The 72,089-nt window shown below is 43.8% G+C and overlaps 1 protein-coding gene across 1 annotated transcript; it reads left to right on the forward strand.

The window, feature by feature from the left end:
* The first annotated feature begins 28,902 nt into the window (after positions 1-28,902).
* MSX2 (msh homeobox 2) lies at positions 28,903-33,506 on the forward strand. The gene is made up of 2 exons (XM_065644321.1): positions 28,903-29,257; positions 32,942-33,506. Exons 1-2 carry the CDS (start codon positions 28,903-28,905, stop codon positions 33,364-33,366), a joined length of 780 nt encoding a protein of 259 aa, XP_065500393.1. The 3' UTR covers positions 33,367-33,506.
* The last annotated feature ends 38,583 nt before the right edge of the window (positions 33,507-72,089 follow it).

Genomic DNA, 72,089 nt, shown 5'->3' on the forward strand with positions numbered 1-72,089 from the left:
AAAGGAGATGAAGCAGCTAATTGCTGCGGGAGCTTACATCACCGAGCTCTTGGGCTCAGCACCCAAAGCTGGTTTCGTTTCACTGAAACCATGACACTGAAACTACTGTTCTGTCATTCTGCAAAGCAACAGCTGGATGTCTATTACTGAGATTGGAAACAAGCAAATAGCAATAGCAATTGAAAGATAAAGTGAACAGAAAGGCTCTTTGTCTTATACAGGCAGCCTTTTTAAATTTACAAAGTGTCCAAGAGCTTTTTTAAAAAATGTCCAGTTATTCTTCGCTGGCCTTTTATTGTCTTGGTTTTGGTCATTTCAACCAAATTTTATAGCTGTCAACAATGAAAAAAAGCCACCACCCATGACATCTTCCTTTCAAATCCCAGAAATGACCCCAAAGAAATAATTAATTCCAGGGCTGGATCTTCAGAGATGACGAAGGAACCACATACTAACACTATTGCATCAAGATGTGTGTTGTGTACTTTCCCCAACCACATGAGAAAGAAGCATTTACCTAATTGTGTAGCCTTCTTCACTATCTTTCTCCCCATCCCATGTCACAGAATAGCAGCATCCAGATTTCATTCCTTCACATGCTGATGTGAGTCTTCCAGATCACGTTCATGCCTAAACAGTAGCCTAAATCTAGGCTGCCTTGCTTGCCTATATACTAAGATTTCAGTCTGCAGAAGTCTCATTGTGACAGATTTGCAGACGTTACTGTAATTCTTTGATTTTAAAAGAAACAAGATGTGTCATTGATGCCAGTGAATTTGTTTTAGCATGTGACTGAGAGTGCTGTTGTGGAGCAGCAAGACAAACCTTTTCTGCCTTTCTAACAGAACACTTCATCACACCTTTGCCACTGCTGGGCTCTCTCACCCAGTGTGCACAGGGTGCAAATCCCAAAGATGAATCCACGCTCTCTGGCATGAGCTCCTGGAGATTGCAGAGAGTTCTGGATCCCCACTGGGCTCTGAACACCCACTGCAGCAGCAACACCACTTGAAACGTGGCTCCACTGCAGCATTGCCTCTCCCATAGCTCAAATAGAAAGCGAGTATTTCTGCTCGGGGAAGCAGAACTTGTACTACAAATTGCACCACAAGCGCTCCTTTTCTCAGAGAACATGCCTAATTGAACAGCAGCGGAATGAATCTCTAACTCCTTACCGGTCCTGGCCATGCACCCACTCAGCTGGATGAATCAGTTCACTCCTGGCAGCCACAGGGAATCAGAGGCGACAATACAGTGAGAACATGCTTCAGTGAAGACGCTGTTTTCTTTTCCACAAATCCCCTGTATCATTCCCTTCTCTTCTCTACACCAGGCTGCGTATGGGCAATATGGACCATTGTTGATAAAAGCTAACCAGAAGTCTGAATGTCATTATAAGGACTGGTTTGTTTATTTAAGATTTTAACCATAGATTTGGACTTGCAAATGGCTTCCCTCATCCTGTGTTAAAAAGCGTCCTGTGTAGTCAAAGAATTAAAAGCTCATACGTCCCCTATTTTATTCTGGCTTGATTTATGATGCATGTTGATTCCATTTTCTGTCTACAACCTGTTAAATCACTCTAAGTAGGTGTAATAGTAATACCTGATGGAAGGCAGGACCTGCTGAAGCATTTGTTTAAAACATTGCTGGGGCCAGCCTTCTTAGGACTAGAGATTGACAGGTGGGTAGATGCTAGTTTGGCTTTCACTATATTATTTTAGTTAAATAATACCAAAAGCACTGCGGGCAGCAAGCAGGTACCTTTTCAATCTTATACACTGCAATAAACACATATAGTTCAATGAATTCTCTCTGATGCTTTCCGTTCCTAATAGGGGCCTGGGTTAATATCCCACAAACCAATTGAAATCACTCTTCTCAACTCTAATGTGCATCAGATATGGCCATGTCTTTCAACTGCCCATCAGCGTTCTTTATCATGTTTATAATTCAGTTTTCTTGCTTCAATACACCAAAGATAGATTGTACTATGGTACGGCAATGTTCAATAATCTGAGCAAAGGAGAGGGGAGAGAGGCGGTAACCTCGAGAATACAAAAAATATCTCTAAATTAGGCTGAAAGAAATGCTTTAATATATTGACCTTTGATGAATGAAGTCAATGAGGTCATAACTATAATAAAAAATGAGTGTGTTTGGTTTTTAAGTGTGGCAAACTTAAGGCACAATTCTGATAATCCACCGGTGGAAGACAAAGGAGGGCCAGAGCCAAGCTCCTGAAATCGGAACCCCTTCAAATGTTGACCCATGGCTTTACAATGGAGCAGAAACCTCAGATCCTGAGCTTCCACCCTGTACATCTCTGGAACCCAAGCCTCTCCCTAGACACTATATTTCTCCTTTTTAGCACAGAAAAGCTACAGACAATCCCATTACATTGCTGGAACTTTGACTTGTTTTTTCTCCTGTTTTCTGTAGATTTTTAAATTTTTAAAATTTTTAAATTTTTAAAAAACTGGATAATTTTACAATCACGGAACACTTGTGTTGCTATTCAGGCCTGGGCAATTATAAAGGTAGAGCTTTCATGGTGTAATCTGGTATTTCCCTGGGGAGAGGGGAAGTTATGTCTTCTGTTTGATGTGATATTGAACATTTTGTTTGCACTTGTTACAGGAGAACTGGGACCTGATTCTTATTTTCTCTTACATTTGATTTCTTGTGTACTGCCCATGATACTTTTATCATGAAATGTGAGATATCTTTAATAACAGACCTGCTTATTGAATCTGACAGTTGCATAAGAAAGGTTAGATTTCTCCCTGGGATGAAGAAGGAGGACAGGAAATTATTCAAAAAAAAATAAAGGGCAAAAGGGAATTTGAAACCATCACTCATGGCAGCTCCTGTCATTTGTCACCACACTCCCTGGTGCCATCCCATGCACCCTCCAGGCCTCTCTGCACCCTCTGCAATGACAACCAAGAAGTTTCCATTGCTTCCAGCAGGAGTGGGCTCTGATCCCATTCCCACAAAAGGCAGCTGACTGGACTGCTGGTCTGAACCGGTATGTCAAATCCCATGTTAACTTAAAAAACATTAAAATGATAACTTCATCTCAAGTTACTTTCCTATTCATCTATAGAATTTCTCAATTATGTATGACTAATTTTGCACAAAGTCATTATTTGGAGCAATTTGTCTAAGTATGAGAGGCAACACCTTCAGCCTTCCTGGATGGTGGGTGGGGAAAATGTCATAATCAGTTCTGCTTTGGCATGAGTTATTAAGCGGTCACAGGAGTTCAAAGGCGAGAAATAATGAACAGGTAAGTCATTACATGCAAAAATTCTTCTTCTATATTATCAAAATACAAATTAATTACAGATAAGATCAGATGAATTTTCTTTAATGTCAGTTTTTTCCCAGAGATGGTAATGAAAGCATACAGTATGTGGGAGGAGTGGAGATGTATGGACGGGATGTTTTATTAATGTTGGCTTGGTTTCACTGGGAAGACGTTGCCTGTGAAAGCAGCAAAGGAATCAGGAAAGGCTCTGGGACATGCAAATAAAATCATTTTTATTGCACTTAGTGTGCTAACTCACGCATGATCTCATTCAGACTCTCAAAGCAATCATAAAACTATCTCCATGCAACAATTACTCCATCAGCCAATGCAATCAGCAGGTAGGGCAGCTGGCAACACTTGCCACAGGATCCTCCTGAATTCATTAGCTTGTGGTCGGGATACCTTGACAAGGTTTCCATTCTTGATTTTTAAGGGGATGACCGTAACTAAAGTGAACATGTGACTCATCATAGTTGAGAAATAAAAGAGCCCACTCCGCTCCCCTCCCCCATTCTACATGCAATACTAATATTCACATGACAACAAACATCTTCAAAATAATAGTCCTATATACTTAAGACTAATCAGAGCGGGCGCCATCCAACTTGCAAAGGTAGCAATTTTCCTTCATTAAAGCCAAATCAGGAGAGAGAACTTCAGGATTCCTTAGGGCTAATTACAAGGTGTTAATAATAACAATATAATGGCAGCAATTTTCTAGCTTTGCCCAAACCTATAATCTGCCCTGAGTGCCTTATAGGATTGTCTCTGAGTTTATATAAAGCCAAGCGTTAGCCCAAAAAAAAAATTTAAGTAATTTAATTTTTACATCATGTCTCTATTCAGTCTGTTTGCAGCGATGCGGTGTCAGCGGAGAGCGTTTTTGTCGGGGAAGAGGACAAGTAGCGGCATGACAGCTCAGAATAACCCTCTCCCATCTTCCCGGAGCACACGTTGTACACCAGGAGCACAGAATACCCAGGTCAGGCACCGCCGAGCTCCAGCCCAGAGGAACCACAGCCGCGTTTCTTTGGCCCCTCCTGCCCGCAGCGGAAGGGAGAGAGGTAACTGATTATAGAAGAGCTGGAGACAAACAACAAACAGACAAACGTACAAATTATTTTCACATCCACCTCCTAATTGCTTGCTAAAAACCCTCTAGGACTCCATGATCAAATGTAACATATTGCTGGAGCGGTGATGAGTCACTTGTCAAAAATTCTCAGCCTCAATAGCAAATCAACAGCGCTGGCGCAGCGAGTTGTATTCAAAATACAAGAGGGGGAATTGCTGCGCAGCCTCTCCAGGGTGAATCTAGCAAGCTCTCCCCAGGAACAGATCTCGCCGACGTCTGGAGGGTTTTCAAGGTCAGGTCAAAATCCTGAAAATCCTGTAGCCTCACATGCACAAAGGTGAGAAGGAGAGACAGCTTGATACAAGCACAAAGCAGAAGTCTGAATTGAAAATTAATCCTTTGCCAAATTTGGAAACTGTCCCACTATTGATCTGGCTGCAGTTCTCAGCCTCGTGGTGATCACTTACCTTGACAATGTAATAACACAGTGCAATGTAATTAGGAGAAAATTTGGTTTAGTCATAAAGTGGAGACATCAGAGACACTATTCTAAAGGTGAAAAATAGTAATAATGTATTTGTCAATTTTTTTCCAGAAATAAATGTTTACCTACAGCATGTCAAATTTTAGCCTGCAGCAAAATGATTTATGAACAAATTCTAAGCTTCTTCACAGTTGACAAGTTAATTCTCACTGGGAAAAAAAAAAAAAAAAGAGTAATTATGACAACACTGAAGAACGTTAACATGGTGCATACTCTAATTGAATAAAATATACCTTACAGGGCTACAGTGCAAGCCTTTATTCATTTCAAAGCTACTTACGGGCTGAAAAACTTTTTGAAAACTTGGCATTACAAATACTGGAGTCAAATTTCTGTGAGTTGGGAAGCTTATCCACTTCAGACCTTTGAAACTTAACTGTGAAATCTCATGCAAACAGTTTTGACTAGAAAATTTCTGGTGCTTCTCAGATGACAAATAATGTTTGGTTTTCGGGTGAAAACTGGAAGAAATGAGAAAAGAAGCAAACCGAGTAGCAATAGTCACCCATCATAAGGGTTTTTCGAGCCACAAAAGTGGGGAGGGAGAGGGCATGAGAAAAAGATGTAGAGTGTGTGTGAGTAGAAAATATCTTAATTTTTCCTCTTCCCAGGCTCTCCTCAATTTAGGAAAGAGGGAAAAACACTGTCACAAAGGATCAAGCACAGAGCTGGAGTCAAGTCAGATGAGTTCCAGTGGTGGTTCTTTGTCTATCTTAGAAGATAACCCTGAGAGAAACAAACAGCTCTCCATTTCTGTACCATGCCTGCCTCCTCTTTTCAAAAGGCCCACCGGCATTTATTCAAAAGTACTGCGCACTTTGATGTCTAGAGATGAAAAGTGGTTTTTGAGGTAAGAAATCACAATTTAGTCCTAATCTAGAAGAATCAGTGGCTACTAATGATAAGCAATTTAATTCCATACGAGTAATTTTTGTCTCTTTATGGGTTGTTTTATGACACACTCATCAGGTCAAATGGTGGTAAGTGAATAAATGAAGAATATTTCTTGTGGATAAACTGAGTAAAAAATGACTTTTTTTTTCTTTCTCTTCCCCCACTTCCTCCCAGTTTACAATCATACGATTAGTACAGAGCAGGAACCATTTTTCCCTACTTCTAGTAAGATGCAATCCCAGCGCTAAGCAGATTGAACACTTCACTAAAGTAAATCTATTCTCATTTATCTTATATACTTGTCAAAATCTGTGCCAAGATGCATACACAAACCGTTTTCTTGGATTGTTTCAAGCTAATCATATTAACGTATTTGCTTTATTGGCTTTGGGGGGTTTCCAAGTGGAAACGATTGAAGTAGGGTCCAAAACCAGCTTTGTTTCATTGCCAGTTCTGGTGCCTCATTGGACTTCTACTGTCCGTGTCAATGGGCTTGAACTTCCATCCAGGAGCCTTTCAGTGCCAGCTCATCACCAGTTTATTTCTGCAAAATGTTGTGCTTAATAAGTTTACTTAGAATTTTGAATGTGAAAGAACAGGAAAGCATGACACCGAGTCTGCAAAAAGTGGTGCTTGTCCACTGCAGTCAAGGGAGCTTGAGGGACTCGTGCAGGCTGAAAAACAAGTTATCCACAGAAATACATAGGAAATGCTGCGTGCAGTGAAGTGACAGATTCAGCAGATCTCAGGGGAAGAAAAGACGGTACTAAAGACTGAAGAAGTCCATACTACAAACATCTACTTTATCAGCACACTGAAGAAGGGAAATATTAATCTAGAGGGGTTGTCCATCAAGGCAAAACTCACAGCTTTGCCCATGTGCCAAAGCTAAACAGACAGAGGATAAGCAAAAAAATGTAAAAGTTACCATGACAGAGATGTCTATTCTGCTGCTAAAACAATTTCCAGCCATTTGAAAATCTTGGCTATTGGGCTTCCTTGGGTTATTCTGAGCCTTCCCAGAATCGGATTTATTGCAATTTATGAAACAGCAGGATCAAGCAGGCCAGGCTTACAGAGACCATGCTTCGGAATGGAATACGATATTTCAAAAACCCATTGGCTTATTGATGCAAGTCACGGCTTGTAGCAAACACAGTTTTAATTATGGTGAAGCACTGAAGGTGCAATTCAAAGACAGAGTTAAAGGCACAAATCTCTTGCTGGAGCGCTGCTGAGGATGGAAAAACAAACAAGGCACGAGTACGGAGGCAGGTGTCCGTCTGCATAGACCAGAGGCACTGAGTTAATACTGCTACCAGGCTTTTCTATACCATTTTTTGCTGCCAGATCTCCAGGTACTTTGCCGAGGGTTTCAGTTATCATTACCCCAGTTTTACAGCTGGCTGTGTCCCACACAGTGATGTTACCCAGCCTAGATCACCCCCAGACCAGCAGTAGGATCCAGAACATCATTGCGGACCCAGCCTAGCACCCAGAGCTGCTTGTACCTCTTTTCCCTATGGGACTGTTTTTTCAAGATATTTTTATTTTGAAAGGACAGTTTGACAGATACCAGCAATCGTGTGCCTCAGAAAGTGCTCATATCCTGGGAAACAAATAAAAACCAAACAGCATATGGGTGATTTTTATAGAAAAAAGTTTCAGCCAGCTCCATAACTGTGGTTCTGCATCCCTGTGCTCTAATTCCCAATATCTTACAATGGAGAATGCTTCAGAGAAAGGCTTTTTGAACTGTGTAAGCCACAGGCACATCCACATATGCAAAATAATAATAATAATAATAATAATAGTCCTAAAAGGGTGAATTCAGTGACCTGTCCTTCCCTTGTCATTCCCTCCATTTGTGTCTCCTCTCTTTCCGTGCATCAATTTCCTATTATTTTCTCACGGAGGTGACTGAGATTAAAGGTTTACTGTGGCTGATTATTCAGGAAAGTCCCACTTTCTAAATCTGCTTCTAATTAAAAAGGGGCGGGAGGGGAGGAAGGGAAAAAACCCTCCTTACTGTACACACAGGCAGCCTAATCCACCCTGCTGACTTTCATAGGCATGAGCTTCTATCGTAGTATTAATAAACTATTTTCCAAGATTTATGTTTCTTAACCCTCTTCACCCCAGAGACTTTTTTCGAACGCGAGCTGTAGATGTCACTTCAAGAAAAGATGGGCATCTGACTTTAGCCTGGACATCAGTTTATTTATGAGGGAGGGGGCCAGGAGTTCAACCCTTGTGTTTGTAACAGGGCTAAGCAAACAGCTCCGACCCAGCTCTAAGCCATTCTAAATAGACGGAGGAGCTGGTAACCCAACTCCCGACCATTGCTGGAGTTCACGTTTAGGTTGTGATTTTACTCCATTCCCAAATGTCACTTTATCCCTGCTTTTCAGGAGCTTATTTTCAAAGATTTATGAAATGTGAGATGACAAACCTGGTGCAATAATGTTGTGGAGATTTTGCCCTTAACTCACCCTAGAAAAGACTCTGCACGAATGGTGTGGAGGTAGCTTCCAAGAATGGTCTTATTTCCCCTAGGAGAAAAAAAATCTGAGCTGTGTGCCATTAAAATGAAAAACTTAAAGAGAGTGGGAGTGGACTGAGAAGGGCATTAATCAGATCTAGTTAAAAAAAAAAAAAATGCAAGATTTCTCTTGCCTGGGAAAAAAAGACGCAAAGATGAAAAAAAGAAATGAACTTACAGGAGGATGGAATAGCTCTGCCAGGATTTGCTATAGGTTGCAGAGCAGACAGCTGCTTCCACACAATTTGCCTTTATCATAGAGACAAAAAGTTCCCATTACTTCTTTTTTGGTCTGTATTATCACTGTTACTATTTGTTACTAATAATATAGAAGACTTGAACTGTACGTACGGATTCTCTCAGCCACAGGAAGAAATTATACTCATGGCTTTTCTGTGCAGATACTGTGAACTTCAGATCAAGGGTAAGTAAAAGGTATTACCTCTACGTAATTTTATTTTTAAGTGGTGTGGTTTGATGAAGGTTTTAGGAAAGAATATGAGAATATTCTCATATGAGAATAAAGGAGTTTCTCCCTCGAAATTCCCAGCTGACCTCCCACAGCAGTTTCCCAGTACGGTGCCCATTTTAATTTCTGCAGCATGACTTCTGTTTCCTGTGTTACCAGTTGACCCAAAGCAGAGGCCTCCAGGGAGAACAGAAGAGACCCCCACATATGTGACTGTTAACAGAGGAGACAAATCAAAATCAGACAAAAAGCTGGAAGGAAAAAAAAAATTATTACTTTTTTCCAAGGTAATATCTTCTCTTGCCAACCCACTTACAGAGGCAAATAGCCCAAGCTGAGGGACAGTCATAGGAGTTGCCAAATCTATTGAAACTGGGGAAATTATAAGGAAAAGCTGATCATAGCCACATTCCCAAGAATGGCTTGGGTCACAAGTTGGCAGCTAACGGAAGCACTTTGTGTCCAGGTTTCTTTCTACACCCTCTTTGAATCTATCCCATGGCTTCGGAGAGCACTTTGAAAAAAGTGAGAAAGGGGACCACCCTGTCCTTCAGCAGACCCATACATTCCTCAGAACAAACTTGACCTGTGAACCCAAGAAGAACTGTTCAGAAAAGCAAAAAAGAAATACTATTTGCTGCAGCAGGTAGAAGGAAAAAAGAAAAAAATAACGTATCATCGAATATACTGTCCTTCCTAGCAAACAGAGAAATAGAAAAAGAGGAGGCAGGTGGGGCTTCTGGCCCACTGCATCTCTGCTTCCAGGACACAGCAGGAACGGGAAGGTCACCAAAGGCACCACAGGGTTCACACAGGTATGTGATCTTCGGGCAATAGCTCCTCTTCTTTACAGACAGTAGCAGCTTGAGACAGATAAGAGCTTTCAGGAAGGCCAATATCTCAAATCTGGGGTAACAAAATTTCTTTTAAAATCAGTCATAATCACATATCCAAGGTCTCTTCTCTTCTTGGCTCTTGCTATGCACGTATCAAATTGTTTTTTCATAGTTCATCAGATTCTTTGAGTCTCAGAGGCACTGCGGTAGCAGTGGGCAGTGGGCAGCAGGACGTTCATGGCCTGTGACACCTGAAATACCTGCAGGGGAAGGAGCGGCTGCAATGAGGAGAAACCTTTGGTTACTAGAATTCTTTACAGAGCTCCACGCTCAGAACACTGGCTAGGAAAACTGGTTAAAAAAGTTATAAACTGCTGTGAATTATCACTAGAGCCAACACAGTGGAACACAGAGTGCAAACATTGATTTCTTTCTGATCACATGGCAGAAAAAAAAAAAAAGGGGGAAATAATTCATCAGGAAGAATGACACCAGCATCTTAGTTTCATCTGTAGTTTATACATCTGATGCATTGCTTGATGCTGTGCTTATGTACAGCAGGTGTTCTCTCCTTGCACAGTTACGGGAAAAAAAATCTGGCAAAAATTCCTTTGCTATTATTTGAATGTTAACATAGTAGTAGTATTGTACAGCCTCTGAGGTCAAGGGGGTGAAGACATCAGTGTAGAGGCATCAAAGTTGGTGGTTGCATTAGACAACATTGGATGTGTTCATATAAAAACAACTGTTGGGTTGTTTTCATGCCACATATGTTTGCATAAGTATCTGTATATATTTATAACCCACCTTTTCTCATAAAGATACAAAGCTGTCTCTCTGGTGATTTACATCATGTATCTGTAATCTACTGCAAGGTCAAAGCAGCTGAGCTGAGGTCTCTAGAGCTACTCCAGATTTACACCAGTCTAATAAAGATCAAAATCTGGCCCTGAATATCACCCTTCCTATTGACAAGATCATTTTTTTGTTTCTGTTATCTTCTGCTTTCTTACATTCCTGAAGAGTTTTCCTGCTAACATACTTGGACTACAAGACTTTCTCTAATCATCTGATCTTGGTCCTTTTTTAAGAGAAGACAAAGGTGGTAGCTGCATTAAATTACAAAATTGACAGTATTATATGACTAGCAGTATCAGTATCTAAAAACCAATCTGAGTATCAGCCACTGCTGAGCATTTAATTATAATCATCTAATCCAAAAGTTCCCCTTCACTCAAATACTTTACTGTGAAACTAAAAAGGTAAATTATTCAGAGGACAGGGGGAAACCAGTTCTATCTGCAAACTGCACTTCCAGCAGTAGCATTGAACTATGTATATGAGATGAATTTGGCATTATCCTTCAAGAAATTAATAAAACCACAAAATCTTGATGGACAGTTCTTTATGCATAAAAAATACATCATAACTGGGGGGTTTTGTTTGGATTCTTTTAGTGGCATTTTGCTTTTTTGCTCTTGTTAAAGGTGATGCAGAGATCAGCTCGTTGATTCTTCAAGTGGCCAAACATGATCTGGAAACTTTCTGCAGTATTTTTCCTTGAAATCTGAAAGATATCAATCACATAAACATGGTCCATAAAGGAGAAGAGGAATCAAAAATCAAAATTTTAGATCTGCCCACCAGTAAACATAACTCTGTTACAGGTGACATGCCCAAGGCCCACAGGAAATTTGTTTCAGAGGCAGGTTCAGATTGCAAGAGTTCCCAGAGCCTGGGCACTCATCCGTTCACTCGCCCCTTGCACCATTTAACTCAGTCTGAAAAAACACCTATTTATACTCTAAATGTTATTGGAAGACGATAATGTACCTGACTTTTATAGTCCTTGGAAAAGTTTTAAAGAAAAAAATTGACAAATTAACTGCCATACATTATTTGAGAATATTCTGTCCTGTCTCAGCGCAGGCTGATCCTTTCATTTCACTTTTGCATTCTGCCAGTCTGTACATATGGAAGTTAAATAAGTGTGAAAAATCTAGTTCAAGACTTAGCCCCTATCACCACCGGTATCTTACCCATATCTTAACCTATGTCATTTTCTTCAATGAGAGTGTTTACTCTTCCAAACACCTACTGTCAATGCCAGTTGGCTTTAGATGTAAAAATTACCAAAGAAAAAGGAATATAAAAGCTGCAAAAACATTTTTAAAGAGACTTCCCCCCACCTGAATCTTAGTGAAAGATGTAATGTAAACACTGAAGGAGTTTTTTAAATACCTCAGGGTTTAAAAACCTCAGAGATTCTATACAAAAAAGGAGGGAGGAAGGAACTCAATGAATATAGTTTGACACAGTTCCACAGCCAAAGTGGCTGGATCCTTACAGGCTAATGTTCTCAGAGACACGGTGAAATAAAAATGTTATCTCTCTTTTAGCTGTAATCTCTGATTAGAACGTTTAATCAATTAGCATTGCTGTTGTCAAAACTTGCTCCCAACAAAGGATGAGAAAAGCTGCCGGAGGGGGATCTCAGCAGCTGGCCAAGTCCAAACCGTGCAGCGAGGTGGGAGACTCGTCCCTGCAAGAAACGTCATGTTTTACTAGGATGCAACACTGACTTTTGTGTCGTGAGATGAGAACACTTATCTTGCATAATTCATCTCAGAATCACCAGCAGGATGTCAAATAACCCCCAAAAGAAGAAAAGCTTAATGCCAAGAATCGGAAGTGTCAGATTACACTAAAGAAGGTGCCTTTTGCTTTTCCTCTTTCAGAAAGCAGGGGACTCCTGACCTCTGGAAAGTGGGCTGTTGCCATTTGAAAAAAACTAAAATAAAATAAATTTAAAAATAACATTTTTAGAGGCCAACTGTGAAAAAATTGCTGCGAGTTTTCCTTGCTCTGTGAGTCAGCTGGGGTTCAGTCACTCCGAGCTGGTCATTACTGGAATTCCAACAAAAATGACAAGAATTCTTTTTTTTTTTTCTTTTCACTGAGGTTTATTATCTCTCTCATTAACCCGACCTTTGTGTTACAGAGTTCTCTGAGGTCTTGGACAAGAACAGGATCTCATTGTGCTAAGTACTGTACAAACATATAATGGCTAAAATAAACAGGCAGGAGATCGGGAGACAAAGAGTAGAAGGAAGAAAATACAATTGTTCCCATTTCGTACATGGCAACCCCAGCCCCAGAGAAGTTATAGGACTTACTTAAAGCAAGGGACAATGTCCAGGGCTTAAAAATTCACCCATGTTTCCTGTGGGAGAGTATGTAGCATTAACCACAAAATCACCTTTCCTTTCCACCTACCTACCTCCTTATGAATGCATGGCCTGTCGTGAAATCCTTGATTGTTTCCTGAAACACAGCAGGGTTCCTTATTTGTCTCTGGCCCTTCATCAAAACCCTTCTCCGAGACTTTTGCTTTGCAGCTCACGAGCCATTTGCAGAGCTTGCCCATCCTCTGCACCGTGCGGCTGCAGTAAATACCCTGTCTGTACCATTGATTTATCTGAACCATGGACATAGCTTCGATGTGGTGTAATCTTGGTACCTGGCCAGATGGGTATATTAACCACGAATATTTCTTCCTGAGAAATTCAAGCGCAGGTCATGGTAAACAAATGTATTTGAATGGGGATGGTTTATTTGGGGGCAGAGAGGTATTTGGTGGGTTTTCAGAAGACTTTTATATAAGGCTCCTCTAACAGGTAGCTATAGAGAGTAATTCACCATTTGGAGACAAGGGAGAAAGTATCTTCTTGCCTTAAAACTGCCAAGTAGCAATTGGTACTCTGTAACTCCCAGAGCAAAGGAAAGACAAACCCAGGAATTGTTCTCATGTCAGAGCTGCAGAGCAACAAGATTTAATGTGTTGGGTTTTTTAATGAGTTGCAGAAAGAAATGGACAGTGAGGTGATGAAATTTCCTGAAGTGCTGACAGCCTAAGACATTCTTACTTAGTTATGGGAAATGCTGGAATATGCATGTTAATTGGTATGACTGTTTAGGGTTGTATTCAAGCGTGCAGCGCTCTTGGAAAGAACTCTATTGGTTTCATGTGCACCTTTTTGATGTGGTGTTCATTCCTGAGCCACGACTCCATCTTTTAAGGATTGGAAAAGACAAACAACCGTGGCAAATGCGGCAAGAGCAGTGATAGAGAGGCCCAGGCTGGATTAAGAAGGGGTCTAGAAGGAGCTCTTACACTTGTAGAAGGTCCTAGGAAAAACAGGAGCAGAGCAAGAGCCACCAGGAGCAAAAGCAACGTGCTCTGAACCCCTCACCAGAAGAAGATGACAGCTGTCGTGCTCCTCTTTGCATACAGCATCCAATTTCACGCTTAAAATCACAGCCTAAAAGCTATAGACCGAGACCCACATTATTTCCTGCCACCATATCACTCAACTCAGAAATTCTGACATGCTAAAAAAAATTAATTAAAGACAACAGTATATCTATCACTAAGACGGGATGAAATACCGGCTATTGCAGTGTCATGGCACAACGGAGACAGCCGGAGCTCCAGCTTGGGTGGGAGAAGCAGGACAAGCTTAGAGAGATGATTAAATGGCAGATCAGCTACATGGCAGAATTCTCCAAACGTACTTGAAAAGTGGCGGCCCCGCAAAATTAACCAGAACAGGATGGATTAATACAGACTGCAGAGAGCACAGTGGGGTCATTCAGCTGCTCAAAACACTTCACAACAACAGTTTGTGAAATGACTGGCTGGTTCCTGAAAAAAAATTTGAAAAGTCTAAAACCATAACCAAAAGGCTAGGAGAAATGGTGCATTTCACAGCGGGAATACACACCATGGTTGGCTTGGTTACTACTTATTTACTGTTTCGTTTGTCAGGATTTGTTTGTTTGTTTTAAGGGTCTTTTATTAATTTACAAACCTCTAATTTCAGCTTGTAAATATCCAAACAGACAAAGCAACTCTTTGAATTGAAGACATTTTTGTATAAATTATGCAAATTGAAAGTCAGGATCTCCCAGACCATCTGATAGTGCTAGCAAAAGCTTTTTCAGAATTAGGAACCCAGAGCAATTTTCAGGAGTGACTCATCCTCCAATTTTTGCAGATCTCTGTGAGAGAGAGAGACAACAAACTCCTCCTGAAAATCCGGCATGGCCCCATCCTCATTTTATTTCAGAATATAATCAGTGTAAATCTGAATTTACTGACACGTAACAAGGTTTGAATGACTAAAGAAATAAACTAAATTAAAGCACTTCTGTTGTCAGAGCTGACAATGGATTAATAAAAGAGCCATATTCAAACCTCAGTCCCACGCTTTACTCATTCCTCTAATAACCAAGAGACTGTTGTGTTAGAAAAGGGTGTAATAAGGACATGTTGTCCTAGACGTTGTGTTTCCTAACATTTTGTTAACTGGACACATTTTTGTGGGTTAATAACCTTGCTTGTTTTCTGATGCTTACATTCAATTGCAAAAGCAGCTGAGAGGGAAAAAAAGTGCAAAGAAAGATGAGAATAAAAGCCAAGAAAACTGTCTGTGGAAGTGTAGGTGTTTGGACATGATAGCCTTTTGGCAACTTCAGATGTTGTGTTGGTTTTGGGTTTTTTTCTAGGTGTTTAAAGAAAAGCAATTACCTCTGTGATGACACTTAATATGCCAAGATCCAGCCTTGAGCAATTTTTTATGGCTATGTTATAAACTCCAGAAACTACAGAGTACACTGGATCCACTGAAAGATGTTTCGGTGTAGCAGTTCTGACAGGAAAACTGTGGCTACGCTGGCATCTGAAAATTCTTGAAAAAAAGACAAATAAGCAAGAAAAAACCCAGTGGTTTAAGGGGGTGGAAATGTTGCATCATTGGCTAGAGAGGTTTAATAAATGGGCTGAGATTCGTTGCCTTTTTGAAGCTTATCTGTGAATTTTGAAGCAGATTTTACCCCCTTTGCATTAGTTTCTTTGAACAGCAAGCACGACCTTCACCGAGGATGGAAGGAGCAGGAGTGGGGGATGCTGATGGAGTCAGAAAGGGTGGTTTGATTTTTGCAGACCCTGGGCAACAGCGGTTTATTCCTGGTCCTATGCTCGGGTTGGGATCAGGGTTTTTACAACCAGTCGCCAAATCTGCAATGTGGACACCTGATACCTCCTAGAGAAGACACCACCGCAGAGCTGGAGCCCGACTTCATTCTGGTTAAGAGGACATTGGAAAAAATACAAGTGGCATGAATTAATTAACAGGAATAATAACTCACGATGGTATAGAGAAAAGCAAATAAATGTGCCAGAGCCTGAAGTCTGGGAGATATTGGGGGGTTTTCCTGTATTCTGACACCCTCTCCTGGGTTGTAAACCAGGTGTAAATGTAAAACCATTGTGCAAAATCAGGGTTAGAACAGAAATTCCTTCATCCCTTCGGTCACGACCGTGACTTTCCCATGTATGTTCCCTGCACGTCTTGATCAATATTTTCTCTGGTATTTCAGTAACTGTAAACGGTCATTCTAAGAACCCACAAGTTACAACATTAAATAATGTTTTCAGATATGCTTATGTTGTTTATTTTAAGGATATGTCTAAATGTATCCTTCTAATTGCTTCATGGAAAAACAAGTTTACTTTATGGTTTGAGGGTGTAAGGCTGAGTATCATATTACTCTTGTATTTGTATAAGAGTGACTATTCAAATGGTTGTGATAAGCTACTGAGCCTGACGAGCTACAATTAGATGTTTCCAGAAGCTTATGCCTTGTCAGTCAGCAGAAGGTGCTGCAGATTTTGTAAAAATGCTGCGCTGAGCTAATGGGAAATTTTCAACATGAAATAATTGTTAAAATAATGCCCCTTTTCACAGTACGAAACTATGCACGGTTTGTGTCATGTTGGGGGATTTTTCCAAAACTTTTAGGATGTTTTAGTATCACTTTTCAAGAAAAGTATGTTCAGAAATGTGTTGGAAAGTCATATTTGATACTTTAAAAAAGTTTGTAAGCACAGTGCATGTTAAATTGTGTGTTTGAATACACTTCTATAACTAAAGTAATTAACTTCTTTTTTTTTTTAAGGAGTACAGACTCAATGAAGTCAATACGCATATGGATACTGACTGGTTTTGTTGTTAAAAGGAATGCAAAATACAAAATGAAAACTAGGTTTCAGCACTTCCAGAATTTGAAAAAGAAAGAAGTATTACAAACCAGCCTGCTTCATAAAGGTGCTCTCCCAGCAGTGCAAATGAAGATGCTTATTCAACCTTGCAAACAAAATCCAGGAAGATCCTTTCGGCATTTAGTATAAAGCCATTATGCAGGTGATTAACCCATTAATTTTCAAATGTGTACGTTGTCAAACATGACAAAACAAACGAGAGGAGGATGAAAGCAAAGTTTCCAATTACGACGTTGTAAGAAGGAGTCAGCCCGGATTTAAGTGACAGACCTTTCTTCTCCCTTTAGGTTAATATTGCTTAAATTGCAGCGAGCAATTTGCCACATATGATGCAAGGTAAATACCACGCATGCAAACTCCATGGAGAATTCTGCTGGCTCAAAGCACTTACAAGTGGCAAGACTGAATCAACCAATTTCAATTGAAATGTAGATTTGCCTGGATATTGCATTTCCTTTGACTTAAAACATAAATTGCCGCTAACTCACACAGATCTAGCTTTGGATGTGGGAAATGTGATTCAAAAGTCGTTCAATCAAATGGAAGTCAGGGCTCCACAGCTTAGTTTCTGTTTCAACCATTGATTTATAAAACTAAAGTTAGACAATAATCTTTTTTATGTTCTCGACTTCATGTTAACCAGCTTTTAATTTAAGACTGCATCATTTTAGGAATGGTTTGAGATAGCAGCAGAAGAGGTTCTCTTCCACGTAGTTGCTATAAATATATGTGTTAATATGAAGAGAGGTGTACACACACACACTTAAAAAAATGTTTGGGATTAGATCTCAAGGGTTTGTATGTTATTGTTTGCTGAAGATATAATTTGGAGAATATAAAGAGAACTCATTTGGAGGTAACCAAAGAAACTCTGGCACTATCCATCTTTTAACCCATCGGCTTTCTTGAACATAGACAGTAAAGCAAACATTTTCAGAGAGTGGCAAATGATTTTTCAAGACATCACTCCAGAGATACCAAACACACACTACTCTGGATACCTGGCATAAATTTTAGGGCTGAAAATAGCTGTGATCGTCTTCTGGTGTTCCCTTTTAAACACAGTTGTGGTTTTCCAGTCTAATTGGTGATCAGCTTTTTTCAGATCCCCATTTTACTGGTCCAGAAACTTCAGTGGAACAACAACAACCTAAAAACTACAAACATTTTCTCTGACACTATTACTAACACCTGCACTCAAAAAAACAGAATTTCAATCATCACTTTTTTTTTTTCCTTTTCTGATTTTCTTTTTTTTCTTGTACCAAGCCATTCATTTTACTTGGATTGTGGAAGTGAAAAAGTTACTGTCATTTGCATTTATACTTTTTTCATTCCTGGCACCACAGATTTTGGGAGGTGGTGGTGGGAATTTTAATTATACAAGATAATTCTTTTAATTGGAAAACTTAATATCCCCCTGTTTATACTTTCTTACATTCCTGATTTCAAAAAAGAAAGATGCTGTTTGTTTGTTTTACAAAATCCATATTTGGCCTGAACAAGCCCACAGATGAGTCAATTAATAAAATTACCCAGTATTTATGCTTCTCCCTAAAGATTGCACAGAGCTAGCAGGAGAATACACACATGGAGGAGTGTCTGTCTCTCTCAGATCCAACATTGGATGATCTCATGTTTCTCCTGCTTTTTTGTATTGTTGGAAACCTCTACCTAAAGAAATTTTTTTTAAAAAAAGAGGGGGGGAAGACAAGAGTCGATTTGCCTTTCGGACTGAGACACATAGTCTGTGGTGGTTAGAAAATTCTGTTCTTCCCTCATGTCTGTAGGTTCTGTGCTAACATTGTCCTTGTGCCTCCAACAGAGGACAAGCTACAGAAGAGCCAGCCTACAGCCTAGTAGAAGGACTGGAGAAAAACTGTTGGAGGGAATAGAAGCAGAATCAGGTCTGGAGATTTGGGAGCAGCCTTTCTGCTCCTCGGATTGTGAAGCCAGCCCTTCAGTGGAAGTTAAAGCCACTCAGTATGAGCTATGAAACCAGGCTGCAACAGGGGCAGGAGATAAACAGGGCAGATGTTTCTCTTGGGAGCAGCAGGGAAGGCAGCGAAGAGGCGAGATGGGAGCTCACCACCTCTCCTTTCACACCTGGGCAGTGCTCCAGCACCTGCTGAATCAAGCCCAGGGCTGGAGGCACTGTTTAAATCCAGTGTGGGGGCAACAGAGGTGAGTGGGGAGACAGTCTGCTCCCTGGCCATGGGCTGCTTGGAAGAGATCCTGAGCACGAGGGAGAGAGGGAGAAACTGCCCTTCTTCCAGGTGCGGCTGCTGCTCCTCGTGCCGGCCCGTTCCTCTTTGTCCCTTGCCCACGTTGCGGGCAGGTAGCCAGGCTGAGGAAAGCCAGCTCTAAATCCACGGCACACCTCTGCAAACAGGACCGTGCTGCAGTCAAGGACGGTCAGAGCAGAACATGCATCAGTCATAGACCATTCCCAACAACCTCCTGGGGCTGCCGACAGTGATCTGAGGGAACAGGCAGCAGACATTGCTTTATACAAGCTTTGTTCTATGTGGACATTTACCACCTTATTCTAATCTCCTTTTCTTCCCATGCCAAGACCAATGCAAAACCAAGAATGAGCCCTTTGATTTCTTCAGGACTCTTTGGCCCCCATAGCACAAGCTGTGCCTGCAGTGATATTCTGCGCTTGAATCCAAGCACCAGTGGGAATGGTGAAGGTAAATTGAGGACACCTATGCCCTGTGATCTGCTCTGTGCTGTTTGCAGCCTGCAGAAGCTGCTTTTCTTGGCATTCACCACCTTGAAAGAGAACACTTTGCATTTTGCTGCAAACTGGTCCGCAGCATGAAAATACACACACACATACCCCGCCTCCCAACCTAATTTTACACGCTAGCCTGTTTGCTAGTAAAGCAAAAGCATAATCGCTAACAGTAATGTTACACCTGCAATAAAAAGTTGCTATGGAAAAAAGTTTCCAGTGTTTCCCAGGAGGCATCAGCGACTTTCATATTTATTGAGTGTAATCTGCCTTTTGCATTATCCTCTTTGAATTCTACCACACCAATAATAACTCTAATCGTACCATTAGCAATTACCTCCTAGGTTTCCTGCCAGGTTATCCCTTACTACTAACTGGTTCATGGCAAGGCATTTTCCCTCTTTTTCCATGATCATGGATGTAGTTAAAATTGACCTCTTTGAAACATGACCAAAGAAATCAAAATCTTACTGAATAAACTAAGAATTTATACTTGTGGTAGATGTATTTACATGTAGAAGAAAATGTGTGATTTAAAGCACAAATGAAAGTGCAGAGGAGACAAGGTGTTCTTTATCTTTCTGTTGTTTTCCACACCAGCACAGAGATGTGTTGCAAATTTAGCTGGTACTGGTTATGCTCCAGTAGGTCTAGTGGGAATTTTGGATTATGCAAAGCCTTTGTTAACACATTACACCTGGGGCTGATTCGGGCAGTTGTCTTGAAATGGATTTAGGTCATGACAAGGTTGGTTTTGTTGGACCTACACTGATAACTATGGAGAAGCAGAGCCAATATTAGCACTGCAGACCAAGGCTGACTAAACTATTCTGATTGCTGTTAGCTCAAGATTTATCCTTCTGCAATGTCAAAAACTATTAACATAATTTTAAGATTATTTTCTTGGCACACGTGGATCTGGCCCCCTCCCTCTCCTCCTCCCCCTGTGCAGTGAATGGCTCTGGTATCCAAACTGCTACAGACCCAAGTGTTGCCCAGGCTGTTATCTGTTGTGGGCCAAATGAAAATTCATTACTCAGATACTCCTGCGTGCTGGAGCTCTGGTTGCTGTCTAAGTCTCAGCGTTGTGGCTGAGAACCATCTGGACTAAATCAAATGAAATAAAACCTCTATTAACTGAACCTTAAATATCCAGAGCTCGCCATTGTCACGGTCAAACACTCTGATGCTGCAGAAATATCTTCCCTTGGTACAAATCTCTGTTTACCACATTTCTTCACCATTGTCACTGCTGCTCAGGACATCGAGACTGAGCTGGTTGCCCGTGTCCTGAAATATTTGGAACCACATTGTTATGTAGCACAATTGTGGAAGCTGCCAAATGCCAAGAGGCTGACAGGATCAAGGTCCAGCTACAAACCAAATCCTTAAATACTAAGAGCATCTCTGAGCATAGCGGTCTTGATAGCACCACTTCGGGAGGGAAAAACAAACAAACAAATAGTGTTGAAATGACAGTTTGATTTGACTGCAGAGTAACTGAGATTTTTGCAACTGAGGAACTGTGAGGAGTTACTATCCAAGGAGCTCTCCAGTGGAACAAATTGGGATTGTGCAGTCACAAGAAAATGCAGATTTAAAAAAAAAAAAGGCACACAAAACCTGAGTTGGTCTGTTACATGAAGTAAAAACCCATATAACAGAATACAGTTTCCTGATGGCAAACCCTCTCTGAAAGTGTTCTTTCCCCAGAATCTCTGCAAGCTGTCACCTCGAGTTAGACTCAAAGATTTTTTTTTCCTTTACCTTGGAGACTGTAAATGAAAATGTGTTAAATGCATTTTGCAAGTGCACAGACAAAGATAGTGCTCACATTGTGAAGACTTCTTTTCCAGAGGGAAACTATGGGGAAAAAAAGACTGTGGGATATTTCTAATGACCTTACATGAGCAGCAATGCATGTATGGAAAGAGGGAAAGCTACGCTAACAGGAATTGAAGGGCTGTAAATGAGATGGGTTAATGGTTCTTCTCATCTCTGGTTTCTGAGAAGCTGTGCAAAATAAAGCTGAAAAAAATTCTTGCATGGATTTAATTTCATAATTTGCTAAATGAATATCCTTCCAACATCTGGTATATTCTAAAGTATGTTTTTCTTCACTTACTACAACTTCCCATGCAAATACATATATATAGACAAATAAAAACTGTTACCCTTCTTAAAAAAGACGTGGAGCCGATACAATCTACAGAGGAATTAGGAGCATCCCAATAAATTTCCCATCCCTGCGTAACATTGCCGGGACTCTGATGGCATTCTCTGCAGAGCCAACATCTTGTCCAAATGCAATCAGAGGGAAAGGTAAGGACAGGACAGGACAGGACAGGACAGGACAGGACAGGACAGGACAGGACAGGACAGGAAAGGAAAGGAAAGGAAAGGAAAGGAAAGGAAAGGAAAGGAAAGGAAAGGAAAGGAAAGGAAAGGAAAGGAAAGGAAAGGAAAGGAAAGGAAAGGAAAGGAAAGGAAAGGAAAGGAAAGGAAAGGAAAGGAAAGGAAAGGAAAGGAAAGGAAAGGAAAGGAAAGGAAAGGAAAGGAAAGGAAAGGAAAGGAAAGGAAAGGAAAGGAAAGGAAAAAAATCCCTGTAACCTTGGAGGACTGGCTGGAATCCGGAGTGGAATGTGCTCGCTCGGGCGCTGGCTGCCCACCCTGGGTGAGAAAGCGCCGGGGACGAGCTGGACCGGGCTGGGTGTCAAAGCACGTTTTGGGCTGAGGATTTCGGCTCTCTCCAGATTCCTGAGGGGAAGGAACCCGGTGGGTTTGGCAGCAGCCGGCGGGAGCTCAGCACCAGCACGGCCGGCCAAGGGCGGTGGGAAAGACACGCGTGGGGAGCGGCGTGTTGGGGCTGCGGCCCCGGGCTGGGGGCTGAGCTGAACCCGCTGCTCCCTGAGCCACAGGGCTGCGTCCCGCCGAGAGCATCCCTCATCTCGGTCACCGGGCAGAGCTAAATCTAGCCCCAAAATAGCTTTATCAGATTGATTTGGATCAGCCCCCCCGCCTTCATTCTACCAAGTAAAAATCTAAAAGATGATTAATCGCATTTCAGTATTTTTTCTGGGGGAAAAAAAACGATCATCAATTGATGAAAAATTAAGTTTTCTCTAAAGAAATGGTGTTTGAGAAGTAAAAGAGTCAGCCAGATGATCTCACGGAGTCGGGCGCTCTCACAAGCAATTTGTACCAAATCTACGTCTGTGATTCAAAAGCAGTTCATTGAATGGTTTATTGTATCAGCCTGGATAATCAAAAAGAGATGGGCAGCTACAAACGGCACGATCGCAAAGCTGCGATCATTCAGGGGGCTCGGGATAGACTTGGAAAATAAAGACGTGAAGCTAAGTGGAGAAAAAAAAATAACTGACAGTAGATAATTTTAATTCGATAATTGCATTAAGCATGGGACACATCTATCTCTACACTGCGGATATACTGCATATATAATAGGATTTTTATAGGAGCTTCGTTTGAGCACAGGAGAGTTCCGTGTATTTCCCATCTCTCGTTCCTTCTATATTTCGTAGATTCATAGAAGGAAGCAGGCAAAACATCGAAAACGAATATGCATTAAAACTGACAAATAAAAATAAAATGCGCACACAAAAATAAACTCAGCTGCTTGTTTATATGGGGAGATGGGTGTGTGTAGACAGCCTTTGGGAATATTTGTGTGCTTGAATCTAAGTCAGTGGGGGACCTTTTAGTTTAGAATTCTCCACACATTATTTTCCGTGCTGGGATGAATCATTCTGATATATTCATAACCCAGACAAGCAGGAAGGCGTGTGCGATAATTAAAATTCACTGCAGCAAGTTCGATGGAAACCGTTTGCGGACAGAAAGACAGAGGGGAAAAAAAAAAAAAAAAAAAAAAAAAAGTTTTGAGGTCATAGGAAAGGAGATCTGCGAAGTCTCGGGGATTTGTGCCGCCTGCCCTGGGGGCGCCGCGGGCAGGGGACGTGTCGCTGCGGCCCCAGACGGGGCGGGGGCTGCGGGCCGGCCGGGCGCCCGTCCCTGCTCTTGGCTGGGGTCAAACCCAAAATTGTTTTGCCCACGTTATTTTTTCGACGGTGGATTTGGGATGTCCCGCTGTGGCGGCTCCGAGGGGCACAGCACCAGCAGGTGCCAAGGGTTTCTCTCCTCGGGGCCCAATCCTGCGGTCCTGGGAAGTAGCGCCGGCTGCGCTAACTTGGATGGGAGTAGGGTCTGGCCCCGATCTCCAGGACAGAACCGGATCCTCTGGGAACCTAGGTCGCCTGAGGGATCCCCGGTCACTGCACACGGCAACAGGCACCCCCGGAGTCCCGCTCTTCATCGCCTCCGAAAATCAAGTTTCCATCCGATCCTCTTGATTGCGAGTTGTCTGCGCGTAAATATAACCTCTCCAACAGCGCTTTCCTCTCCCAAAGCTTTCCCATGTGTTTATTCTAAAAGTTATTACCTCGGAAAAAAAATTGTTTTCGGTCCTTAAGGGCAAAACTGTTAACTGCTTTGAGCAGGGAGACATCTGATCTCTCACAACTATCCCCTGCCTCTTGCCAAACAGAATAAATATCTGATCGCAAGTGAAATACCTGCGTAGAGAGAGGAAGAGAACAATCCTCGGCGGGTGGGAAAGGATACGCTCGTATTATGCAATAATTGCTGTTCGTTGTACACTCACTGTCTTAAGGAGTGGATGACACCGGTGCGATAAGTAGGAACCACCGTCGGGTGACACAGAGGACACTTAAAACGCGTGATTGCACTTACTGCTCGTTGCCCGCACCGAATATAATGTAATTTTGCTTCATCGCATCCACCTTCCCTTCGCATCGGGAACCGGGGTGCGCGTCCCGCCGTGCCGGGCAGGCAGAGCCCCCCCAACCCCGGGATGGCGGGACGTGTCCCCCTGCGGGTGACCGGAGGATGCTCCGGGGAAGGGGTCCCCCCGCAAACCGCCCGGGAGCGGGTCCGCAGCCAACAGCCATCAGCCAAAACGGCTTCGGAAACAGAGTCCAAAACACTCGAGAGAAGGATCTAGATGGAAGTGTCGATAACCAGACTTGATCACTCGGATGCTCTGATGTTCAGCTCGTTTTAATGCCTTTCTAGCGTCTGGAGATAAATGCATAATATCTGTTATTAAAACGCCTTTCTCTTGGCTCCAGGTCTCATCTGGAGCAAGGCGAGGAGACAAAAATCTCCCAACATCTGACACATAAAATATTACCTCGGCGTACACCTCGTTTCGGGGTAAAACTTAGACTTGATGAGCGCTCTGAGTTCTGTTTTCCTGCCTTTCTTTCTAGTCAAATTGGGAGCCTTATCTTCCTTTCTTACAGGACTTCCACACGCCAGCCTCACAGTGGCTCGTTAAAAAAAAAATCTCCTCTCTTCAGAAAACTGCTTATTAACCAAATCGATCATAGAAGGAGGGGAAAATGTTTGTGGTGTCGTCCCTCCCGGAGAATAAACTCGCTCCCCACTGCCCGTGGGCGTTTTGTCCTCTCGAGTACTCTGTAAAGGACATGGGCTTGTTCTTTGCGTGGTCTGGGAATATAGAGCATCATTCATGCAAGTGACCGAATGGGTTCCCTCCTGATTAACACTGATGTGGTGGGGGGCAGACGGACCTGGAGAAATCAAACAGCCCACCCCCAAATCACCAGCGCCAGCTATCATAGAATCATGCCGTGGCGTATGGCAGCGGGGATGCTGCCCACGGCCCGACGGCCACGGCAGCGAAGATGCTGCGGCAGTGCCTGCCCGTCGCCTCCCTCCGCCCCCGGGCTGGGAAAGGCGAGGCGGAGGTGGGCCGGGGGGCAGCCTGAAGCCCAGGGGGGGGCGGTGGGAAGGGGGAGGTGGAGCCGTCCGGGACGGGCAGTCGCTGCTGCTGCTGCTGGAGCCGGTCAAACTGCACAGCCACTTCCCCCAGGAGCTTCCCTTTCATCTCTCCGCTCCTGGCGCCTGCAAAACAGCCTCAGTTTGTCTGCAACGTCTCTCCTCCCCCTGCGCTCCCTCCCTCCCCGTCCCACTCCAGCTGAGAGCCCCAGGACCGGGGCGCTCAGAGCCCGCCCCGGCTCACGGGGGCTGATGCTGCCGGAGGCGGGGGAGCGCTGGGGGGGACACCGGAGGGGAGTTAGGGGCTTTCTGGGCATCCTTGGCATGCGGCTGTACTTCGTGCGGCGGCTTCTGACGGCGACTCGGAGTTGGGGGGCACACGGGCTTGGGGCTGGGAAACAGCCCCAGGGAGGGGCCGTCCCGAAATCCGGGCGGCTCCCGCTGAGCCCCGAGTGCCTGGGACCGCCCTTCCCGGGAGCGGGGTGACACGGGGGACACGAGGGCAGGGGAAAGAGCCCCGACTCACGGCGGTTCCCCGAATCGGGAGAATTCCCTGATGGTCTGAGGCTGGGCGGCCTCTCCTAGATCCTGGGTAGGGTGTAAAGCCTTAATTCCTAGAAATTTCTCCAAACCTCGTCTCGGCAACGTTTCTGTCACTGCATTCAGTGCCATGCAAGGCTTCATTCTCCTATGTTCAGGAGGATAAAGGAGGGGAGAGGTGAGGGAGGAGAGAAGCCTCCAAGTTCAAACTTTATACAGAAAATACGCCAACTTCATAATGGGCTAACACTGAAGAGGGCAAACACCATCACTAAACAACCCTGTCATGCTTTGCTATCCCAGGTACCCATGTGCCACTCAGGAGCCAGGTAAACTAAGCTGGATGAGCCACCTTCGGCTCCATGCTTCGCAATGCTGAGAGAAACATGTCCCTTAGAAACATGTCCCTTCCTCCAGCCTCCCAAAGGACAACAGCACAGAGAAGCCTCCCCAAGCCCACGGGGATGGTGTTTGAGCTTGTGCACCCAGGCCACAGCCAGGCAGCTGGGGAGAGAAGCTGCACCCAAGGGACGTGATCGGTGTCACTGTGACCTGCCCTCCTGCAAGCTCTCCTTCCCTAGGCGCCCTTCCAGCGGCCATTGACTTTGGGAGCGCAGTATAATTATCTGTAGCATTTTCAGCAACCCCACAATGGCTTTCCAGGGGCAATGCATTGTTCTTGACACACATGCATTGTTCCTGCATGTCCATCAATTCTCATTTACTTGTCATGGTGCAGGAAGCATGGAGAAGGCAAAGGAAGGGGAAGAGGGAAGAAAAGGGATAAATTCAGCCCCACTGCAGCAGGAGAGCTTGCAAGGCTGAGGCTGGCTGATGGCAGTCTTGCATCTCTCTGCGAGTATCTCCCATCAAAGTGATGACCTCTCTGGAAAAGTGACGAATTGAAGATAGCAAGAGCAGATGGAGAGGCATCAGTTTGTGGGATGAGCTATTGTTTTCAGCCCTGGAGAAAAGCCCGAATCAGGGCTCTGTTGCCTGAAATGTTGAAGGCTGCTTCAGCCAGGTTAGTTGGGCTGAAGCAGTGAAAGGCATCCCCTCTCTTTGTAGATCTTGCCTGGCTTTAATCCTTAATCCATCGAGGTCTGCAGTAACACTGCTACCAATAAATGAGTGTGCAACCCGTACTATTAGCCCCACTGATGAGTGGGTTTTGTAACATGGCTTCTGGTACATGTCCTCCCACATGCCTTCCCACAGTGCAATCACATGTCCCCGTCCCAATCTGCGATCCGTGGCACCAGGCAAGATGTTATCAGGGCTGGGGTTGTTCATGTACTTGTTGGCTGACCAAGGGGGTTGGATGACCAGGGATTGGGGGGGACCTCTGGGCCCAGCACAGCACACTCAGTACAGTCCCATCCTCGACGTGCTCTCCGGCCTGGCCTCCGCAGAGGAGCATGGCCCAAAGAAAATCCACACCGAACCAGTTCGTCTCCCAGAATCAGCTCCCGAATTGCCCTCTAGGAAAAGGAATAATCACCTAGGCTGTGGAGGGAGTGGGAAGTCATGACTTGTGTTAGCAGGACTGGGGACTTCCAAGACTGCTACATGGACTGGCAGGAAAGTAAGAGGGTCCAAATCGAGCACAAGAAGAGGCAGTGAAATCCTGCACATTTTGTGGAAGGGATTTAACCAAAACCACACAGGGAGCAGAGTCCTGCAGCCGCCCAGGACAGAGCCTGCAGCTCCGTCCAAAATGCCGCAGAAGTCAGGGCATGAGGTGAGAAACTGCACCGCACAGCCCCAGCCCTGGGCAGAGGTATTGCCTCCTTCCCAGAGTATTTTGGGGTTTTTAGAGCCTCATTTATAAATAACAACAAAATTACTCCCAAAGTCTGCGTTTCCTGGATGTTAAAAAAAAAAGAGGGAAAGTTGCGGGCAAGCATGAAATAACACCTGGTATAAGATTAAAATAATTACTAAAAGAACAATATCTATTTGCTTTTATCCACACAGTAATTAGGAATGCTTTTTAAAGGATACTCTTTATTCATACCACTGGTAGGAAGTCAAAAAGTGAGAGAATCGCTTTCATAGTACTGGTTTGATATGCCTCTTAATTAAGGGCTGAGCGTCCCTAATTTATTAAAGCTCATCTATTCATCACGTGTGTAATTGACGCTGGAAAAAAAAAAATAATTACAGATCTAACCTTTGCAGAGTGGTTTTGCCCGACTTGGGTCCTGCTGCCGAGGAAACGCAAACAAAAACCCCTTTTCGGATGAAAAATGAGCGGCGGGGAAGAGACACCCGCGTTTCCCCGCGGGGCCGTTTCGCTGAGGGAGGGTCCAGCATCCCGCACCCTCCAAGCCTGTGGAAAAGCGCCTCGTTTCTCGGAGACCCGGCCGGGGATCAAGCAGATCCCGGTCCGGGAGGGCTGGCGGGGCGGGGGCGCGCCGGTACCCGACGGGGCGGCGGGGGCGCGGCTGGGGGTGCCGGGAGGAGCCGGGCCGGCGGCAAGAGAGGAGGCAGAGCCGCGATCTTCTAAAGTTTCCTCTTCGCCTAATCATCAGCCTTAATTATCCCGGCGGCTTTTTTTTTTTTTTTTTTTTTTTCCTTGCTTTTGTATGATTATAGCCCTGGACGGCTCCTTAATAGCACAGCTCCGCTGGCTGCCCGTGTCATTAACTCCTAATTCATTTCGGAGGGGACGGGGGGAGGGGGAGCACCCCAAACAAAACCAGCGCCGAAAAAAAAAAAAAAAAAGGTTTCTACCCTCCCTCCCGCTCCCGAGCCAATGGCGTGAGTCACCCCTCGACGTCAGGCCCCAGCGCGGGCCCTGATTGGCCCACGGGGCGTTTACTCCACTTCCCAAAGGAGGAAAGAGCCGGGGAGCCCCCAGAGGGGGAAAAAGGGGGGCGGCCCCGCAGCGCCTCACTCGCGCAGTCCCCGCGCAGGGCCGGGCAGAGGCGCAGCGCAGCTCCCCGGGCGGCCCCGCTCCTGCCTCGCTCCGCACCCGCGATGGCTTCTCCTTCCAAGGCGAAGGAGGTTTTCTCCTCCGACGAGGAGGGCCCGGCGGCCGGCGCCGAGGAGCACCACAAAGTCAAGGTGTCCAGCTTGCCGTTCAGCGTGGAAGCCCTCATGTCCGACAAGAAACCCCCCAAAGAGCTGCCGCTGGCCGCGGCGGGGGGCAGCGCCGACGGGGCGACCGTGGGCACCTCCAGGAACCTGCTGCTGCCGGGCCACGGCTCCCGGGACGCGCACAGCCCGCCCGGGGCACTTACAAAAACCTTCGACACCGCTTCGGTCAAATCGGAGAACTCGGAGGACGGCACGTCCTGGATCCAAGAGGCCGGGAGATATTCCCCTCCGCCAAGTGAGTGGCCGGGAAAGCGGGGGCTGCGCGGCGGCCGGGGAGCGAGGGCGGGCGGGCAGCGAGCGCTTCGGCCCCGGGCTCCGAGCGCCCGTCCCCGAGCTGCGCTGCTCCCCGGGTGCCGAAACGTTCAGGAGCACGCTGGACGTATACATATATAATACTTTATATATGTATTTATATCTACGTGTGTGTGATTTTTATATGGTTGTTACATATCTGTTCATATATATTTTTATATACATTAATGGAGTTATATATTTACATATATGATAACATGTGTGTATATAAATATATAATGCTTTTAAAACCATAGAAAAATCAGGAGCTAGCACGGACTAGATCCCTTTGCTCACTCGGCTCACCGGCTGCCAGATCGTACGTTTATCCCGTTGCAACAAGAAGTGGAAATTCTCCCTGTTCCCTTCTCCCTTACACCAAATGTTCCAAAGCAATCTTCTCGGTCTCAAACACTCAGGAATTGTCCCTTCCACCCTTGCGCGCTTTCTGCGCGCTGATTTCCGCCGCTGTCTCTCCTGGCTCGGTGCTTATTTCTCTCTCCCTCGCTGCCTGTCAAAGTTTCCCGAACCGGGCCTGACCTCTTTAGCCCCCTGCGATCTCTCCCGACCCCCTCCCCACCGCCTTAGGGACACGCGATCGGAGGTGACAGGTCACTTCTTAAACCTTTTTACTGTTCGAGCCGCGCTGCTGTGTCTGCGCTGAACTGCATTTCGCTTTCGGTGAGGTCCCCTTAAAAAGACAAAAAAAAAAAAAAAAAAAAAAAGGAAAAGAAAAATTAACTGGTTTTAATAAATTAAACCCCCTAAAATACCTTCAAGAAAAGGTGAAAAACGTAAGTGCTAAACTCTGCCTTCCCATCGCCGAGAGCCTTGGCGGCTGTACACCTGTATCAGCAGATCGATCCTCTCTCCTCCATACATCTCTGTCTTCCCTGGTATAAATTAAATGCTCTGCTTTATTTAAGTTAATGACTTTATGGACGCGATCTATTGAGCTGGGCAGTCTCGCAAAATTTGTTCCTGCAATCTAATAATGCAAGAAGAAAGTTTAGCGTTATTACAGCTCCTCTTTTTTGGGGGGGACACACAATCATTTCGATTTGGCTTTCAGCCGCTTCCTTTTCTTTGCGATAACCCCGAATTAATTTGATTTCTAACATGCTAGGAGAGGGCCCAGGAGAGGAGAAGCAGCCCGTCTATGTCATTCCCTGTGTAGCTCCAGTTAGTGATTTTCACGTATTCTCAAGTATGCTGGAAAAGCGTGAAGTGTGTGCTCCTACTTGACCCCCTTCTCTAAAACTGCCCTAAACCCCAGACTTAGACAAGGCCAAATTTTCTCACGGTACCTTTTTTTTTTTTTTCATTCGAAATTCCTCCTTTTTCTCTGTTAAAATTCGCGGTTCGTAAGATCTGCGAAGTAGCTTTGTAAAGGATTTCAGTAGCTAGGGAGTTCAGGTCCAGTGATTTCAGCAGGTTTTGGGGTGAAAAAATAATGATCAGGGAAGGGAAGGACCTTCGGCCTCGATCATCTTTCTGATTTCCCACTTCCTCGGCTCTCGGACCCCTCGGAGCCGGTGTCCCAGCAAGAGGCAATGACCAGTTCTCCGGCAAGAAGCCCGTCTGTCCGTGGAGGGTTTCGACATAAGAAGCAGCTATTCGCTTTATTATTATGAATATTACGGGTGGAGCGAAGTGGGGAAAAAGCTGTAAAGTTAGATTTTGAGCAACACGGAGAGGGAACCGCGTCTTCAAGTGACGATTTTTGCCCGACACTGGCCAGAAAATGGAGAATAAACAGGAAAAAAAAACCCCACAACAGCGAAACAAATCACTGCGGCGAGTGCTCGGGGACTGGCACGGGATAAACGCAATTACAGCGTCTGCGGTGGCGACAGTTCCCGCTCCTTATCAATTTCTCAGTCACTTGGGGGATGGTAGAGGGAAGAAGCCCGTGTACGTTTAGGAGTATTTCGGGGGAAATATCTGTCCGGGATTTAATTTAAAAGCACGTTTTTGCGGTTTCCCCTGTGCGTAGCAAAAGTCGGGACGTGTCAGGCTAACTCGAAAGCCGGGGAAGGCGCTGGGATGGGGAGAGATCCCCGCAGCCCTTGTAGACCATCCCTCCTGGAAAGAACCCCCTTTTAGCTGGGTCTTTGGGGAACTTCACCTCAAGAAAAGAAATAGGTTGCGTTTAAAAAGAGAGTGGAATAACGGGGTGACCGGTAGTGAATTCGGTGTGGATTTAGTGTACTGTGAATTTACTGTAGTTTTTAGGAGTGAACCAAGTGCCACGGTGAGCACCTTAATTATTAAAATACCCCCGTGTGATCCTAAGACAGTATTTGACAAGTTGTTTTCTAAGGGGGATTTGTTTTTCGCGTTCAGTATCTAGAAGAAGAGTAAGAAGATAAATTTAATTTTCTCAGCTGTAGCTGTTTTCTCCTTCCCCTTTCTGAACTTTTGAACACTTTCCTCGTGGGATTTTTTTAATTGCATGGTATTCACTTAAACAGCTTCGTGGTCCAGTTTATTTTTAAAAAATAAAAGAAGAAAATTAAAAGGGTTCAGAACACACAACCTGCAAACAGTGACAGGCATTTGAACCAGACACTACAGCATGTACAAAATTTAGCAGCTGCTTAAGAGGAGTCTGAATGTCATTTTCTGTATCAAGCTGGGGAGACAGGGTCGTTTGTCGTGTACCCCGGGAGTGATCTGAAACACAGCCAAATATCAAGCTTTTTAAGTCAGCCGTATGCTTTTTAAATTATTCTTTAGATTGCAAAATTATTAGTGAAATCCAAAGTGAATCTAGAGACAAGTAAGCAATGTACCATCGCAGGCAAATGCGCCTGACCTGGTTGAGATTATAAAGCGAGCACAAAAGGTAGAAGATCTCCTGACTGACTTGTATTGGCTACAGATGCTGCAGCTATGGGGGGTTTTTTTGTTGTTTTAATTGGCAAATGTCATAAAAGCTAAAGGTTGGCTAAGAAGTGTTCTGCTTTCTTCTTTTTTTGATACGTGTTGGAAAACAGAAAATACTCCTTGAAAAGTTATTAAGCAGAGGCAAAACTTACTCTTGAAGAAACAATAGCAAGCAAAACTACCAGCTGTCTAAACCACAAAAATTATCAGACCTACCTCTTGAGCTGTCAGAAAAAAAAAAATAGGGCGGATTTGTTGCTCTTGGTGAAGAAATCCTGGAGTGGGGTTTGTCTCTTGCACCACTGTCCTTTTGTGAATGTCCTGGTTTTGCATATGTGTTTGTCCTGTGCTGTATTGGAATTACTGCTCCAGTTCTGCAGCTCCCAAGACAGCTGTTCTGTGTGCTCTAGACCCCTATGACGTGACTCCCAAAGTGATGTGCTGTGTGTGCAGCTGTGAATCCTTTGTGCTCTGCTTGCCTACAAGCTGCCCTTTTGAAATCACTGAGCATAAATTCCACTTCCCAGGACATCTGCTGAAGTCCTGTGAACATAACTTTGGCCAGGAAGAGATTTCCAGAGCCACTTGCAAAGAGATCCTCTGTTTTGAGGGTATCACCTGTTGGGACTTTTCCTTCAGATCCCCCCACTCCCTGCCCCAGCCCTCAACTGCAGCACATACCTCCAGAGCACCCAGGTCTCCCTGCTTTTGTGATAACCGGCCTTTCCCTTCCTTGCAGGACACCTGAGCCCCACTGCCTGCACCCTGAGGAAGCACAAGACGAATAGGAAACCCCGAACCCCGTTCACCACTTCCCAGCTGCTGGCTCTGGAGCGCAAGTTCCGCCAGAAGCAGTATCTCTCCATCGCCGAGAGAGCTGAGTTCTCCAGCTCCCTCAACCTCACAGAGACCCAGGTCAAAATCTGGTTCCAGAATCGGAGGGCTAAGGCCAAGAGACTGCAGGAGGCTGAGCTAGAGAAGCTCAAAATGGCAGCGAAGCCCATGTTGCCGTCCGGGTTCAGCCTCCCTTTCCCCATCAACTCTCCCATCCAGGCTGCCTCACTGTATGGAACATCCTACCCTTTTCACAGACCTGTGCTCCCCATCCCACCTGTTGGACTCTATGCTACTCCTGTTGGATATAGCATGTACCACTTGTCCTAAGAAGATCAGAAAGACGAAGCGACAGTGAGATAGACTTCCTGGTGGACTATGTCCAGCCCTGAGAAGGCAGTACCCCAACCAGTACTGGCCGTTCTTTCTGCACACTTCTATCTGCCACCCTGAGCGTACGGGAGTTTGCGTTCGCAAAGCAAGGCATCCTGTATGCTACAGGTTGGGTGTCTTCCGAGAGTGCTCTGAGCGCTCAGAGTCTGATCCTCAAAGAAAAAAAAAAATTGTAAAAAAGCAAAGAAAGAAAGAAAGAAAAAAAAAAAAAGAACAGGAAAAAAAAGCATTTGAGCAAATGTAAGGTTTTGTACAGTGCACATAAAACCAGAATAAAAAAGAATAGATGAAAAAGCAATTTCATCTTAGGGAGGCAGAGATTTTCTGATGCCTTCTTGATGGGGCCAACACTTATTTAAAGTAAGAGGGGTGCATGCCCTAAACCCACACTCTCAAGTGTCATCACTTAATTACGGGGTCTGGGGGGGTGGGAAATAAAAACATATAATAAAGGTTTGGTTGGTTTTGGTTTTTGTTTGTTTGTTTTGGTTTTTTGGTTCTGTTTGTTTTGTTGGTTTTGTCATTTTTTGTTTGTCTTTTGGGGTTTTTTGTTTTGTTTTTTGTTTTTGTTGTTTTTTTCGGTTTTTGTTTTTTGGTTTTTTTAATAAGAAAACAGAGCCCTTAGCTAGAGACACCATGTAAATAGAAACTAGACCCAGTAGAGTCTGAGCAATGTTTGGAGCCAGCAAGTTCCTGCATTTCTGGGGGTAGGGAAAATTTTTGCACCCCATACCTTGACAGATGTTTGCAACAAGGTGAGCATCAGGGGCCCTAAATATAGAGCAACAGCTTCATCCACCATTGGGTCCTGTAATGCCTTTGTCTGTATAAATAGCTTCAGCATTTGTAAAGCACTGTGAGGGGAGGTAAAGTGCAAGAGAGGGTTATTAGGCAGTCTGGGTCTTTATCTCTTCCTGTTGGCATACTCAGAAATTTTTGGCTACAGCCAGGTAATCTTGGCTCCGCAATGTTCCTTGAAAACCAGAAGAGAGGGAAGGAAGCTTTCCGGGGAAAGAAGATGTGGGTTGTTTCCAGAGTGGTGGTGAGCAAAGGATTGTTGAACACTTCTGGGAGATGTTTGGGGTTTTTTATTAGTATTTGCAACAGTTTGTATTACATAGAAGAACCCTCCGAGTCTTCCTCTCCTTCCCTTGCTAAGGATGCCAACATGACTCATACTTTAAGCCCTTCTTAAGAGAGATCCACGTATCACAAACAACAACCCTACCACTAGGATGGTGGGATGCCAAGAGACTGTGTAACCTGTCTGTCCCCGTGGGAGCTCCCCACGCACGGGCAGGACCTTCCCCAGGCTTCTCCTTGTAACTATTGTATTATGTGTATTACTCTTGCTAAACTTTGTGAGAAAGTTACTCCAAAGCCTGTGGAACACTGAAGGCAGAGCTTATCCTGGATTTGTTTTCTTAGTGTGTTGTGGAAGAAAAAAAGGAAACAAACAAGGGAAAGAAAAAAAAAAAAAAAGAAAAAAAAAGGAAAAAAGCCACGAGTTTTTGCTGGTTTTTGGTTGTTTTGACCCAGGCACTGTCGCTGCCTGGGACCCACTATAGGTGAACTTCCCCTCTCCCTTGCCCTCACCCCTAATCTTCCATTATAGGAAAGTCCCTTTGAAAGGGATGCCTTGTACAATTTTATATATTTTATTGAAGATTTATTATTTCTTATCTCTTATTTCAAATTAAATTTTAAAAAAGAAAAAAAACATGTTTAATTGCGTGTGGGTCTGTGTTTGGAGTTCTTTAAAAAGTAACTTCTCTCCGTGTGTGTTTTGCATTGCTGGGTCAAGTTCAAAGGAGTGTTGGGGTTGCCTTTATGATTATTTCCCCTTTCTGAATCTGAATTAAAGCCAAATTTACAGCACATGAAGGTGAATTGCAAGTCAACAATTCAAAGTCGAAAGCCAAACCTTTTATGAGGTTTCCTTGTTTTTAACAACGGCTTTTAGGCGCCTCTGTTCTTTACAACATCATACTCTGATGATGTTTCCATCACTTTTCTTAGCTCGTGTGCTTTTCTCTTTTGCTCAGGACTCTCCCTCCGACTCGCCTTCCCATTGACCTCAAATCTGCGCTTAATTTAATGGGAGAATAGTCGCGACCTCCGCAGTAGTTGGGGGTAATTTTGCACAGGTAAAACCTGGCAGGGACCCTGCAAAACTTCAGCACCGTTGCATTTCAGGGCTCCCATGCGCTGTCAGCCTATCCCACAGTTTTCGGGGCAGTTTCCCTCAAGGGACGCATTCATGTGCACCCCGGAGAGCAGGTGCTGGACCACCCACCCCTGAGCTTCCTGGCGAGGAGGGCTCGGGTTTGCTCAGATAGGAGGGGTACCCAGGAGGTCAGGGCTACTTTTTTTTCACACCGAAAGTTCCACGCTGGCCCGAGGTATATTTTGTTGTAGGAGGCTTATTCAGGTTAGGAGTGACCTCTGGGATCGCAGCTGGAGAAAGAGGTGGATTTGCCTCTGCTGAAGCAGCCGGGCGATCCGATCCTCTCCTCCGGGCTCTGCCGAGGGCCGATCGCGCTCCCCGCACACGCCGGCGGGCAGAGCCCAGGGGGGCGCCCGTTCGCCCCCCAAAGCCCCGCCGGTCTCCGTGCGGCCCCGACGGGTCGGGCCGCGGCTGGGCCAGAGGCAACAGGGCACGGAGGTGAAAACACCTCCCGAGCTGGGCTGTGAGGAGGGGGCTGCGGGCTGGGTTAGCGGCTCGGGGAGCTCCGCACATGGCGGATCCTGCCCTGTTCTACCAGCCTCCCGACTGCGGAAAAAAAACAAACCAAAAAAAACCCCAAAAAACGGTTAACCTTCCCGCTTCTCAACTGGAGGGGAAAAAAAGCTGGGGGAATCTAATCTCCACGCAGGCTTTTCAAATTAGCATTTACTGCTGCATAAAAAATGGAGACAACCGCTTCTTTCTCGGGCTCTCTCTTTCTGAAGTATTATCACCTTAACTCCAGGGCAGGGTGAAGGTTCCCTCGTCCCTGTCCTTCCCCGGCCGATTGTCCCGAGTGCTTTCTTAGCTGGGCTGGGCTGGTTATAAATAAACCAGCCGTATTTTTTAACCTTCAGTATAAATCAGCTGTGTCAGGGATTACAGCTAAATCTTTTCGCTGGAAATTCTTTGAGCGCAGGAGCTTTATGTGTGTTATGATAGATCCTTAAATGGATACAGATTTATTGCAGAACACAAGGGTGTTGAAGGAAAAGCTTCCAAATCTCGGTTACAACCTCTGCTATGGGAAAGGCAGGACGGATCCGTGACACCTTTCCCGAGCCTGCGGATGGCATGACAATTCACCCTGCGCCCATTATTAACTTGTTCCAATTAAAGCCTTCAGAAAGGCCGAGTTAATTGAGTATTATATTTTATTAGGAGGGAGGTGTCAAGCTTTACTCATGAGACTTCATCATCGGCCTAATGGGAGCTGCCCCGCAGGCAGATCTGTAACTGAATAAATTACATCAAGGCAGGGAAATCAGAATGCTACCATTAAAAGCGATGCACTTAGTGAAATTCCTCCTCCACTTTCGCAAGAGGTTGTGGAGGTGTGGCTTTAATTAGTTATTTTAATGCAAAGTTAAATTGTTCCCAAAGTATTTTCTGACACAAAGCAGATGCGATGATTAGAAGTTGAGTGAGACTGAAAGGAGCTGGCATCTGTTCCAGGTACATCTATATATTTTAAATTCCCAATAGAAAGTGAAAAATAATTAGAGCAATAAATAATAAACATTAAAAACAACGCGATAAATTATCCCGATCCTTAAAATCCCGACTTGCTGAACGGCGGCTCAGGCCAGCCGGGCACAGCGCGGCTCTCTCGGGACCCTAATTCACGAGGTATGGATTTGTTGACATAAACAGTTAGGAATGGGCTTTCTGACTCGCTACGGCCAAGCGTTCATTACCTAACGCCACGGGCGCTCGGAGCCTGCATTTCATGTTGTCACGTTGCCTTGTCAAACCCCGGAATTCCTGCATTTTATGGGGAAAGAGAAAAAAACTCGCTGGCTGCGGCGCGGCTGTTGAGCCGGCGTGCCCGAAAGCGCCGGGGTTTGATCTCCGCCGGGATCCCCGCTGGGAGGCCGGGGCAGCGCGCACCCTGCTCGGCGGGGCGGCCCCGGAGGCGACCCGGAGGACCTCGGGGCCTTGTCCGGCCTCAAGGGCAGCACCGTCGGGGATGGAGCTGCTCCCGGCTGGGCACCGGCTCCCGGCACCGGCTCCTGGCAGCGGGGGAGGCTCCGCTTCTCTGGACACCTGCTCCGCGGGTACCAGCCGGAGGGGGCAGCCAACCCTCAGGCTGGGCAGATCCGGGTGGCAAGTGGAGCCCTGCGACATCATCCCGCTGCCGGCCCCTCGGTGGTGTGTTGGGCGCGGACACCCCCGCACCGGGGGTTTACACGCAGTCACAAACGACACGGGTGCGCGCTTGTGTATGCGAGCACATACATCTCTATAGGAGTGAGCTGTACATCACAGGTTTCTATATAGTGTCCGTGCGTCTAGTCACACAGACTCCACCGGCACCCGAATGCGCGATTCCTGCACACCTGGGGCTTTGCAGGATTTTTTGGGGTGAGTGCGTAACTCACGGCAGGAGAGCGGGAGCCCACGGAGGGCAGGAGGGGGTGGATGACCAAGGATGACCCGCTCGCCCAGGAAGCCCCCATATCCCCGCCCGCCCCGTGCCGCTCCCGGGGGTGCGGGATGAGGCTCCGAGCCCCGCAATCGCCCCGCGGCTGCGCGCAGCTCCCGCGCAAGTAGCCAGAGAGTCCGCGGAGCAGCTGCGGAAGATTCAGCTCCCACCGAGCCCAGGGAAGTTACAGTTTAGTTTTCTCCAAAGTATGTTTCCACTCTCTATTCGTCCCCGTTTTCATTTCCCTGCAGACTAACATGTCTCCTTAGTTTAAAAAAAAAAAAAAAAAAGTGAATCATTAAACGGGACCAAAAAAAATCCTTACAAGCAAAACCCAACACTCCTCCAATTTCAGTGTATTTCTCTCGTGCTCACGATCAACAACCACCACAGAGATTGTAAAAAGCCTTTTCCGGGGACCATTTCGCGAACTTAAGCTACTCTCAGCAGTGCCCACATTTTTTTTGTGTAGGAAGTTTCTTTCACAAAATAAAAACAAAGCAGTTATTCCGATGTGGGTTTTTTGCTTTCAAGAGCTGGGGGGGGAGAGGGAATATTTTTCCAGTGGAAAGTATTAAGGGTCGCAGGGAAACTGCAGAGCTCATCCGCGCACTGCGAAACACAGGAACGAATTGGGACACTGTTCACGCTCCTTTTCGGTGCCGGACACCACCGAGGAGAGGGGATGACTTTGGGTTTTTTTTTTGTTGTTGCTCTTTTTTATTTTGATGTGAGTTTGACTCCCTTAGTCCCTCGATGAGTGTTTCCCACCGTAATCCATAAGGCATTTGGCGGGTGCTACCAGCAGTTCCCAACTGGTTGCACGAAAGGAATAAAAATCTTTCCATCCATTATATTTCAGTCTTTTAACACCAGAGTAATTCTGTCCCTGCTGTTTTAGTGGAAATACGGGTCTATAAAGCTGCAACTGCAGTATATTTTAAAATGCTACCATTTTAAAGGGGATTGGAATAATTCTGCTTTGCGTGGGAAGGAAAAGTCTCAAGCAATGTATATACGATTAATGTTTTATAACACTGTTCAAGGAAATTAAAAACATTCTGTGATATTCTTACCGTAAAGGCAGGTCTTTTTTGGCAAAATGTTCTGTATATGTATTTCTTAGATTGCTGTGTTTTGAATAAGCAAGAATCTCGTAAAGAAAAAAATAACCATGTTCCTTAAAAGTATGCGCTACCCGGTTTATTAAACTCATTATGCCAGCGTTCAACTCAAAGTTTGTTTTAAGTAAGAATATTTTCCCAGACGTGTAATGGATTGCTTGAAAACAGAATTCTTTGCTTTTTAATGACCTGTAATGGCCAATTCATTACAACTGCGCTTATCAAGGTGCTGTGTTAAATAACAAACCGGTTCTCGAAAACAAAAAAGTCATAATGAAAAATAAGCAGTCAGAATAATCTCCCATCTCCGAGCCAAAAAAATGCAATAAAATTAATTTAAGACTGTCAAAACATCAAAGCTGAGAAAAGGAGCTGCTAAAATAATGTCTCTTGATAAGGAAATAATAAAAACACACCAAAAAATGTCTACTCAATAAACTCCACTGGATTTGGGGGTCTGTGCTATATTTTATTTGGTGATGAAAGCACTTTGATGTCACTGTATTCCAAACAATTATTATTATAATTTTAAACAACCTGGTGTTTTCCATTACTAACGGCTTACGCTTTGAAGTTACACCTCATAATTTCTTAAATTAAATAAATCATTTTAAGTTTGCACTGGGAGCCTTTTAATAGCAGAGAAAGGAATATCATTATCTTATTGAGAGGCAATTGCAGTGGCTCCAGTTTGGCTGTAGCTGGGGGCAAAGTGGTGCACTATAACAGACATACTTTATTAGCCTCCCATAACTCTTGAAAGAACATTTTTATATTTTCTTTGATTCCCCCCCCTCCCCCTCTTGTTTTAAAGCTGTCCCAACCTTTAATTACTGCCTAATATGAAAAGCATTATTTTTTAATGCTGTGTAATTTACCAGAGGCAATAGGCCAAGTTAACAATTGTTTATTAGGGTTGCTGTTTCACACAGGGCAAAGAATGCTGTTCCAAACCCAGCTTTTCATGGGTGGTTGCACTAATTAATACAGTGTCTGAGGCTCCTAGGGGGTTTTTAATATTAAAGCCTATGGGGCGGAACGGTTTTTAGAAGTCCAGCTCCTGCTGACGTCCTCCTCCCCTCCCCGGTGATTTCTGCTGCTTTCAAGCTGGTTTGATCCGAGGGAAAAGTCGGCGGGCAGGAGGGGGAGCGCCCTCGGAGCGCCCCCCGGCCCCGCCGCGCCCCGCCGGGAGTGGCACCCGCACCCCGAACCCCGCACCCCGAACCCCGCCGGGGCACCGGCGCCCACCCCAGCCCGGGTGCTGCTCCGCGGGGTCCGCGCTGCCCCCTTGCCCCCGGTGTTTCCCCCCTCTCCCTTCGCTTTGATTCCTCCCGTCAAGTCGCCGTGGCTGTAATTGAGGACGAGGCGGGCGGTGCCGGCGCGGTGGCTCCGCGCGTAGGGCGGGATCCCTGAGCGCTGGCGAGGCGAAGGCGCGGGGGATCCCGGAGCTGCCCGCACCCCCCTCTCACGACCTCTTTTTTCTGGTGTGAAGCGGAAAACTGGGCAGCTTTGGGGGGGGTGTGTGTGTGCCTTGAGGGGTGCTCCTCCGTAGCCGAACTTAACAGGGCTAATTCATTTGATCTTCATGGAGCATCAGCCAGCGCAGCGGCCGAGAAGAGCTGCGCTGCGACTTCTCCCCAGGCGACAACTTGAACCTCGGAGCATCCCTGTCCCCCCAAATATCCAGAGGTCCCCTACCCCGGCGGGTACCACCTCCCCCGGGGCAGGGCCGGGGGATGCTGCGGGCAGGGACACCCCTTCGCCTGCAGCGGGTCACTGCACCCCGCCCCGCCGAAGGGAGACACGGGGCATCCATCAGCTTGATAAATGAGGGTTGCTCACTCCTGTTCTCCCTGCTAGTTTATTTTCTTAAACTACCGGGCAAAAAAAAAATGTAATGACGGAGCAGACAAACACACTAACAAACAGACGACAGCTTTATTGATGGAGCTCAGCTCCCAGGGCTGAGGGTGTTAAAATCCGAGCTCTGCCGCCTTTGCCTATTCTCGCTCCAGGCCGGGTCATTTTAGATTCTAAAAAAAAAAAAAAAAAAAAAAAAAAAAAAAGGAGGCAAACTGTTTTGGCTGAGTTTTAAAGGAGGAGACACATAGAGCTTTATTTTGTGGGATGACCAGGGCTGTTCTCCCTGTTCCCTTTGCCGTTAGCTCAGCTCCCTTGCAAATCTAATCTGCTCGGCTCCTTTACTATTTTTCATGTTGAACCCATGCGTTTCTCCTCTAAGCCTTTCTCCTTTTTGATGTAGCGAGTCAATTGAAGAATGTTGGTCTCGGTTATCAATCACCCAGCTGGGGCTTAAAGGGCTCGGGCTAATCAGATTTAATTGCTCATGTAGCGCCACTCCTGCCCTGGGCCACGACCGACTTGCTCAATTAAACCCCAAATACCTGCAATCAATAAATAAGGAATGACAACACGTTTAAGGGATTTATCCAGCAAAGGAATTGAACTGGAAACTGATTAGAACCGAAAAAAGGCCCTTTGATAATTAAACGTACACCTCTTACAGAGGGAAAAAACTACGTTTGGGGGGGAAAAAAAAAAAAGTAAGAAGAAAGGAAAGACAAGGGGGAAAAAATATCTTGTTCCCTTTGCTTGGGGAAAGGAGAGATGCAGGCGCTGCCTTCCGAGGGGCCATTCCTGATCACTTATTAGCTTATCGATAGCCCGGTAAAATCCGGAGCCCTGCGCGGGCTGCGGGCGGTGCCGACACCGCGTCCCGCTCCGCGAACAAACCTTTTCCTTCCCTCTTCTCCCGTCCCCTTCCTCGCAGCCACTGAGTCAGCCTTCCCCTCCAATGAGTGTTTTCTGTTTATATACCCTGCCTAGCGGAGTGGAGCGTCATCGCTTTTGACAACGTGAAAATGTTAGTCCCGATATCCTAAAAAAAAAAAAAGGGAGGGGAAGGATTTTCTTTCCCAGCCTCTTGTTTGGAACATAGTAGTAACTGACCGAAATCAAATAGCGCTGAACGTGCATAAATAATAGTTTTTAGCATATTTGCCATTCCATTATTATTATTTAAGAACTGCTTTGAAAGTGGCAGATGCAAAAAGAGTTTGCAATTAATATCAAAACATATTGCTTCGGACCATCCAGGCGTGCTCTTGTCCAGGGTTTCCGCACCGGCCGCCGCTGTCTTTTATTTGGATTAGGTTGTAAAGTTGCCCCTTCAGCGGATCTGCTGTCGGTGCTCATGGAAAGAGCAACAAGGGAAAAGAAAGCGGAGGGGGGAGAAGCTGCTCGCTAAGCTGGAGGAAGCCGAGCGAGGCGCTCCTGCTCTGCAGTCCCGCTGCACCGAGGTGGATGCGGCAAAGCTTGGGACTTGCAGAGAGTTTTGCTCAGCCCTGCTCCCAGTGCCTGAATCGGGGGCCCTCAGTGACTCAGAGAGCTCCCTGGGCGAGCAACCCCACCAAGATGGGCTGGAAACCACCTGGGACTACAGGTAGGTGCCATTTTCTATCCCGAGTCCCAGGTTTCCAGGGATGGAGCTGGTAGCTCTACACCACCCAGCTCAAATCCTGCCCAGAGCTGGGTGTACAGGTCAGAGGAAGTTGTCTATCTCTTCCTCTGCCCGCCCCTTCCATTGAGCAGCTCAACTCTGAGCTTTGGTCCAGTTAAGTACTAATTACTCCACAAGTAGTCATCTTCTGCTCTAGATGTGGGGGTGATGCTGGCAGGACACCTGGGTTCCCATGTTGGTTTCTCATGGCACCCACTGGGATACAGACTAAGCCTAACACAACCCTGCCTGTAACGGTGCCACCCCAGAGCCACTTCTGCACATTTGGTGGCTGATCTGTAAGACAATATTTGTGAGAAGCGAAGGTAAAAATCCACATAGAAATCAAGGTGGTGATTAAAAAAACCCCTCAGCTGTCAAGGGAGTACTTCTGTAAGGACTTCTGTTTGTTTTGTTCCTTAGCTTGGTTTCCTAAGGAAGCCAGGATTATATGATCAAACCGTTGCAGCCTTTTGAACTCCCGGGCCAACTCCAATCAAAATTGACGAGGAGGCAGAGGTCTCAGAAATAACCAGGTTGCTGTGATTTTTGCAAAAATAGACTGCTGGATAGCAGAGAGACAGATCCTGTTAAATCCCTGCTAAGGCTGTAACCAGAGCTCAGCTCTTAAGAAACACCAGAGAAGCTAAATGAGAGCAATCGCAACATTACAAATGTCCCAGCAGCTTCTACCTTGGCTACTAGAGACAGCAACTGTGATGCATAATTACCGAAAAGTAGGCTTCGTGTGTTTCACTGCTTGAGGAAATATCTGTTGATTGTATTCATCTCCCTTTGCCACTTTCTGGACCAAACCGCCCTCCGACTTGGAGAGCAGCAGAACATCAAAGGGCAGATATAGGCACCGGCAGAGTCTTCTGGGACAGTTCCCGTACTGTGGTGAACAGCATCATCCAGGGCAGCAAAGTGCACAAACACCTCTCCAGGCTGCCTTGGAGGAAGCCTGAGGTTTGGTAGTGGCCCAGGAGGTCAGGAGATGAATGGTCCATGTACAACGGCACCTTTGCCCTCATCATTTTCTGTGTTTTTTCTTTCAGGCTCATGTGGAAAGCCACATCACATTTTTAACGGATTGATACAAATCCTGTCAAGTAGCAAGGAGGGGAGAAAGAATGAAAATTCTCCCAGCTACTTTGATGAGCCTCAAAGTAGGCTCTTGGCCTTTTCATTTTTTTTTTTTTTTGGTAGTAAAATAGATCAAGGAAGAAACAGTTTTATTTAGACTATGAAACTCAAGCTGACAGCTTTGCCTGTAAGCAGGCATTTTTGCTTCTTCACTCTCAGTCTAGCCTGAAAAGCAGTTCGGTTAGTTCACATTTGATGCAATTAATACTCAGCTGGATGCTACATGACACTTGCTTTTGAGGTTCATATGTGCTGCCACACTTCCAGGTTTAGGCCGATGATGCCAGTAGGAAGATGGGTGGTACTGCAGACGGGCAAAGAGACCCATTCATGGGAGTCGCTTGACTTCCTAGTCCAGAGAGAGCACGATTCATAACTCTGCAGAAAAGGGCAGCAGCCAGTCATTGCTTCCTAGAGCTACACTGCTACAAAAGCAATGAGACCTTCCCTGGCGAGCCGAGCGCAGAATGAGACATTTCCTCTTTGATGATGCCAAGTCAAACTGGGCCAGTTTGGAATAGCTCAGCTAGCCAGGTTGCCAGCTCATGGCTGTCTCAGAATCTGAGCTGTCACTTATAAAAATAAAGCACAAATGTTTTTGTTGTCATTGAAAATACTCCCGGCACTGACAGTTCTGAAAATTAACATAATGCGAACAAGACGCAAAAGATTTTCTGAGCCTGTAGAAAAGCCAGGTCTTACAGTTTCTTGGGGAGAGAGAGTCATTTTGCTCTATGTCAATGGATTGTTAACTCTGAAGCCTAAGGAAGGCAGTGAAGCTAGCAAGTATTTCGCCACCCACAGGAGTTAGAGATTTCAAGAATCTCGTTGAATGGCATCTAACTTTAGCATCAGACACAGCCAAACTGGGGATAAACTAAAGGAAAACTTAGCAAAATAGAACAAGGGAAAACAAATATGACCAAATTCCTTCCAGAGCATACAGCTGCCTACGCATACTCCAACAAATCCTTTCTGGCAGATTTCCTTTATTTTTTTCCCAGATCTGACAATTTATCTTCTTTTAAGAAAGTCTGTTGTATGCAAAACTGGAATAACCTAAAAGCATTACAAATGCAGAGCAATATGTAGGAAGAGATAGACGAAAATGCCAAATGGAGCCAGCCAAGGGCTGGCCTCACTAGGACATATAGAAATTGGAGTGGGAACCAGTTTGGAAGGAGCAACAAAGGCCAGAGATCAAATCTCACAGTATGAAATAGAACCACCAATGAATTTAAAACACAAAAATTCCCCTAAATATCTGAAGTAGTCTATTTAATACCTAATTTCTGCCCTCCAAGCCACGTGAACAAAAATCCTCAACATATTAGAATCAGTATTGGTATGTTCTAACTTGCACTTCACACATGTTCACATGTGATGAAATAAGGTCCAGTCCTTCCTCTAGTCTGATCTTAAACAGGGAACTGTGAGAGTGTATCTGCAAAGTGCTGGGTTTATATAGTATGCACTTTGACTGAAAGATTATCTATGTTTTAGGAGATTATTTCCCAGCAAGCATTTTCTGTCCAGAACAGCAAGAGCATAAAGAAGAGCAGCTACTGGGAAGCACCATGTGATGATGTTGCCGTAGAGGAAAAAAATGTCTGCTTAGACATCCCAGTCCACTGCCTTTAAGGGATGTAATTTACTTCTGGGATCTGGGAGTTAGCTTTACCCTTCTGATCTCTAGAAGGACAAGCCCAGGTCTCCACCTCCTTGCTGCTCTTGGAATAAAGTCAGGAGGAATCAAGGCTTCTATTCCTCCAAGCTCTGGGCAAATTACTTATCCACAGCCCATCTGAGGGACCAGGCAGTTCTTTCCCATCATGTGTGGCTGGAATAACAGCAAGATGGGTTCCCGCTCCAATTCCCACTGTTGTGCTTAAGCTTGTGAAAATAAGTCTATTACTGGAGAGAGGGAGAAACATAAGGTTAATTTGCACTGTAGTCTTAGTCTTACCCTCCCCTCACTTCTCCCTTGATGGCACCCAGGCTCTGCACGATGGAGGTGATCTAAGACGTCACCATCTCCAGCTGCCTGCCTCACCCTGCTCCCCAAATTTGGCAGAAGGTAACATACATCTGTGTTTCAGCTGCTCCAGTTCGTGGTCTGGCTTATTATCTTAAACTGTTGAGAAGACCAAAAGTTGATATGTTTTGCCTCTAGGAAGCAAAGTACCAAAGGAAGAATCCAGTTGTCTCCTTTGGTGCTTTTAAAATAATAGGTCCATATTTACGTTTGCTTTGATCTTCGTAAATTTAAATACATTAACCTTGAGAAAAACAAAGTAATTTTTATTCCTACAGACCTTCAGCTGACCCTACTGAGCTTGCTTCTTTGTGATATCAAGAGACCGTAAAAGTTACTGGGGGCTGTGAAGCTCACATTGGCGTAGTAACATTAGACATTCCCTGGACTGATGAGACTGCGTGTTATGGTTGGACTGGAAGCTCAGACATAACCTGTAACAGCTGAGAAGAGACGACAGAGATGACCAGTGGATCATTGATTTCTCTTTGTTATTGCTCGGAGAGCATCCTCATACTCTGAACAGAGCTCTTTTGGAATAGATTTTAAGATATCAGCAGCCAAGTGACATAGATAAGTGCAGTAGAAAGGACAGTATGCTGCCTTTTCTCCAGAAGGCAGCTCAGGCCTGAAAAGAATAAGGAATTCACCCCAGTCACATGGAAATCTCTGGCAGAGTCCCACCAGCTTAATCCTTGTGGGGCTGAACCTTTTGGTGGCCTAACAGATGTACAGTGACTCCCAGTGTGCAAGTTCCTGCATTCTCCTAACTGGGAAGGAAACCTCATATTTTTGCTTTCGTTTCCTTTCTACAGCGATTTAATAGCTGAAAAGCTGTTGTGAGCCATCACATTAATTAGAGTTCAGTGCACCAGCATAACACTGAACTCTAATCATCCAAACAAAAATCATTCTATTTCATAAAACATAATGTCTTCCTGGTGTCCGAGGAGAGCTATCAATTCAGGGACTCAATCTGCTTCTGCCCGAAGTCAATGGCAAAGCTATTAATAATGGCAGGATCAAGTCAGTTCACTAATTTGCCAAATTCCCCATCATTAGTGTGAATTAATGAGATCCTACTGGAGCTGCCTTTTGGCTGTGGGTGAAACGGAACACGCCTGGCAGCACATCAGCGTTAGAAGGGAGGCTGGGGAGGAGCAGGGGTGGTTTGGGGGGAGGGAGATGAGCAAATGGAAGACGCTTAATGCAGTCCAGATGGAAAAAATTGACCCTGACTTCATCAGTCAGGCAATGGCCATAGCCAAGCTGTTTCCTAGTGAGGAGAAAAACTAGAAAGGCTCAAGTAGCAGATGAGAAGTCAGCTCAGATAAAATAAGACAGGCATTCCCTTTGCCCCCCGAATGATCTTTTGCCCAAAATGTGAAGCGAAATGCACATTTTCCTGCCTCTTCTCAGAGTTGTGCTGTGCTTTTCCTCTTTTTGCTTGCTTTAAAGCTTCTAGAGGCAGGAGTGCCAGTGCATGAAGTGGGAGGTTGTGTTCACTCTCACATTTGGCCCCATCCAAAACTAAAATTATAATAAAAAGTTCATGAAGAAACCTGTTTCTGTGAGATTTACAGTGCCAAGAGGGTCACATAAAGTTTGGAGAAGCATCCAAAGAGATGTCAAAAAGAACTTAATTGAACTTGGCCATCATCACTAAATAGGATACATCCCTTTGAGCTTAATGGATCCTGCCAAGCCCAACAACAGATATTGTTGCTGTGTTCCTTGAGATGGTGATGGTGGTTTAACTGTCCATGAGTCACTGGGATAATAACTATTGCTTGAAAAGAATGTGCAGGGAGGAAAGGATGTTCTTGTTTGACGCATGTGTCTGGTTCTGGTGCCATCACAGAGACAATGCCAGGCTAATGCTTGAGTATGAGATTTTAATGATGGCAATCCAAACAGCTTTGTAGAAGTAATCGGGTAAATCGGAATATTCGCTTTTCTTCATTTGTACTGGCTACAGAGCCAAATGCATACACCCCTGTTTGGGGCAGTCAGGGAACCTGAATTTGATAGCTCAAATTAAAGACATAAAGCATGCGAAAAAAACTGCTTTGTTTCATTTCCCGGTACAATGACAGCGATGCAGTAGCTCTGATAACACCCTTACCATATTCAGAAAGGACCTTGGGAGAAATGTGTGTGAGCAGACTGTTCTGAGGTGGGAGCTCAGAACTGCTGGCCAGGTATTTACTGCGTTTCAGACTTGTGACCAGAAATCTCCTCCTGAGCCATGCCTTACATCAAACCAACCTCCAGCTGTGTGGGAACTGCGGGCTTGCCCAGAGGTGGAGATGGAGATGACCTTTGCAGTCTCCAAAAGTGGTTCAGCCCCCTCAACAGTTACCGTTAGTGACATTAGAACCGTGACCGCAGTGAGCTGAAAGGGAAACAGCACATTAGAATATTTCATGATGGCAAAATATCAATAAAAAATGGACTGTCATAATCCACTCCTAACTAAATACTGACTGCCCGTGCCGTGCTCAGCAAGAGCAAACCTTAATAAATATGATCCAGATCCTGCCCTTCCTCTCTCAAAAGGTAAAGGCAAGACACCAAATCTTCAAATACTCAGTGTATTCCCTTGAAAGTACCAGAGGCTACTCTGGTATGCTGAGTATAAATGAGCACACTCTTTTTCAGTTGTCCCATAATATGTAGCATTACTTGTCTCATAGTAAAAAAGTGCAGCAGGATGAGACACTTCACTGGGAATCTCACCTATTATTATTCCAAGCATCTGATTTGTACATCTGTGTCTGCATCCATCAGATTACTATGGTTTAAAGTGTTAGTCAATCTTCTTGTAGCAGGGAGAAACAAAAACATGTTAATTTTATCAGAATTTTAAAAGGCATCATTAAATATCCTCTACTTAAGAAACATTAAAAAGCCTCTGCAGGCAATGTATTGCACTCACAGAGATAAGAAATGCTTCCCCTATACGATCCATTTACTTTGTAGTTCACTTCTAATGGGCAGTTTGGTGAAAGGTACTTTCCAACATGCATTTAAAGTGATCCATTCAAAAGATAAGTAAATTGCAGCTGTTCATTAAACCCAGCACTTCATCTTGTGCTGCAAACATGTATTTAACCAGGAAATGCTACTGTAGGCTCTGTCCTTTTTTTCCCTGTTTTTTTTGTTTTGTTGTGTTTTGTTTTGGTTTTTTTTTTAACTCTGAGATCTAGAAAATGTTGTGATTCATCATAATTTCTGAAAGTGTCTGAAAATTACAGGCCAACCACGATAGCAAAACACTAGAGGCTTAGAGAAGTGAACACACTGAAGAGCATTGCAAACATTTTCCATACAGCTCCTCTCACTTGTTCCTGGTTCCTTTTGGTAATTGTTTACAACATGAGATTTCTTTAAGAGGAAACAAAGCCTTTGTACTGATGCTATTTTACAGTCCATGTGCTGTAGCAAAATTACTAACTTTCTAGGAATGGCTAAAGAAGGGGTCAAACACTAAAATGCATTGTAGTGGAGCTTTAAGCTTTCATGCACATATATAGAGAAAGCCAGAACTTATTACTGTTTTTTCAAACAACACGGTCCTCCCTATATATGGCAGCACTCTAAAAGTGCAAGAGCTAAATCACACGTGAAAAATTCTGCAGTCATTTCTGTTTTCAGTCACATTTTCAGATGAATGAGAACTCCACTGGTCTTTCTCTGAATGGAGAAACTCAGCTGCCAGATAGGGCTTTTGGGACAAACCCGTCAAACTCTTTGTATATGCCAAGAAAGAGATGTTCCCTCTTGCCTTCCAGTACACAAAATTAAGCAAGCACTAGCATTTTCAGAGATCGCATCACGTGTCTGGGGATATGGTGGTGAGGGACAGGCAACATTTTTCAAGTTGCTCAAGCTTGCAGTCTTGTCCTTCATGATGCTGGAGACCAATATTGTCCCACCAGAAGAACCAGGGACCCTGCCCTGCCTTGGAAGCAGGCTGCACACTACTTGGTGTCTTTAGGAGGTGTGAATCACAGCCTCTTGGCAGAAAACTGGCTTTATGGCATAAATACCCTTAATGAGAGGTACACTCCTGCTGTGTGTTCCCCAGTGGAGGATTGGGATTCTGCATGGCCCATATGCAAGTGGAGAAAAATGAGTGTGTGGGTTCTGATTAGAGGCCAGGAAGAATCCTGGTCCCCAGACACTGGAACTCCACAATTTCTTCACTATTTCTTTCACCCCCTAACAATATTAACAGCAGATATTTTTGGTTTTGTAGAGAGTCCAGCGTCTTTGTCTCTCGTTCCCAAAGCACAGAGTGATGCCACATTCTGGGAGGTGCAAATATTGATTTGACTATGATAACTGTGGGTTTATTCTGTGCCTGAACATGTATGCTGGGGATTTGGTTCAGAACTTCAATCAAACCTGGGCATTTTATAGATCATTTAACATTTAGGAAGCTCCATATTTTTCATGTTGCTAGGAGTTAAGCCATACTCATAGGAAGGATATCCCTGAGGAAGAAGTGGGGTTTTGTCTTGTCTTATAAGTTTCTTTGTAAACTCTTCAATGTTTTTGCTTCTTGTTGATCTTTAAGTACCTTAACAATCAAAGCAAAACAAAGCCTTTCTGAAGATATTTCAGCACTTCCATTTCTACTTGCTACTAAAGTAAGAATATGCAGAAACAGAATAAATATGGGTAGTCAGCAAAAGAAAACCAAAACAAGCAAAAAAATTCAACCAAATTCTTATGGAACCTTTAAGAGGTGCTTGGTGCCAATTCTGGGTAAAGGTGGCTCCAGCCCAAACATTACATACGGACTGCTCTGAATTAGGTTTTCATAAATCAGACTTTGGCTTGGGATCTGTATTTCACAGCTGCCCTGAGTTATGTGTAACTTCTATCATAGGCCAAACAAGAACTCCAGCTCTGAACAACCCTTGGCTGGCGGGGAAGGGTCCAAGGTCAGCTGAACAGCTCGGTTTTGTGGCTTTGGTCAGGCTCTGTCAGGAGGTGTCTAATAAAAGATGAAGGTCCACAATGAGTCCCTACTTTATCCTAGCTGATTCACCCATTTCCTTAATAATAATGAATCAGTGAAAAGGAAACTGGCTGAGAAGAAAGCCCTTCATTTATGCTGTTCAGTCACTAATGCTGCTTCCTGGAGAACAACCCAGAGAGGCTCTGTGGCCACCAGTTCTGTATAACTTTCTGACTAAGAATTAATTTTTCTGTGTGAAGACATTGTGTCTGCACATGGTTTTTTTCTGCCTGAGTTTTGATGTTTAAGGAGGTGTAGAGCTGGAAAAAACATACTACATCACATTTGGGTTGCATTTAAGCTGACCACAATGCCCCACAAGTACAGCTCTGCCTGAGATAGCAGCAGAGCCCACTGCTAACATTTACAGGGATAATTTCCCCTTTAGAAAATGGAATTAGTAATGTTCGGAATTAGAGAGGCACTTATGAACCCACAATGTTAGCGGCAAGGAAAATCCCTTTCATTTATCTGCGGTTGTGAAAATGATGAAGCAGTCTAGGAGAACAACTGTACGATGTAAGACTAGATCTTGAGAAATTAAGGTGGCTGGGGGAAGGAAGAGAAGGATACCAAAGGCTTGTTCTCAGTAGCACCTTGCTGCCCCATGCTTTGACTAACAGTTTTTTGCCAGGGAGCTGAGGAGAGAGGATATTTCAAAGTAAACGGAGCTGTGAGAAACTTCTTTGCCTAAGCATTTAACCACGTGAAACTCAACTAGTGTCAGGGTTTTGGTGTAAGCTTAAGTCTGTGTAGGTTGATAGGTTCACTGTAATCTGCCAGGTCTGGCTGATGGTTCTGTGGTTTTGGTGGAAAGTCACTGAGTTTTGGTCTCAGCAACATGGAAGGTACATCACAAGGAGGGCAGAGGTGAGAAAGAGAGAAGAGAAGGAAAATACGACTCCCAATTACCACTTACTTGTATTATCTAGATTTACACTGCTTTGTCCCATTTCATTTTCCAGCTACCAACTTATCTCTAATTACTGCATCTTTTGTATGCCCATTGGGTTTTTGTGTAAGCCCTTTGCTCTTCACCACAGCCTATCAGAAGTCTTACCAACTATCATTGTATGGAGAAAAAAGTTGCTTGAGGAGGAATGAAGAAGGAAAAGACTAGAATGGAAGTCAAAAGACTTCCTTTGGTTCCAATAAACCATGATTACCATGAGCCCTCATGCCAATTAAAGCATCAGGTAGAGTATCGGCCCCACCTGAGCTGGAGGCATATAATGTTATTAACACTGTTTATGCCATTGTCTGTACACCACGTTTAGTCTCTTTAAAGCTGTTCGCTAGTCCATTCAGTTCAGGATAAATGGTAAAAACTTTGCCTCCATAAAATGCCAGCACTAGGTTATAAATAGACTGAACACTTGGTCAGTACCTTCATCCCATCCACATTATGGGCCAAGTCTGCTCCTGCAAGTTTGCATCTGTAATTGATTGTGGGCACTATTAATTGCAGGTGTGTGCAATAATGTTTAGATATCTCTTTGATTCAAGGATGCTGTTAAGGAATTGGACTGTAGTACGGTAAGAGTTTGTCTCTGCAATCAATTGCTCCTGGGGTTTTGCAATCCATGATCAAGTAGTGGTGCAAAAACCAAAGACCGACTTAAAAAAAAAAGGAACAACCCAACAACAACCCCATCTCCCGAGTTCTCCATTCTAGTCATAGCCTATTCATAGTCTACACACTGGTGACTGAATATTTGTGTTTCATATATACATTTTATGAAACAAACGCTCAGTGTCTGTTTCATTTTCTGAGTGTTGCCGCTGGAGCTTGTAAAAGATATGATCAAAAATGCATAAAGCAACCAGGAGGACTCTGCCTCTTGGTAGCTAATTAGATTTCCCCCCAAGTTATGCTTCAACAAGAACTGAAGAGTGACTTCACTAACTAGCAGCTTTTCTCCTGTTATGATTAGAATCCTTGCAAGGTCAGAATTACCTGATCCTATTAAAATTCACCATGAATTTGGATTCTTGTTATAACCAGAGGGCATTCCTGTGGGCCTGGAAATTTCTCATTTCTGAAGAGCTGGTGTTAAGGACATTTGGGCTGAATAAGTTTTTGGGTAGAAAGCTGGGTGATGAAAATGACAGAAAAAAATATTTTTGAGTCTTTGGGGGTGGCTTTTCATCTGAAGTTAGTCCCCAGGATCATGGCTGGGAGATGTTTTGGTTGTAAATGAGAGATAAAACAACACTCTTCTCCAGGTGCACTTCATTGTTTAAAGATCTTCTGATGTTTGACATGTGAAAGTATTAAATGCATTAAGCCAAGATGATTCTAATTCAGACAATTACTTTTCACTTATCCTAAACTCCCCACAGTTATTTAAAGTGACTTTTCAGACTAGAAGGTCTTTGGGGCAGGAGCTTACAGCAATACTAGGAACAAATTTAATATTAGTTTTCTCATGTTCTATGCTGATTCTTATACAAGATTGCTGTCTTTAACAAACTATTACCTTCTATCCCAGAAATAGATACATCCCAGCCCAAGATAGAATAATTGAAGGTTTTTTTGCAGAGTTCATTGAAGTCAAATCCCAACAGGTAAGTTGATTTTGTTCTTGTTATGAGAAATGATCTTGCATTTTGAATGCCTTCTTCTTTCTGCTGGGGGCATTTCCATCAATGTGACTGTACCTGCTTCTAGCAGCAGACTAAGAGCAGTGGAGAAAATGGAAAAAAAAAACAAAACACCAACCCAGAGGTTTTCAAATTCCGTTCTGATGTCTAGCTGCCAAGGGAGCATGCCGTGCTCAATTCAAGGGCTAATCCATGATCATCGCTCTACTTCAATAATTGCAGAACATTAATGAGTCTGTTTCCTTATTACAAAGCTGAAAATAAGAGCGTTGGCATTCCGATTTAGCAGGGAACTTTTAAAGTCTTAGCCCAAGGATTGTAAGAGGAATGGATTTCTTTTTTTTAATTAACTTTGCTTTCAAAACTTGTGTTAAACCATCTGTTCTCATGTAAGGGGTGAGGGAGGGGGAAGCTAGCCACAGATTTTCATCAGCGAGCTGTTAAATTAGTCCCTTTACTTCACAGGGCTTGTTTTATTCAATCTGCCTTTATTAAGAACACAGGTTTGATTCTGCAAGGAACAAATTCTTCTGGTTCTTTAAGGAAAATGGTTTTAAGCAGGGTTTTATTAGGTTGCATTACTGGATAAGCGATACAACATGTTACCAGCGTGAATCATCTGATTTAGAGTGACAAGAAAAGAACTTTAAAAATACCCAGAGCCAAAACATTGGCTGGCAAGGGCTAACAGGGCCAGATTCAATCTACTTTTACAAAGTTTTTGTGTCGCAATTGGTAGTAACTGTCTCAGGCTTTTAGATATTTTGACTAAGTCTCTTTACTATACCTAAATTAAGAAGTAGAGAAATTAGGGCCAGACTGTAATTCTTTTAACCAGACTGAATAGTCACAGTGAAGTCAGCAGGGCTGCTGATGGAATGAAGCATGATCTGGGAGGATGTCCAGCACTATTTTATCCTAAGAGGAAAAGAGACAAGCCTAGGTCATCTTGCCTTCATAGCCAGGGCTGTGCCTTACGGCATCCTTGTTTTCTTTCCCTGCCTCAACCCTGCTAGCACAGCTCCTGTGATCCCCCTGTGCTTGTCTGTGAGCAAACAGGCATTTACAGATCTGCCTTTGGAATAATGCAACTTTTAGCCAGACCAGGTGAGTATCACACACCTGAGAGGCACGACTGAAAATCCTCAGCCTGTTTCCATTGTCTGCGTTCAGATCCTTTTTGCTTGCTACACCCAAGTATCCTGCTCAGTGATCAGGCAGGTAACTGCAAAGAGGCACAGAGAATATTGATAGAAACAAAAATGTGATTTCTTAACAAGAAGCAATAGGGGAAACCTGACCCCAAGTCATATATTCAGCTGCGTCAAAAACTTCCATCCCATAGAAACACCTACACAGTTGCAGTCTTCTGACTGCGCTGAGCTATGGAAGTAGAAGGAAGATGGATCCCTAGAAATCAATTTATAGTCTTAGTGCTGTCCTTCCCAGCAGATTTTTCTCAGTTGGTTCCCCCTGCTTGTCCCAACTAAGACTTACTGCCAAGAGCCAGTGCTACAGATGTAAAGAAAACTCCAGTGTCTCTCCTTCGGCTGCAATGAGAGAATAAAAGGACAAACAAGTTTTGCAATAAGACTGTACCTTTGGGATGCAATGATGAATATTTATACCAGTAACAAGGGTCACTTGTTTAATCTTCTCATAACCGATTTCTACTTTGAGGCTTGGATTTTATGTACGAAACCAGACCATGGGCAGCCTATGGACTGAGAACTTATAGCTGAATTTATGTTGGAAGTCATCTGGGGGGGGAAAAAAGTTTCAGTATCCTCTCCTACATATTTGGAGAACTCACTGAATACATTGGTTCAAATTAAATCAAATATAGCACTTTTTAAACTCTTCATTTTTGCATTCCTGTAGAGAAAAGAGCATTCTTAGAGTGAGCTTTTTATACTGCTTTACATGCAGAAGGTGACATGCATATATTCATAATTTAGACTACATAACAGGAGAAAAAAAAAAAAGGAAAAATGCCGGAGAGCTCCCTTTTGGCTCCTCACAGGGCTTGGATGTTAATGTTGAACTCAGGAAATCAGTTTACTTACCATGCAGTGAATGATTGCTCTCTGTGTCATGAGTAACCATCTATTTTTCCTTTTTGTAAGTGCTTAGTCATTTGGGATGCCTGAGTCTTGTGCATCCTTTCCCTCTGAGGAAACAGAAGAATCCCATTACTGCACATCGCAGTCCCTCTGTGCCAGCAGGCCAGGAGTGGCTTGGGAATGACAGTCTTGACTTGCACACTGTTATTAAAGGACTGATGACTACTTGTTCTGAGAAGTCCTGGACGTTTGACCACACTCGGGAATGAATCTCCACCAGTTTTCTTCAGAGTGTGTTGACCATCTTGGCACAGAGAAAAATCCTTAGTGCAGCAGAACTGGGCATCTTTAGTCTGAAAGGGCAGGTTTGACTGGAATGTTTGTTTTGGTAGTTATGGGATTTTGTGGAATTTGATGAGGTAGGGATCCTGTGTAAGACCACAAGTCTAGTCAAAACGCTGCTCCATTAGCCCCTTTCTCTGCTCCATCCATATCCAAAGCAATCTCTCTGTTACAATATACAATAATTAAAGCTATGAAACCCCTTTTTTTTTTTCATTATCTATTTGCATGGAATTCAAACCTTGCTACAAATAAACCATTAAAATGACATTAATAAACACCGGAAAGCAGTAATGACGTGTTACTGCCATAGGAGGGCCAGTTAAACAAGTTAAAGGCTGACACATTTTTCCAGATGCAGTGTTGTGCAATGTGCTTGTTTACCTGGATCATTTGCTCTTTCCCTTTCCCTCCTTAGACACACATACAGGGATACCCAGAGAGAGCACTGATGTGGACTCAGAAATACCAAACATAGGTTATGATCTTCCTCCCCTACAGTTTTGTCTGTAAGATCATGTCTGTAAATATCTCTTACTTGCAAAAACCTTTTCCAACCACAAATATAGGATCATAGAATCATTTCAGTTGGAAGAGACCCTCAGGATCATCGAGTCCAACCACAACCTGACTCTAGCACTAAACCACGTCCCTGAAAACCTCATCTATTTATCAGATCTTGATAAGGAACTTCTGATATTTGAAAATGAGGATTCTTGTACCTCACCTAGAGTTCTAAACCCCATGGTTTATCCTCTTTATATGAATGTAAGCAGTTTACTTCTCCATTCTAGGTCTCATTTATGTACTTTTCCCATGAATCATGAGAGTGGAAAATAAGTTTTTTCTTTCCTTGACTTGACCAATCTATCTAGAAGTCTTCTGTTCCTCTTCCCACTGACTCCTTTTATCCTTTTTAGTTTTGCCTGGAAAGCTTTACTTTCTCTTCAGTTTATGGTGTTTTCCTCTTTTTGCCTGTGTAATACAGTCCAATGCTGAAGGTTAAGAATGTCCTTAGAAATGCAGTCAGAATTATGAATAAAGTTTAGGATGCCTGAAGAGGACAAAAGCAGAGCTAGGATTTATGTCTGATTGATCTGGTAATTCTTATTAATGACAATTCCCATGGTGTTCTGAAATCAACTACTCAGGTGAGTATTCTGTGACCGTGCCCTGAATTTACTCTGTATTTAGGATATAGATCCTACAGAGTCCTAAGATAATACAGATGGATTCAAGCTAAATTAACGTTCAACTTATTTTTGACAAACATAAAATCAATAAACTTCTTTTTTTTTTTTTTAGAAAGTTTTTTCATCCTTCTAGAGTGGAAGTGATGGAAATACTAAATGAATACTGCAGGAGTAAAGTTGCACTGGTTCATGGGCAACAGCCTTATACCCTGCTTGTCACCTCACAAGTGTGTAACAAGACAATTCCTTGGAGAACCTCAGTCACGTTCAGATCTATCCATACTTTCATATCTTGCCAGTTTCAATAAAATGAGGGTAATTTAGAAAAGTATAATTATATTTTAACAGGTCAAAGATGCATATATAAAGTTGAACTAATTGCAGTGAGGAATTTTGACCTATTTTCTTTGAAGTCTTACAAAAAATAAATTAGACATGCCAATTCCTTTTGCACAGGACAAGTTCAAGACTTGACAATGCTATTGCTGCCAATTTATGACTTTGTTATAGCCACCAAATAATTTTTTTTTTTTCCCCAGGATCAGGCAATTAATTCATATAGGGGATAGGAGTCCAAATAACGAGTGTCTCTTACTTCTGTCCTGATGATTACCTGAACCGAGTATTCCTTTCTGCTAGCTGCGGTTTTGCTTTGCGTTTTCTCCTATGAAAATCTGAAGTTTTTGAGATGGATGCAGATCAGCATTTCTGCACAGATCTATTTATCTATTTATTTACTTACACACTGGTTAGGATCACAGAAGACTTCCCTCTGATGAAATAGCACTTAAGAATATACTAGAGCTTATAGAATGCACTTGGTACCTGGGCGAAGAATGTTAGCCTTCCCTTCACGGACTCAAATGCAAATGTTCTGAAAAGCACGGGTGATCCTCTGCTTGTGGCCCCCGCATCTGCGTGTCAGAAAAACGGTCAGGATGCTCAGAGGGGAAGAAAAGCACCAGGATTGTCAGCCTGTCTGTAGCATGGCTGATTTCTTTTTTGTGGATTTGAAAGGGGATTGAATTTATCAATCTGAATTATCTTCTCTGCTTTCTTAGATGGTAGTTATTGAATATGAGAGTAATACTATGCTATTCAGTTTCTGAGTCCACCTTTCCTGTGCTTTTATGCCAGCTATCTTTGGAGTTGTCTTTTCTTCCTCTGCCAGTTCTTACCTATATTTAATCTTAGGAGCAAAAATCAAGCTTCAGCCCAGAAACCGCCTCCTTTGCATTGAGGCATCCTGGAAGCAGGAGAGTAGACATTTTCAGATGCAATGACCTGTTTGGGTTGTAATTAGTCATATCACCATGGTGGCTTCATTCTTTGGCATCCTAAGTATGGAGAGAGACAAGAGACATGGCCTGGATCTTACTTCACATTTATAACAGATGATTAGCCTTTAGTCATGAGCACAAATCATTAATGTTACATGGCTACAAATTGTGGTCCAGCTACAGAGAAAGGCCCAATCTCCTTCTCTGTTTCTACTTGGTTAAAAAGTCCATGAACCTTGCTCCTCCCGTTTCCTTCTTTACCTTTCTTGTCTCCATTCCCTTAGGGTCCTAGCTTCTACAGGCTGACCTTTACAAATGCAACATTAATAATTACCCTATAATTAGACACTTTAAGTCACGTTGCTAAAGCTGTCGGTGTGGGAAGGAAGCAAGCAATGCTTAAGGTAAAAGTTTAAGACTCCTTCTTTGCTGTATCACCAGAGGTATTTGTGCCAAGTCCTTGGCATTTCATTAGGTGGTTGTTGGGGTTCCCTTCTAATTGCATCTCATAAATAAGTGATTGCTGTTCATGACTCAGTGGTTGTCTGGCTCCAGACCACATAGATACAGAGTAAAGGACATTCAGGGTTTCAGCAGATTTCAAGTTCCTACTGCCATTATGGTCATTGACAAATTAAACCATCAAGGCTCATCAAGCCGGTGCTCTTCCATCCATACAGCATCAGAGGTGAAGATCAGTCTTCTGGTTTTCACCCCAGCACCTGGAATGCAAAGGTTTGACTCTGGCAGGTGGTAAATACGTGCAGCTTATGTGAAATCCAAATACCTGGTAAACCTTTCTTCGCATTAGTAGTACCTCTGAAAACATAATTTTCACTGTCTCATCAAAACAGGTGAGATATTAAGACATTCTTGTAGAAGTGCCCCAGCTATGACAAGCTTTGGAAGCTCAGCCCTGGATTAAAGACATAGGGCTCATCCATTTTTTGTGATGTGGGCACTCCAATTTTTTAGCAAGGTATTGCATATAAATGCAAAGAAATATATGAGTTCCTTATAGTTGGGATTAGTGGTATTTCCACGTTTTCCTTGTTTTCCTTCTCTTTAGTGTCCTCTGTGGTCAGCTGTTGCAGTGTAACAAATCCCTCAACCACCTCTCTGACTTGAGATGTGTAGCAAGACTTATTTACCCAGTCACTCCCTGGCTGCTGCTGCTTTCTCCATTTGCCTTGTAAAAAAAGTTTTCTTTTTCCCCCAGTTTAATTTTCCCTGGGCGCAGTACATCAAGTGGTGTCTGCAGAAATAGGCAGGATGGAATATCTGACTTTATCTCTGTGTTGTCTGCATTTCAATGTCTTGCTGCTTGGGTTGGTTATCCAAACCTCACAGTAAAAATATTACTAATAAAATCACACATCCATATAATATGCTGCTCAGTACCAAATTTCTTCTGGCTCTTTACTTATGCTTGCATTATTGATAAGCATCAGGCAAAAGAAGGGTCCCTAGGTTAAATCTATATTGCTTTGAATTTCCCTTCTATGCTTAACATCAGACGCCACCAACACATCTTGAACTGATTTAAGGCCCTGGGGTGTTACTCAGTGCCATTCAAAACACAGCAAGCCACTTTCCATGTGCTGGGGCCACTAGGGCTCGTTAGAATGGCATTTTTAATAAAACTTAAGTGTAACTACAACATTTTGTGGCTCCGCTCTCCAGATAAACCACTGTGTACGTCATTCCCCACTTTACCTCCCCATTTACACACCCACTAGACTTTTGACCAGCCGGCCAAATTCATTGTGGGTGTAAATCTATTGCAATCAATAACATTCCTTCTGCTTGACACTTTTTGTAGGCAAAAGTTTCCATAAGTTTGTTTGCATGCGTGTCTTTTTTTAACTTCCTATAACAAATTAAGTCTTGAAACAAAGCCCTGAATACCATTATTCAGGTGAAGCAATGGAGAAGCATTAAAAACACTTTGTTTTCAGATGCAGCTGTTCCATGTCAGAGTTGTTTTCTGGTCCAGAAAAGGCTGAGCTGTTAATAATACTTGAACATTTTCCCTTTCTTTGCCTAAAATAAAAAAAAATATATACTTATCCAGTGCAATTTCTGCTAGGCAAGAATATCTTTAGGGTTCACAAAAGAACCTAGAACCTTTGCTGCTAGCTAGGATACGATGGGCAAAAAAAGCATAGAGCCTGTGCCAATGGATTATTACCTGTGCCGCTAGCTGAAAATGAGTTCTGAAAAGATCCACAACTCACGTAGACAATCCTAACCAGGTAAATCAGGACAGCGTTTCTTGGGGCCTTTCTTCATGGAAATTGGAGGGAAACTAAAGGGGAATGATCCCACCAGAACTGCAGTTGCTGGAGCAGGAACCTCCATGGCCTCATTTCCAGCAGAAAGTTTTGCATCGTTTTTTTTTCAGATAGTAAAGCTCTGCATCTCCTCCGCAGGTTTGATCCTCTGATGATGCCAATTAATGAAGCCTGTTTTGCTCCTGCTTCTAGTTTTCTAGCCTTGTTATTAAACCCTGTGTGTCACCCATGGGACAAAAGAATCAATACACGGATTCCCTGGAAGTGAATCACTGTGTACCCTGTGGGATTTGGATAAATAGTCTGAATCATGTTTTCTTCACCTCTCTAGACTTCCATTTCAAATGCACTCTACAGATCTCAGAGGACAAAATAGTGCTATTTCCACGTGGGTTTGCACCCATCGAGAAAGACCTATGCTGAGGTTTTTTTTCATACAAGTCACTGCCTTGTGTTTCCTAATGGGCTCTTGCTTTACCTTCTTCAACTCCTGGCAGATTCTGAGTAGTTTTGGGTTTTGGTGAGGACTGTATCTTTGTGCATAGATAGCTACAGACATAGAGCTCCCAGCAGGGTTTTACGTATTACAGTAATAAATATATAAGACTGATTATGTGGTGCATGAGCTGTTCCCATCTCTTTTCCATCACAAGCTTCTTTTTTGTTCAGCATCTCTCCCCCTGCTCTGCCACGGCAGATGGGGAAGGGAGGTGTAAACTCCGACATGGCAGAGCACGCACCGAGTCAGCAGCCGGCACCATTGCTCCCAGCTTACACAGTCGCCACGCGATGCTGTTTAATACCTGACCAATGAGGTGAATAAAACCTACAAAAGTTTATGGTGTGTAAATTACTGTTGCACCCTGCCCTCTGCCTCCACACCGAACTGCCTGCACCAGAGATGTATAAATGAAAACAGCCCCTTTCGCCATGTGATGGCAGAAGGACTTCCAGGAGCTGGAGAAATTACTGGGCAGTTATATTGGGATGGGAAGCAGAAGAAAATGTCCCAGGCAGTTCTGGCTCTTGATGTCTCATCCTTTCAGCATCCCACTTGTAGGCACTTTCAGAAAGAGACCAGCTTGAGGCCATAAGTCTCCTGCCAAAGCCTCAGTACCACGGGCCATAGGAGTGAGCAAAACCGTAGCTTTTGAGAGTGAGAAAGGAGGCAAAGCAGTGAGTAGGGGCAACAAACAGCTAATTTGGGGCTTTGAGCAGAGTACAGAGGTAAGGACACCAAAGGTGCTTTGGAGCAGGGCTCTGCTGGAGGCTGTGCACCACAAGGACTGTTGTTTTGCTGCTTCTCAGCTTTCAAAAATGCTACTATTGTGTAACCTGAATAGCTGCTGGCCATCCTGTATCTTACATATTTGAGAAGACTGGAAAATTCTGTTTCAGAGTATCTAAAACTACTGAGGAAACATGTCATTGTAGACAGGCATCTACAATTCAGCTCAACACATGAGAAGCACTGGCAGCTGCTGTGTTATCTTTGGAGCCACTGCAGAGTCTGTCAAATTGAAAACACGACAAAACATTTTGAGTAAATGCTGAAACTTTTACGATCTCTTGGGGGGAAAAAGAAGTTTCAGATAATGTAATCTGATGAGTGTGGTACAGATGAAGAGATAGACAATGCCTGTTAGAAGATGCATATGCATGTTACAAAATGGGAGGATGTATCTGGCTGCATGCTTACAAGAAGACCTGTGAGCACAGATTCCTTTTAACTATTCAAAGTCCTGCTGCTGTAAGTAGGACTTGAGCAACAGATGGAGGCGCTTTCTGAAGCAGCGGCTGGGACTCTGTGTTTGGAAGAAGCAAGTCTTTTGAAAAGCTGGTGTTGACCCTGGAGGGTTGCTGCGCTTTTAGCAGATGACTGGCTTTGTATAGGTCATTTTGCTTTCTATGCCTCAGTTTCCCTGTTTGTAAGACAGAAAGTAAAATCAAGTGCATCACGAAGTGCTTTGGTACTGAAAAAATGTTCTATCTAGGGCAAGGATTTGTTGCTCCCACATTTCCGGATACATAATTGGCCACTGCAAGTTTAAGGAGGCTTTTGGAGGTGTTAGTTAAAAATAGTTAATGATATAAAAAAGTAACTTGGGAACATCCAGTGCCTATGTTTTAGGAATCAACTAATACGTAGCAAATAGCAGTCTTTGCCAGCACTTGCCGTAGTGTGGTAATTCAAGAGCCACTGTTAGGGCTGATTCTGTTGAATCCAGGTGAATTTTAAGTGCTCGGCATGTTTCAGGATCAGGCTCAGCCCCCTTATTTCAGTGCAAAGGGAAGGATTGACTCCCAGTATCACATCGGTTCCTGCAGATGTGGTCTGTTTAACGCTGGCTGCGTGCAAATGTGCATCTCTCACACAATCAAACAGTTGTTCTGCTGAAACTGAGCAAAGGCAGAGAAACATCAAGTTAAAGGTCATGTACAGATCTCATTTTCTCACTCTGCTCTGCCTTCCCCAGAGCCCACGATTTTGTCCCAAGACTTTCTGGGAATCGTGCTGGCCCTGTGCTCCTGTCAGTGCTCTGGCTGCATTTCTCTGATGAGCAAAGAGGTTCTCGTGTAGGCACTTTGCACAGTCAATTAGCAAAGTAATTGAGTACTCTTTGGGATGAAAGGTATAATACACACACATGGTTATTCACCATTTTCATTACATACCATATCCGGGAAGCTGCAGGAATGCAATGCATCTAGACACTTCATGGTGAGGTAACTCTGAATGACCTGCTTTTCCTCATTTACATCTGACTCAGTATCATTTGAATATTGTGCTTTATGTGTGATATTGCCTTATTACTTTTACAACACTCAGAAGAAGACTAGAAGAGCCAGCAGGTCTCTGCCCTCAAGAGTTTGTTTTATCTGGGAGAAAATGAGTGGAAGGTAATACAAAATAGGGAGGAGATGGGTGGAGAGCTTGAGATGGTTGGACTGCAGTATAATCATTATTATTAAAGTTCTTATGGATATCATGGGAGAAATTAGTCTTAGGTAAGGATTTGAATGGAAGGAGACTAGCTGCTTAGCAGGCCAGAACTGGGAGGCTGTTTAAGCGGAGAAGGGTGGTGTAGGGAAAATTTGGATATACGTACATATGTATATATACATACTTATTAATATGGCTATATACAAATCTTATATACAAGTTTATATATTACAAGAGATGATATCACCCAGCCCAGTCAGAGCTAAAATGGACGTCACATCTTTCTTTTGGAAACATCCCACTAATTCGCATCTTCTTGAGTCTGCTTGTACATTTTTAGGATCAGGTTTTCAGGGAAACTTGTTCTGCTTGGCAAAAAATGATGGTTTCTAAACGTGACGCAGTTTTGAAAACTTGCCTCTCAAACACTTGTGCTTCAGCTTGTCTGTATTGTGGAAAATTGTTTTGCTGTATGTATTAGATGTTTTACTTCGGTAGCCCTATCATGCTTTAAAAGTGCCAGTTAAAAATACTGGGCTACTGTACTACCTGAATCCTCTGCACAGAAGTGTGCGACATCCAACACTAAAGCTCTCTCTTGTGGTCGTAATATGCAAATACATGTACTTTATTAGAGACAAGTGTGGTTCATGAACTACTGCAGCAAAACACAAAGCTCATGAGCAGTTGAGAAACCTCGTCTTAATTTTATGTTAACTAAGCTGACAGTTTCTACTGCTAATTCTAAATTGAGGATGTTTATTATGGAAATTATTGGCCTCTATTACTCTTTTAATACCAAATCTGTCACTTGGAAAACTCCCTGCTTTTAAATGAGAGGTTGTATTTTTCACATCTATCACTAAACTATTAAAAAAAAAGCCTATTTGAGTGCTTATAATCACAACCTTCCCACTGTGCTTGAACACCCAGCTTCCACTTACAGGACTAATTCTGCCCTGGCTAGTTTTTCTTTTCCTTGCCGAAACCTCGTTTGCATTTGCACGCTGAGCCCCCACGGCCACAAGGGCCGGGAGAGCCTGGGAACAGCAGGACGGTGCTGTACGGCGCGAGGAATATGGAAAACAACTGGACACCCATTAGTTTTGCAAAAGCAGAACCTGTTTCCCGCAGATGAGAGCTGATTCATGTGGCATTTTTCTGACAGCAGGCACTGTCTCTGCTGATTAAGAAGTTGTCGGATCAGATAGTGAAAGTTGCAGCGTTCTGCTGTGTCACCTCCTGACGGTGCTGATGCTTCGGGCTGCTGCGAATCCAGGCTCACCTCAATGGCTTCGTTCTGGCATCAACCTGGGTTTGCGTTTGGTCTTTCCTTGTCCAGAGGGGAACTACGAACGAAACTTTACAAACAAATCTGGATTAGTTTACGCCTTGGCGTGGTCAGGGAGTCTCGGGGGGCCGGTGAGCAGGGGCTGCTCGGCCGTGTCAGAGGTGAAGGTCTCGAGCCTGAGCGGGGTCGCTGTTATCGGTGAAGATGGTCTGCCAGCCGGGGTAGGAAACGTCTCGCTTGGTGAATGTCTGTGTTGAGCGGTGCTGAGACGCTGCTGGATTTGCTTTTAGTCCTGATGATGAGAAAAATGAAAGGGGTGGGGAGAAAACCTCTGAGGGGTCTAACTCTGAAGGGCCATGAAGAAGGTGTAAATGTTTCCTTCCAGTAATACAGCAGAGGACGTTGTAGCTGGGGGCTGAGCCTGACTAAGGGTGCAAGGAAAAGGGCAGAAAGTGGCACAAGGGACAGGGTTTTGAGTGAGGGTTGAGTGCTAGAGTTGGATGGGGGGGAGCTGGGGTTGCATATCTTGGCTGTTCGGTGTACGGCTCCAAATCCCACCAGCCAAGTGGCTCCACCCCTCTCCTGGGTGCCACCAGTCACCACATTGACTCCAGGGACTGGTATAAAAAGCTGCGCACCCCAAACAGGGCTGAGTCCCACGCCAAGCAACCTCTCTGATAACATTATTTCCCCCCCTTCTATTTAACAGTATAAAACTGCCGCCCTTACAATGCATCCAAACACAGGTCTCTCTTTCTGAACATAGAATTGATTGCATTAATATTGCAATCCCAGCAGCTCTCAAACAGAAAGTTTTATGGGACGTTTGAAAGCCTAAAACTTGTATTCTGTAGAGTTCAGGAAGAAAATTAATGTTTTCAATATTTCAAAAAGTTTTCTGATACTTGGAATGCCGTGGACTTACTACTGCATCTCCTTTTGTCTTTTTTGTTATTCCACGTCACAAAATGGATGGTGTTCAGAAAATTTCCCTTTTTCTGTTTCATGTTTGGTGAAGGTTCCAAACTTGGCCAGTTGCAGAAAGTTAGAGAGTGGCCAGGCAAATAAAATCTCAATAAATAAATAAGATTATTTTCTCTCCTGATATTGATAATACAAAAAAAAACATTTGTGAAGGTTAGATTTTGACAAAGAAAACCCTAATCTGAGGATATTTTGTCTGTTTTACAAAGGATCAGTTTAAGTAGAAATAAAAGCATTTTAAGTGGGAAATTTCAATCCGCTCTAATTATCTAAACTATGGAGAGGTCACCTACCCACTAACAGAGTTGGTTTTTTTAAATGCAAATCCAGGACTTGAGTCAAGATGGCAGGATCAGACTATAGTTTGCTTTACTGCAAAGCTGGTTATTAAAACTCTTTTGATTCTGAGGGAAGCTTTTATTTTCCTCATTGTTTTGAAAGAACCAATAAATTTTCCAAGACAATTACAAAATGACAATTCTAAAGGACTGGAAGAATGGGTCTGTTGAATGAATCCAGGCATACCTGAGACTGCTTTGAATCACTCCTGCTTTGGTAGAAAGGAACAATTTAAAAGATCGACATGCTTGCAGGGCTTCATCCCCTGAATCATTGGCTGCTTTTAATGGCAACTAACAGCTAAATTGGGCTGGGGAGTGTTTATTAAAAGTGAGGAAGCCCTGAGCCTCTGCCAGGGCTGGATCCTTTGTCTTGTCTTGATGCAAAATGCGGCATAGATGATCAGGGATGGCTTAACACATAGAAGAACAATAGTGGGGTTAGGAAAACAAATCTAACAGGCATGCAAAACTGGGAATGCTGCTGACTACTTTTAAAAATTAAGGTAGAATGAAGGGCTTTCCTGATTATGTTTCTTTAGAAGTTAATTTACCAAAACATTCAGTTAATAAATGTGAAAAAATATGATCGTCCCTCATTATTGTGACTTTTTTTTTTTTCCCCAGAGCTGCAAGTTTAAATCCTCCAAACAAAACTCACCAAGAAAGCATCACACACCGCACCGACAGTCCCTTCAAAACCCACAGACACCAGCGGACCGTCCTATTTATCAGCCGTGCTATCCTCTCCGGACTTCAGTCCAAGTTCTCCGATTTAAAGCAGTGATTTTCAGGAGGCGAGGAAAAATGGGGCTTTGAACTCAAATGCCAGAGCATTTTTGCAAGCTGGTTGGGTCTGCGCTGCTCCATCTCGCTGCTGTAATCAGGCAAGTGCTGCTTTGAAGAGCTGGGGCTGAGACTGGCAGGCACAGCGTGGCCAGAACTCAACACATCCGAGTCTGCTGAAAAGCTTCAAAATCAAACCAGCACCTACCCAGAGCTTGGAGAATGGGCAAGTTTATCTGCCGTTATGGGATAAATGTGTTCTGGTCCTCATCTGTGGCTGGGGAAGTCAAATGGAGCTACCTTTCAGTCCTCTTGCTGCAGTCACATTTTTAATGACAAATAGGTGCTCTCAAAACAAACAAACAAAAAACAAACCCCAACCAACCAAAACCCCCAAAACCAACCAGACAAAAAACCACACAGAAAACAGAGCAGAATCAGAAATCAAAACAGGCTACTATAGTAAAACCAGTCATTGTCTGTTTGTAAGCACACCTTTATGCCTCTGCTTAGAGTGGTTTTTGTTAGTGATAGCAGAAAATCTCAGACCACAGAGATCTGATTTTTACAGGAAGACAGTGATTCTTTTATAAAGGTCTGAAAATTCCTTAAGTTGTCCCAAGACTTACTATACAATTTTCCTGGTGTTATTTTAACTTGGAGCTGAAAATGGAAATGGTTATAGATGACAGAGTTAACAACAGAGTTTACAAAGAGATTATTTTAACTATTATTAATGTATATATTGAGCCAGACGTGTTTGGATAGAAAACCTGGGTTTTCTTCTTTGTCCTTTAACACCCCATGAACAGCTCACATGTGTTGGTGGACCGTTGTGCTTGCTCAGAAAAATCCATTGTTCATACCAAAAAACAAGCCTTTGTGTTTTGCCAGAAATGAGAGAAACTGCAAACAAACAGCCCTAAAGTTGAGGAAAGGTGACTTGAATTTAATGGTAACACTGTCTTAACTGTTGACTTTTGAAAGTATGAGAGGAATGAAAGGGAACATTTCCTTGGTTTCGTTCCCTGGTGTCATTCCTCATCATAATCTAATTTAAGTGCTGCCTTTTATATTGTTGCTTTGCAGGTTGCCTGTTTTTAAAGGTACACTGTCACATAAAATCAAACAATGCTTTACCTCTGCAATGAATAACACTTCCAACTACTAAAACTGATTGTTAAAATGTCATGTTAGTTCATTCCATAAATCACTAGTGAAATCTTGACCTTACGGAAATCAATGGAGGTTTGCCACCAGCTCCCATGGGGACAGAATTTAGCCTCCAGGCTTGATGAATACACAGACTGAACAATATCTCCAATTACTTTCTTGGGTTGGGCAAGTGCATTGCTCGTTCCCATTTTCTGCTTTCATAGTCCCTCACATCTTCAATAGGGCACTTGGGCTGCCGGGCCGTCAGGCTGATGATCTGCCAAGAGGCAGCTTGATATATAGGTGGTGAGGAGCTTCATCCCGCAAACACTTCAGCACATACAAAGCTTTATCATGTAGGTGATTCCGCTGGAGCCATAGGCCAGCTTTGTCATAAGTGACATAGCCGTGGCTGAGGTCGTTACTCATTTCACATCTATGTGTCAGATGCAGAAACAAGACACAAAATGTTTTCTCTTTTCATTTACTAAGGGAGTGAGTAATAAGCTTGGTACTTATTTATGTTACCTTAGGCAATGAAGGGAAAATATTTTGCTCTTTGTTTTTGCCTAAATCATTCTAATTGCCTCCTGGAAAGTCCACTTCATAAAAGGAGAACGCATTTGAAAACATAGCTGGGAAGTTCATAATTTATAAATTGAAAAAGCAGCATTTGTTCCTCTAATCGAGCTTTCCAGGGTTGATGTGTCACTGCAGTATGTTTACTCATGCTTCATTTAATTTAGATTTAAATAGCAATCATAAGTCTCTTTAAGACCATTATTTAAAAATTGGAAATGAGAAAAATCCTCAGATCTTACCTTCCCATAGCTCTTGCAAGTTTTGGCCCAAACATAATGGTTTCTATTCTGTTGCACACAAACTTTAAGGGGAGGGAGTGAGAAAAGGAGAAAGCTGCATGTCACACCAGGGCACTAACCCTGGGTCTTTCCTTAGGACTGTCATCCCAGGAGCTGGGGAGCCAGGCGGTCTGTCTGCTGCAGTTTAAAAAACCGAGATGGGAGCAGCACCGTGGCTCAGATCCGTCGGGCAAGCAAGGTGCCGAGACGCAGCATCGCCGGGACTCCTGCAGGTATGTGGGACAGAAGTGTTCACTTTAAAATGCTTTTTGACACAAGTCCGCAGGCTTATTTCATTGCTGTCTCAAAGCCTGGAATCAAACACAGAGTGTATCGGATGTCTCCAGCAGCAACTAAACTCATGCACTCTTGTAAATCTCCCTTGTAATCCCCCTGCTGCTGACACTTTATTAGCCAGGCATTCCGGGCTGCGCTTTACTGGGGCACCTCTAAGTGATTGCAGATGGTATTGCTGTGCTAGGGTTCAGATGTGCTACCACATAGCTGTCTTCATATTTTCCATGCTTACCCTCATTTGTCAGATTGGTTTTAACCCTGTTGCGTTCAGGATGTTTCCTACCTCAACTAAGGAGCTGAAGGTGGACTGGACACCTAAGCAAACGCCGGGTATTTTCACGGCTGTAAGGCTACTCCTGTCTGCTGTACCAGGGAAACTTCTTGAGCTTAAAAGCTTTGCTGCATTGAATCTCCAACAAGAAATGCTGAGCAGGCTGAGGAGACGTGTCAGTTTTCCAGGGCACATGAGTGCTAGGAAGCTGGGAATTGCACAGAGCTGCCCAAAGTAGCACAGATAAGGGGTGATGAACCTGCACCATGTAGATTCATTGGCTCAGTTACAGTACAGCTCCAACTCTCAGCAGGTCTCATTTTCCCTCACAGGGAAAACTATTGGCTGAGCTAGAGGAAGTTTCTGGATTAATAGTTCTTATTAATGCCGTGTTAAAATAAATACATTGCGTCTAGACCTAAATCTGGCTTGTAACACCCAGCGCGCCTGGATCTCTGCCCTGAGCTGCCCCACCGTTTCAGCTCTGTGTTGGTGCTGGAGGATGAACTGTGGTTTGCCTGGACCTTTTCCTGCCAAGGTATCTGCAGTGGGGAGAGCACGTGCGACACTGTCTCATTTCCCATCCAGTCTTAACCCAAGCACCTACTGAGCATCTACAGTGAAGGATGCTGAAAAACTCACATTTTTATCTCTCTGTGCTTTCCAACAAGAAGGGCCTTCGATAGATACATTCCCGGTGAACACAGGCTGTAGTGCTGGATGACCCGTCTGGTCTTTAAATTTTATGCTGCAAATCTTGCATAATGAGCATAAGGTCGATAGCGCTGGGCTGAATAAACTGTAATCTCCCACCTTTCTTTACAACACAAAGTCAGCAGTACCCACAGTGTTAACTTCATTTTCCTCTTCAAGTTAATACCAAATTAAAGCTCTGCACTGCTTGTTTTTCTCAAATAATAAATGTGAAATGGAATGTGGTTTATCTGCATAGGATGGCCTTACTCAACTAAGGTAATGGGAATTGCAGATGATATGTGTAAGTACTTCAGAATTAACAGCTAATTGTGAGGAATGGTATTTTAGATTTGAAGCTGGAGAGGCAGTGCTGCTTGAAGGAAGCAGTGTTAGAAATCTCCAGGAAATGGGCAAACATTCCCGGCAGTATCCAGGGAACCTGTTGTCTCAGCACTATAATATTCAGCATATAAATAGCTTAAAGAAGGAATTTCTTAAATGAAGACACAGCACCTGTGTATTTTAAACCATTAATTTAATTAATTGCTTTGCCTGAGAAATGCTTGCCACAACCATTGAAAGAATCTAAGGAAAGCTCATAACTGTCTAGTGAAATGTGTACAAGTGTTTTTATAACAGCTATTTTATAGAAGCTCTGATTTCTCTGGCTAAATTGAGTGTAATAAAGACAGCAAGTCTGTGACAAGTTGTTCTTCCAGATGGGATGCAGTATGAAAGGCTTGCTCATCTTGACTCTTAGTTTAGCTCTATTAACCCACATTGCCCAGAGTAACTAGGTACCTATGAAACAAGAGCTATAGGAATTTCACTTATGATTCATGTTTTTTCCAGCCATCCAAACAAGTCATGCTAAGCTGCTTTACTCCATAAACTGGACTGCACAAGTAATATGATGAAAAGCATCATAATTTATATCCTGAGGAACATATGTCTTCCATATTGATACGTTAGCAAGTCCCAGATTTTGGCTAAAGGGTTTGGCCAAGTTAGGCATATGTGTTACTGTGGTTAATATGAATTTGTTCTCTACATATGGGCAGCAGTCTGATCTCACATCTTGTACTCAGCAAGACTTACTGTATTATCATGGATGATTAAATGCACATAAATTAAACATGCAGCCAACAGTGGCTCTTTTACTAGAACAACATTGTTTGTGCATTATTACAGCCAGATTTTCAAGAGAAATCATCTCCCAGCTAGACTGCAGAAGCAGCAGTGTGAATTTTAAAGCAACTTGGCATTTTGCATGCTGAGGTCCTGAAAATTTGGCCATGAGTACCATACTACTCCACCACTCCCCTCACCATAGCTCATGGTAATATATTGACCACAAGATCTTCTGACACGTCTTACGATCCTATATTTTCCTTTCCATGAAGACACATTTCTTCAGGTCGAAAGGAGAAAAACATTCTCCAGTATTGCAGGAAATTAGGAAGCTGGTGGTATCTTCTGCTCTGTTCTTATGAGCTAAGTATTGCTGATCTCTGTTACCAAAGGTTTTATGTTGGTATTTTCTGGATGTTGTGAGCTGTGCATTTCATAGATTCCAGTACATGGGTTGTCCTCCCAACTTTCTGGACCAAATATTTGTTATATAGCTGTAAGAGACTGAAGATGACTGAACCTCTGGAGTGGATTGCTTTAAACCATGTAGGTAGGACTATCTTACGCTGCTGGTTAGCAGAACTTATCATCTATATGTTAATGGTCTTTAACAATTATCAGTCAC

Source organism: Caloenas nicobarica, chromosome 13 (genome assembly GCF_036013445.1).
Source record: "Caloenas nicobarica isolate bCalNic1 chromosome 13, bCalNic1.hap1, whole genome shotgun sequence".
Classification (NCBI taxonomy): domain Eukaryota; kingdom Metazoa; phylum Chordata; class Aves; order Columbiformes; family Columbidae; genus Caloenas; species Caloenas nicobarica.

Excerpts from the sequence above, each read along its gene's own strand:
- MSX2 (XM_065644321.1), top strand. The coding sequence starts at position 28,903 with ATGGCTTCTCCTTCCAAGGCGAAGGAGGTTTTCTCCTCCGACGAGGAG. Across the intron at positions 29,258-32,941 it reads GAGATATTCCCCTCCGCCAA|GACACCTGAGCCCCACTGCC; the intron begins GTGAGTGGCCGG and ends CCTTCCTTGCAG.